This window comes from Elgaria multicarinata, chromosome 2 (assembly GCF_023053635.1).
Source record: "Elgaria multicarinata webbii isolate HBS135686 ecotype San Diego chromosome 2, rElgMul1.1.pri, whole genome shotgun sequence".
NCBI lineage: Eukaryota > Metazoa > Chordata > Lepidosauria > Squamata > Anguidae > Elgaria > Elgaria multicarinata.
Window position 1 is genome coordinate 117686469 of NC_086172.1, and position 72089 is coordinate 117758557.

Below are 72089 nucleotides of genomic sequence, written 5' to 3' on the forward strand. Positions count from 1 at the left end.
GATCACAGATAACAGCAGCGACTCCTCCAGAGGGCCGTGCCCCACCCCTGGAGGAACCCATGGATCCAGTGTGCCATATTAGGCTCAAAGGTCAGGTTTTACACGCTGTGACCAATATTTGCAGCAGAAGCCTTGGCATCTTGCAAGACTCCTGTACCAACCTGCATAATAAGCTATTTTGCAAATATTCATCCAAAATATATGGTTGGTAACTGGAAAGAAACCCCATACCAAAATCTGTAGATATTACAGCCCTGGTTAGGCCTCATCTAGAGTATTGCGTCCAGTTCTGGGCTCCACAATTCAAGAAGGACGCAGACAAGCTGGAGCGTGTTCAGAAGAGGGCAACGAGGATGATCAGAGGTCTAGAAACAAAGCCCTATGAAGAGAGACTGAAAGAACTGGGCATGTTTAGCCTGGAGAAGAGAAGATTGAGGGGAGACATGATAGCACTCTTCAAATACTTAAAAGGTTGTCACACAGAGGAGGGCCAGGATCTCTTCTCGATTCTCCCAGAGTGCAGGACACGGAATAACGGGCTCAAGTTAAAGGAAGCCAGATTCCGGCTGGACATCAGGAAAAACTTCCTGACTGTTAGAGCAGTGCGACAGTGGAATCAGCTACCTAGGGAGGTTGTGGGCTCTCCCACACTAGAGGCATTCAAGAGGCAGCTGGACAACCATCTGTCAGGGATGCTTTAGGGTGGATTCCTGCATTGAGCAGGGGGTTGGACTCGATGGCCTTGTAGGCCCCTTCCAACTCTGCTATTCTATGATTCTATGATTCTACAGATATTGCCAAAACCTTTGCAGATATTAAGGGCACAATTGTATCGACAGCCTCATCAGCCTCTTAACTTGGAGATTGATAGAAATCCTGTGCAGAGTGGGAGAAGCTCAGAGGCAATCTTTGACTCCACACTCCACTTGCTCTGTATTTCAGCTAGATGGGCGTTTTTGCCTGTGTGGCTGAGGTGTCAGGGAGGGAAGGGACATAGGCTGGGAAAAGCCAGGGCTAGCTCATATCCCTGCTACCCCAGTTCCCTCCCCACCCACAGGCATGGCCCTTTCTGTATTCTCCATGGTTGTGTTGGCAACCTTGGAGAGGCAGCTGGTGTGGTTCTCTTCCTGCCAGTTGCAAGGGGAATGGGGAAGAGAATGGGGAGTTTGGACTCCTCGGTCCAAGTTCAGAGCGCTAACTCCAACCACAAATCAAGGAATCAAAGTATCCTATTCCCCCGCCCCCGACAATGTTTAGGGGTCACAAGATTGCTCTCCAAGGTCTGGTGGCAGGTCATCTACATGATGCAGCAGCCATTACGAAGCCATCTGGAGACAAACACTGGAAACTCCACTGAAAAAAAGTCAGGCACTTACCCCAACTTTTTCGGCAGTGAAGGCATGTCACAGTCAATGGTGCCTCCTGATTGGTTGCCATTGGCTGGGCAGGGAAGGGGGTGGACCTCCAGGAGCTCGGCAGAGCCCTACACATCTCTGTAAATAAATAAATAATGGGGGGAGAAGAGGAACGGGGCCCGTTCGTTCCCCGTCCCGTTTTTTTTTTAAATTATCTGTATCTGTGACGCTGCTCAGATACAGATTTTAAAAAGAAAATTAAAAATGGGGGGAGGACCAGGCAGCCAGAGGGAGGAGAGGTGGTCCGGGTGCTGCACGTCCCTCTCTTTGCCCCCCTCTGGTTGCTTCATTCCTCCCCCATCCCTCCTGGCGCTCAGCGCAGCAGCAGCAACTCCACACTTGCGTTCCTTCTCATGCAGATGCCGGGAAGGAGAGCAAATGCGGGATCCCGGGGCCTCATGGCACCAAAGTACCACCTTCAAGACAGGGGCCAAGAGGGTTTAAGCAAAATCATGATTTAGGATCATCTGCTCTGAATATCAGTTCCAGAAATTAATGTGGGATGCTTCCATTTAGGGTTGTCCTGTATTTAAACACTTTAGTTATCCAGCTTTCTCCATCTGCCCAAATTATTTTAAAAGCCTTACAAATCTACAGAAACATTGCATATAGATCTCATTTTAGCTACTGCACAATGTGAAACATTCAGGCTAAAAGTACTCCTTAAACATCTACCTAGTAATTATCTCCTCAATAAACATTGCATTGGATGTATTTGAAGAAACCATTTGCAATTCACACCTGATTTGCTTCCTAATTAAACAGTGCTTACAACATTCTAATAAAAAAGGAATGTTAAACTACCACATACAAGTACCCAAACTGATGATAACATATTGCTTTCCTGTCTCCCAATCATTGATATTCCTTACCATATTCCTGCAATTGTTATAAGTCATTTAATACAAGAAGATAAGATTGCAAAGGGTTCCACCAGTCATTTTAAAACCTAGATTTAGTCTCTTTTTCAAGTTCACAGTAATCACAGCTAATCACTGATTAAATGCTAGTCACTGATTAGTTAAGAAATCCCACAGGTATATTAGGTTTGCCTGGATTTTGGTCCTCGGTTTGTCTGGATCCTGGTTTCCCCACCCATCCATTTCTTCCTGCTACACTCAAAGTTGGACTGCCTCATGGCTGCTCTTTCATATACAGCAAGGGTAGACAAACTGGTGCCCTCCAGATGTTTTGGAATACAATTCCCAGAAACGTCAGCCAGTACAGCAATGGACAAATATCACGCTGTTATAGTTAGGGATGTACAGATGTTGTTAAACCCATTACATCTGTTTCACGGATTTATGAAGTCTTTAGTTCCATCATTTTGCACATCAATAGAAACAGACTTGTTGTACAAGAATTTCATTTGTTTGCAAATGCACAATGGAAACTTGTCCTAATGTTCATTAGCACATCTTCATTCCATCATAGAATTATAGAATAGTAGAGTTGGAAGGAGTTCATAAGGCCATCGAGTCCAACCGCCATCAGGTCCATTATCCACATACCTGACAAATGGCTGTCCAGCAGCACCTGAATGCCTCTAGTGTGGGAGAGCCCACTACCTCCCTAGGTAACTGGTTACATTGCCATACTGCTCTAACAGTCAGGAAGTTTTTCCTGATTTCCAGCCAGAACTGGTTTCTTGTAACTTGAGCCCATTAGTCCATGTCCTGCACTCTGGGATGATCGAGAAGAGATCCTAGCCCTCCTCTGGGTGACAACCTTTCAAGTATTTGAAGAGTGCTATCATGTCTCCCCTCAGCCTTTTCTTCTCAAGACTAAACATGCCCAGTTCTTTCAGTCATAGGGCTTTCAGTCATAGGGCTTTGCATGCCCAGTTCTTTCAGTCTCTCCTCATAGGGCTTTGTTTCCAGACCTCTATCATCATCCTTGCCCTCCTCTGAAACCCATCCAGCTTGTCTGTATCCTTCTTGAAGTGTAATTATTATTATTATTATTATCATTATTATTATTATTATTATTATTATAATTCTTACCCGCCTCTCCGATTGGATCAAGGCAGGGAACAACAGCAAGCATAAAATATATAAAATACTGATTAAGAACATGGTATAACCTGTTTAAAAACATCCTAAAAACATACTAAAATATCATAAAATTCTACTGGATGCAGTACTCCAGATGAGGCCTAACCAGTGCCAAATAGAGAGGAACCAATATGCCCATTGATAGAATCAGACTTTTAATGTACACAAGTGCACATTAATCCAAGTGCACATTGGCACTGTGAACACTTGCACAAATCCCCTGAAAGAGGAAAAAATGGCCAACAAGTCTACAGAATCCACACAACTCTGACAAAGCCAAAGCATTGCAGAATCCCAGATTCATAGAAATTCAAACTCATCTGAATCCATTGCGGATATCTCCAACATCCTTAGATATCATTCAAAATATCTGGAGAGCATCAGTTTGCCTGTCTCTGCTAAAGAGAACGGTGTATGTGTCCTGAGAGAGCATCCAAGGAAGTACCTCCCACCTGCAGCTATGACATACGACAGCCAGCGTGTCATGTAGTTTGGTTCTCCATGCCAATAATGTTGAAGGCTCCTGGTCTCAAGAAGGAATACAGCCAGGTGATTGGTAGGGGGCTGGAGATTGAAGTCGGGCAAACTAGGAAACGGACCTGGCGGTGGCATTTTACTATCTCTTTCTTGGATTTCAGCCTTTTAGAATAGGAATGAGGGGAAGACGGCACAAAACCCAGGAAATCACCAATGACTGGTGGTCAGTGGAAGGGGTGGGGCTATCAGGGGAACCACTGAGGAGAGGAATGGGACCCAAGAGAACCAGATTTGACCCCCCAAGCACCCTTGGACTACCGTATTTCTTCGATTCTAAGACGCACTTTTTTCCCTAAATAAACAGCTCTAAAAATGGAGTGCGTCTTAGAATCGATGGCATCTTAGAATCGAAGCAATACGGTAAGAGGAAAAGAGGAAGCTCCTGCAGCAGCCTCGAGCCATGTGAGCGAGGAGGAGCTGGGAGGGTAAGCGCCTGGTTTTTTGTTAGTCAAATTTATTCGTAAGTCCCATTGATTTCCATGGGACTTACTCGCGTGTCGTCGTCCCCTGGTGCACAGACAAGTAAAAAGTGGGACTGGAGAGTTAAGCGTTTTAGCTCCTTAATCGCGTCTTCTCCTCTCTCTCCCCGCCCGAAAATATTGTTTACTCTTTGTTTCAACGCCCCCCCTTCTTCCCGTGCAAACGGCGGTTTCTTCGCTCACAGCGGGAAAAAAGAAAAGGACACAACCATTAGAAGAAAGCGCGGGGGGGGGGAGGTTGGCTGGGCGGTGAGGGAAGTATTTCTTTGATTCTAAGATGCCCTTTTTTCCCAAGTAAACATCTCTAAAAATGGGGTGCGTCTTAGAATCGATGGCGTCTTAGAATCGAAGAAATACGGGTAGATAGTCCAATGACCTCACCTCCATAAGTTCACAGCTTTCCCTTCTGGTTGAGGAACCTTCATAGTTCTCAATAGGAAACTCTAGGCTGATCCTCAAGTAGTGAACATTGTGCCTGGCTCTGAATCACATGTGTATCGTGGGTACTACATTATTTATTGATCCTTTTGTACTGCACTATTTCCCCCACAGAGCCCAGGATGATTTACAAAAGGGGTTCATGTTTTCCTCACAAAATGATGGGAGAAAAAATAAAACTTAGAAAAAGAGGCTTGCCAGGCATGTGTGTATGCCACAATCCCAGGATGTGATGCTGGGTGCATAATTCATCTTCCTGAGAATTTCAGCTTCTACTTTTCCTTTTTTTTTAAGAGCTCGTATCTAGCAGTCATTGAAGTGAAGATATGCTTGAAATTCGTGGTCAGTGCCTGATGTAGTCTCATAAGCCAAATAAATGGCTCCATAAGATTACCAATTGAGTGGAACTATAATATCTGTAGCCTCTCCCCATGATAAATTAATTATGAAAAAGCAAACACTGAAGAATAAATTGAGCAAAATCAGACATATTATGCAAATTACCTCAATTTGCATAATACATAGAATTTTAATTTGGTTTTAATGTGGAATATACACATAGGGATGCATGGATCAGTCTATTTCTGGTCCGTGTCAGTGTTGCATGTGCATTCATAAGGACATTCTATCCCATTTCAGCATAAATTTGTGGTTTTCCTAAAAAAAAAAAAATTACACAATTCATATTTAAATACATAATTTTTATGTATTTTCTTACAAAAGACTTATAAACATATTTCATCACAACTTTAAATCCCTTTCAGCAAAAGACCAACTAACATACCAAAGGCCTGCCTAAATAAAAACATCTTGGCCTGCCGATGGAAGGACAACAGAGAGGGCCAATTTAGCCTCTCTCACAATGTAGTTCTAGCGCCTTAGAGAGGCCTTCTGCCACATCCCCACTAGATGCACCTCTGATGGCAGAGAGACCAAGAGAAGAGCTTTCCCCATATATCTTAAAACATGGGTAAGTTCATATGGGAGAAGGCATAGCCTCATCCCAAACCAAGGCAGGATCTACGCTCCTGCTTTAAAATGGTTTATAATAATAGTGACAAGTGTTGGGGCCCAGGACACACTTCATATACAATTTCCAAACCATTTTCAAGGTGTCATATTCTGTTTGGTGTAGATCTGGCCCAAATGGGTCTTTATAGGTCATAACAGAATGTTGAATTTTAGCCAGTAAAACTGTTATAAGAGGGAGTTGCATGCCCCAGTCAACTATTCCGGAAACCTCAGCTAGTTCAAAATATGGCAGCCAGGCTGGTCACCGGTACACCTAGGGGTGACCACATCACACCAGTTTTAAAATCTCTTCACTGGCTGCTAATTAGTTTCTGAGCGAAGTATAAAGTGTTGGTTATCACCTTTAAAGCCCTACATGGTTTGGGTCCAGGCTACCTGCGGGATCGCCTTCTCCTGTACAATCCACCCCGCACACTCAGGCCCTCGTCTAAACAACAGCGAGATAGCACCTCGTTAAATAAAAACCCAGTTTTTCGTTGATTCGAATGTAGATGAAAAGCATCACACTGCTGCAGCAACAGCAATTTATTTCCTGAATTAGTATTTTTATAGCGAGTTATTAATGCACACATGTGCATTATTACATTATCCCATATAGAATGATAAAGAGTAGAAGCCAACAAAGCTATAAATCTTATCTGAGGAGCTCTGCAGACTAATATAACACAAACCGAACAGGAGCCGGTGGGGATGAGGCTACAGAGGGGAAGGAAGGAAGCTGGCTGCCTGTTTCCCTCTTTGTTCCCATCATTGCTCCCCATAAGGAAATTCAAAGAAACAGCCTCCACGAACAAGGGATTGGTGGAGGGAACAAGGCTACAGAGGGAAAGGAAGGAGGCAGCAGAACACGTCTCCTCGTCTGGCTGCCTGTTTCCCTCTCTTTTTGTGAACTGCCCAGAGAGCTTCGCATATTGGGCAGGAGAGAGAGAGAGAGGAAGGAATAAATTTGTTTTAAGAAGCTTTCTCTGTGGAGCTCCTCAGAGAGACTTCAAGCTAAAATTGGTGTGAACGAAAGAGGCAGCGGATTGGTGCAAAATTGGGACACAGGCCAATCACGTTATCCTAGCCTCAAAGATCCACCCACATGTCAAAATCCGACATAACTCCCCCAAAGACACACAGCCATAATGCGGTGCAAACTTGGACCCGATCTAAAAGTCGCAGTAAATTGCGAATGCAAATATGCACATTATTACAGTTAAAACCCAGCGCTGAGGCAAATGGACGGCTGCGTCATGTAACCTAAAACACGAATATGCACATTTAGGTCGTGGTAAAGAAGCCGTATAGACAAGCCCCAGGTTCTCTGGGAAGAATCTACTTCAGTCAGTCAAAGTTAGGCTGACAAGTATTTCCCAGAGGACCTTCTCCCCTGCTGCTCCCAGACTGTGGAATGGCCTGCCTGAGGACACTCATCAACTTAAAAGTCTATTAGCATTCAAGAAAGCTATCAAGACTGATCTCTTCCAGCAGGCCAGGCCAGTGGAATTTTAAGGTGTTTTTAGAATGTTTTTAGGATGTTTTAACAATGTATATTATGTTTTAATTCAGTTTTATATATTTTATATTTACTGTTGTTCCCCACCTCAATCAAAATGGAGAGGCAGGTAAGAAATAATTTTATTATTGTTGTCATTATTATTAATTATTATTATTATTATTTGAGGGTACAACCCCCCCCACTCCCACAGACTCTAAAAATGGACCAATAGATTTCAATGGAATCTTCACAAGTCATCCAATCATATCTGATCACATTTTGAGTCCACAGTCTCATAAAAAGACAAGAACCTCACATGACATAACCATCCCCTTAGCAACAACAAGCAACAAAATGGCAGACTGCCACCACAGCATTCAAACTTGGTATCACGTCTCTCACCTTAGCCAAAGATGCTAATTAACCCTTCACACATCAGTCACTGTTTCAAAACAAAATACATATACATATGTGATTTTTACTTCAGGTAAACACAATTTCTTCACAGATATAAAGGAGAAGTAGAGGTGGGTGTATCAGCATACTAACAGCACCTCATTCCAAAATTAGCAATCATTTAGATGAATAAACAAACAGACAGACAAACAAGTAAGTAAGATCGAAGCCCGCAATCCCAGACAGGTGATTCTGAAGGATACTGTGCTTAATGGAAGTCTGCAGAGTGACCTAGAGAAGTCCTCTCTCTTTGTTTTCAGATCATCCTCCAGTGTAAGTAAGGCAATTTTAGTGCTAAACCTAGGCCTAAAACTAGTTTCATCCAATAATGTTCTGTGGAACATTATTGGATGCGAATGATCTCTTTGTTCAGAGATCAGTTTGCCGTATGTGTTGGGCTCTGTGCTATTCCCTATCCTATTAGATTTATGAGCATGAGCTTTGGTTAGTTGGTTGGTTTCATTCAAACTACAATGTCCCACTTTATGGCCTAAATTAGCTAAGTCTGGGAAAGACTTTACTACATCACACACACACACACACACACACACCAATTCCACTTCGTGGTTGTTACTACAACATAGCAGATCCCTAGGCACTAGTGTTGAGAGAGAGAGAGAGAGAGAGAGAGAGAGAGAGAGAGAGAGATGCTTATTCAGTTTGACCCAAGTAGTTGCTGCAGAATCACTTCCTCTTATTGCATTTAATGGTTAGACTCTGATTACACCTTAAATATTCATGAATGTTTGCTGCACTTGCTTGCACTTCAATCCCCATCATACACATTCACCATTTCCTAAATCTGCCTCTGGATCCAAGAGCTGACTAACTGCTGAGCAATATATAAATCACATGATGACTCCCAACAAAGAGTTTCCTGAAGGTCAAAGGGAGAGCTTTCTGTTTTCACACCCTTCCCCTCCACCCACCATCACATCAAGCAGCACTTCTCTTAATCATTATCAGCAAGACAAAAAGTTATAGCGCAGAGCAATGGACCAGAATTTCACACTCCATTTACACAATAACTCAGAGGGCCACTAATGTGGTACTTGCTGCTTCCTTCCCCACCACGCCTTCAGCAGGCCTCTCTGCAGCCATCACTGAAATGCATTTTGGCGCTGCTCCCAGGGCAACTTAACTATTTATGACAGCTTGTCTTGAAGTGCCTACATGAACATTAGGATGTCCACAGCAATCTGCAAATTGACCCATCCACGTGGCATTTGGGATCAGATGGAAAGAGCTTTAATAATGTGATGACGGTGAGGGTGGATGTCATTTTTAATTTATCTGTTTTCCTCCCAGAGCTGCAGCAGTAGCAATTCACTATCAGATCTTTTGGCCAGAGTATGTCAAGTTGTGAAATCTCCTGCATTAACAGATGCTAATGACCTGACTCGGGTTTAGGCTATTTTTATTACACACTCAATCAGGCGACAAACTACAAATACAAACTCCCACCCTACATGTGCCACCTCCCTCCAGTCAATAAACCTGTGGTGCAAGACCAGGTTGCTCACTCTATGGAGAAAGGCATGAGACTTGTCTATATGGCTTCTTTTGGATTCGTGTTTCAGGACACATGATGCACCAGCCCATTTGCCACAGCGCCGGGTTTTTAACGTGATAATGCGCATATTCACATTTGCGATTTACCGTGACGTCCGAGTTTGCCCCACGTTATAGTTATGTGTTGTTGGAATTAAATCGCATTTAGACATGTGAGTGGAACTTTCAGGGAAGGACAAAGTGATTGGCCGATTTCCCACCTTTCGCGTCCTCCTCTGGCTCCCTTGTTCCTTCCCACCATTTTCATTTTAAATTATATGGTTCTGCAGAGCTCCACAGATAGAGCTTATAATATTAAACAAAGAGGGGGGAACAGGCAGCCAGAGGGAGGAGATGTGTTCAGTCCCCATCTCGCTCCTTGGAGAAAAGTTTCTGTTTTCTTTTTGGAGGGTTGTCCTTTGCAATTATATACTTCACATTCTCAGCTGTAAAATTCTCCTTGATCAATCTACACTCTGCTTTAGTGTAGTTATTAATGGTGAAGCACCAGTCTATTGGGGTCCCCCTGGAACTGGAAAGTCCCGTGATGCAATGAAGTTAGATGAAAATGCATATTGGAAACCCAGGGGGCAATGGTGGGATGGATATACAGGTCAAGACACTGTGATATTTGATGACTTCTATGGTTGGATACCTTTTGATGAATTGTTAAGGGTAATGGATAGGTATCCATTGAAAGTACAGGTGAAGGGGGTCCTTTGCAATGCAATGCTTTCCCACCCCCCTCTTGTGTCCTCCTTTGCTGCCATCCTCTCAGTTTTTCTCTGTTTTTCTCTTATATGAATCTGCAGAGGTCCGCAGATAAAATTTATAGCTTCGCTCCTCTCTCCTCCGTAGCATCATATGTGTGAATGTGCGCATTAATAACTGCACTACAAAAAATTCAGGAGATAAATTGCTGTTGCTGCTGCAGTGTGACACTCTTTCCCTAGATTCAAATCAATTAAAATTTGGGTTTTTATTCAATGAGGAGCAGTCCCGTTGTCGCATAGATGGGGGCATGGACACTTGAAAACAGGGGCATGTGTCATTTTGGTGGCACACTTCATTTTATAATGTCCTAAAGGCCACAGAAGCATTCACCCTTCAAGGTTTATTCATTTTTCTTCTTTTGTTTTGTTTTGTTTAAGACAGTCAGTTTTGAATTAAAAATACAGTTATCCACAAATAGTAACGGGGTAGAAAGAAGCCTACATAATAGAACAAACCTTACCCTGAGTCCATCTTCATCTCTTTGGTCTGGATTGAGTTGTGTGGACGAATAGAGGCGCTTCGTGACTTGCACTGGGGAGATCAACTCAAGAGCTTTCATTTTCATTTTTCCAGCTGACTCAGATCATGTCCTCAGGAAATGTCTTTCAACAATCTGTATCTAGTGGACATTGACATTTCACTCTCATGTTGTTCAAGCTCATAGAGCCCCCTTTAACCTTTAGAGTCCCTTGGTTGGCACGGAAAGCCTACATTTTCTAGTGCTGTTATAAAATCAATCTTCATAATAAGTAGAGTTGCTGAATCTTAGCTGATTAAATATTTCCCTTTTAACCAATTAATTGATGGATTGATTAAATGCAGATTTGGTGTTGCAAAAATCTCCAGATCAGTGCCTTTTTAAGATGTTGATGTGCAAGATCAGTGAACATGTAAACATGTAATAAGCAAATGCTAACAAATTAATTGTGGGCTTAGCTTTCATGGACTAGAGTATACTTCATGAGAGAGCTGTAGTCCATGAAACTTAGGCCACCATGAATCCATTCAGAAACTTTGTGGGTGTGCATTTGCCAGGAGTGTGCAAAAGCCTCAGACAAAGCACAAGTCTAAGGTGAACAATCCCACTGCGGAGGCATGTCTGTACCATGTCTGAACCAACGCAAAGTGGGCTTCGGAACCCCCTCACCCTCAGACATTCAGAAGAGATTGCTTTTTTGTTTTTACTTTTTCTTATTTTTGATCCATTTTTAAGGCTTTTTTTTTTTAGGGGAGCTTCTTCTTTCATTTCTCTGCAAAATATGAGTAGGAATGTAAAGGAAGTAGAGACAGGTGACTGTGTAAAGGGAGCAGAAACAGAAAAAGCAAAGAGAGACCAGAACCAAGGCAATTAGGAGAAAAATAAACTTGCAAAAACAGGTGGGAAAGCAGAAAACAGAAAGAAAGAGACCTATCCACCTCACCTCCTGCCAGGAAAGCTCCCACCAGCTGCACAACCCCCAAGATGCTACATCCCCTGTGGTTGCTCTTGCCAGCCCACCTAGCCCCCCAAACTTCCTAGACAGACTGCGGCAGCTCTAGAGGCATTTTTTTTCTTTTGTTTTGCACTGATAAGACAAGCCCCAGCCTCTAGCCCCCTTTTTTTGTTTTTTGAGAAATCCTGGCTAGGCCTCACTGGGAGCCAGGTATTCTCAGTCATAAAATGAAGTTGAGTGGATGCTAAGACAGGGCTGGATGCTAAGGCAGGGCTTTTCAGAGTCCACAGACACCAGCTTAATAATAATAATAATTTACCAGTTTTTGTTTAAAATATAGCAATGCAATTATTAAAAAGAACTGCTGTTTTGTGCTACTGCTGTTCACATGGCCTCTGCTCATCCAGAATGGAGGAAAGGAAGGTCAGAGAACACAGTGTGGCCAGTCAGCCATTTCTGATTGGCTGGGGGGTGTTCTCCTTGATGCCTATTTCCTAGAGAATTTGTCAGTCTCATGAGGTTGGGGGAAGGTAGGGTAGGAGGGCCTGGCATCCTGCCTTATATGCCAGAGGGTTGGAGCAAGTGACCAGAGTGTAGAAGGAGAAAGGACCATGTGCAGAGCATTTGTTCTTTTGTCCAGGCACAATTCCATTCTGGAAGACAACATCAAGTTTGGAGCAGTCACTCCCTCATTAGAGCACAGTGTCAGTGTTTTTTGTGTCGTTGTTGTTGTTGTTATTTTTAAAAAGAGGTCTTAAAATGTTTTTATTGGTTTGGGTATATGGCTGGGAGGTTGATACAGGGACACCAGAAGGGCTAATTGCCCTAATTGACAACACACTTTTGTTTATACACTACAAAATCACAGCCAGGAAGTAAAGAATTATAGTAGTCAGAGAACAGAAACATACATAAAACAGAGAACACTAAACTTAAATCAAAATCAAACCTATACAACTAGGACCAAACAAATTGGGGAGGGGGGATAAGGGAAGTGAGAATGCCTATATATCACTACTATACAATGAACACTCAAGGCAGACAAAAGGAAGAATAAATCAAAAGTAATAAGGAATTGATTTTACATAAGGATGACATTTTAGGGTAGGACTAGATTGGAAAGGATTTCAGGAAAGAAATAAGGAAGGAATCTGGTTTAGATACAAAGGGAGCACTCTTATGGCCACTAGACACTGTCTATACAGCCATAGGATTTTTCAGTTTCTAGAACTGAGGTCAGACCTGGTGCTCTGACCTCAGTTCCCACAAACTGCTTGCCACACACCCTCCTCACTGCCTCATCGCATGGTTCTCTCCTCACTGGCTAATTCCAGGATGTTCCGAAACAGAGCACAATGAGGGCAAAAACGGGCCATGCCCTGGAGAAGGGGAAGGGAAGAGATTGGGAAACTTGGTCTACAAAGCTTCCTATCAGATCTCTGGCCATCTTCCCTCCCCCTCCCTGAAGTGCTCGAAATGGGTGCTCGAAACTGAGCATCTATCAAAAATTTCAGGGTGGACAGAGCACGGAGGGGAGGATCCATGGATAGTCACACTGAATAGTCCATAGCCTCCAAATTCAAAAACCTCGTAAACACCATCACAACTATTTTAATATTTGTGCTAGCAAAGAGCATGGAACAGACTAGAACGAAGTTGATATATTATTTCAATGTCCGGCTACCTAAACACCGATTGGAGTTCCTTGCTAAAACTATTCTCTGTGATAAGAACTATGTATGTCAGGCACAAAACTGATTCCATCGTGTGCACACTTACCTAGGAATAAGCCCCACTGAGCACAATGAGAGTAAACAAGCATAAGATTGCACTGTTAATAATTTTTTTAAAAAAATGTGTGGCCTTAATGTGTAATGCTTCCAATAAAATTGGTCTTCTGCAATCAATCAGTCAATCACAGTGTTGATTACACTGCTGATCTTTAATGTTATATGCATTTGTTGATGCTCCCATTTTAGACAATGGGAATTCCATTGTAGCCTTAACAATAAATGTTTAACATGGCCACAGTCCATCAGATCTAGGGGTGTGCACGGACCCCCCGCTCCGCTTCACTTGCAGATCCGCCATTTTCCGGAGCGGGTCGCTCCGCTCCGCCCCCGCTCCGCCCACTTCCGCTCCGCTCCGCTCGGAGCTCCGGATCCGGATCCGGAGCTCCGTTTTTGCCCCCCATAGGGTTGCATTGAAAGCTAAAAAAGTAAACAACTTTTTTTCCGTTGAAGTTAGAAACCTCACGTTTGGCACCATGACACCTCATGGGCGTATACACACACACGCCAAGTTTCAAGGCAATCCCATCATCCCCTGATTTTTGGCGAATTTTTGAAAATCGGGCACCCCATTCACACCCCTTGGGATAGCTCCGTCAATTTGCATGTTAGAAACCTCAAACTCGGCACCAGGGCAGCTTATCCATGTGTCCACATGCACGCCAAGTTGCAAGCAAATCCCATCATCCCCTGATTTTTGGCGCGGCTCTACCCTCTAACGCACCACCCATAACCCTAATTCACACCCCTTTAGATAGCTCCGTCAATTTGCACGTTAGAAACCTCAAACTCAGCACCATGATAGCTTATCCACGTGTCCACATGCACACCAAGTTTCAAGGCAATCCCATCATCCCCTGATTTTTGGGGAATTTATGAAAATCGGGCACCCCATTCACACCCCTTGGGATAGCTCCGTCAATTTGCATGTTAGAAACCTCAAACTCGGCACCATGAGAGCTTATCCATGTGTCCACATGCACGCCAAGTTGCAAGCAAATCCCATCATCCCCTGATTTTTGGCATGGCTTAACTCACCCCAAATTGTCCCATTCTACAACTACGTCAATTTGCATGTTTGAAACCCCAAAGTCGGCACCATGATAGCTTATCCACGTGTCCACATGGACGCCAAGTTTCAAGGCAATCCCATCATCCCCTGATTTTTGGGGAATTTATGAAAATCGGGCACCCCATTCACACCCCTTGGGATAGCTCCGTCAATTTGCATGTTAGAAACCTCAAACTCGGCACCATGAGAGCTTATCCATGTGTCCACATGCATGCCAAGTTGCAAGCAAATCCCATCATCCCCTGATTTTTGGCGCGGCTTAAACTTTTTAACTCACCCCAAATCAAGTCCCATTCTACAACTACGTCAATTTGCACGTTAGAAACCTATCCTTTGGTCCCATGACAGCTTACCCATGTGTCCCCATGGACACCAAGTTTCAAGGCAATCCCATCATCCCCTGATGTTAGGGGAACTTTTGAAATTTGAACACTCCAGTATGTCAGGGATTTAAAGTTGCAATTGCAGACAGCTCAATGGGGCCAGTTCCAAGGCAATCCCAACATGCCACGAGATAACCCTAAATCTTCTGGCACATTTGAAAAAGGGATTATTGAACTTGATAAAGTCTAAGTGAGCGCAGGAAGGACTTCTCCCCTGAGTCAAAGCAAGACACATACACCATCGCTGCAAGGCGGGAAGGGGAGAAGGGAGGGAAAGCAGGCAGGCAGCATGCATTGTAGTGCCGCAAGGATGGCTTGAGCACTAACGCATAGCAAACCAACCCATAAGTGGGCGCAAAGTGAGGCAAAGATGGCTGGTTATTTCTTTCTAAGCCAGCAGTTACGCCTTGAGGGGCACAGAGGAGGACGATTGGGAGCAAACCAGGCACCAGGCGGGCAGAGAGGCAGGCAGAGTAGGCGAGGAGTCAGTCCTGGCAGATGCCCCACCACAGCAGCACCCCGGGGGAGGCGGGCAGGCGGGCAGGCGGGCAGGCGGGCAGGCAGGCAGGCAGGCTGCGGGCATTTCTGGGGGCACAAGGAAGTGATGGCTGGTTTCTAAGCCAGCATTGCAGTTAGTCACGCATTGCAAACGCAAACCATCCCAGCGAGTCGGTCACCGAGGAGGACAGGCTAGCAGAGGGGCAGGCAGAGTGACATGTCATAGATCTAGTATTGGGGAGGAGTCAGTCCCGGCAGATGCCCCAACACAGTAGCACCCTGGGTGGGCATTGGAAAACGCCATCTTGTGGGTCAATACTTCCCCCACCCCATGTCCTGCAGGGTTGCCTGCCTAACCCTTGTGGGGATGGGAGATGGAGAGCTTAGAGTGGCAGTGCCAGCAGCAGCCTTCGGCTTTCCCCTGGAACCAGTCGCCTTGCCCGCCTCTTTCCCCAGCAAGATCGCCTGGTGCTGCCTATGAAGATGCATCTTCATGCTGGTGGTTCCATAATGCCCTGTCGATGAACCCCTGCTTAGGCTGAGTTTGCAGTGGCGACAGACAGCAAAGCGGGGATCCGCTCCCAACTCAAAGTGGTCCCACACGATGCTTGTCTTTCGTTTCCGTGGTGACACCACCAATTGCCCGCCTGAGCTCTCTGGTGTTGCCACAGAAACAGGGGTGTGGGATGAGACTGGGGAGAGAGCCTCGGCCTGCTGCTGCTCCTCCTCAGCCCCCACATCCTGGAGGCCCACCGCCTCCTCCTCCTCCCCCCCCTCCACTGTGCTGAGGACCTCGTCTAGGTCCATCAGCGGGCTCGTGGGCTGAAAGGAGAATGAAGGAGTTGGGGATACTCCTCCTCCTCTAATGGCACTGCTGCCACGTGCCTCTTGCAAACGGGCACTTTTCCCATTCCCACCCTCAAAAAGAGAACGCCGGGCACAAGTTGCAGAAGAGAGTGGCTCTGCCTGCTGCTTGTCCTGCTTCTGTTTTGGAGCAGTCAGCCAAGGAGTTGCCCGTTTGAGTTTCACAGGAGGAGAGGAAGCCTGCTTACTGCTGGCAGACTGAGCCTTGCTGCTTTCAGCACGCCTGCTTCCTCTTTTCATGATGACTAACAAAATATTAATACTACTAATACTATGTATAAGGTACTACTAAGAATATGTATAAGAAGAATATAATATGTTTAAATGTAGGGAAATGGGACAAGAACAATAAAATATACTACTACTAATATGTATGAGAATATACTAATATATATATATATATATATATATATATATATATACTACTAAGAATATCTACAAGAATATAATAATATGTTTAAGAATATTACTAATAAATGTAGGGAAATGGGACAAGAAATGGGACAACCACTACTATAACAAGAACAAAATATGAATACTACTACTAATATGTATGAGAATGTATACTAATAGACTACTAAGACTATGTCAAAGAATATAATATAATATGTTTAAGAATAGGGAAATGGTGTGCGTATGCTTTCCCCAAAATGCTCAATCTGTGGCTGCCTGTTGAACTTGACAAAAGCAGCCCACTCTGTCCAAGTTACACAGAGAAGAAAAAGAGAATCCAATTTTTTTGGTATATTTGGTATATAGAAGATAGAAGGAAACACAATCAGGATTTAAGAGAGGGGAGGGGGGAAAAGAACCAACCACTACTATAAGAAGAACAAAATATGAATACTAATATAATATGTATGAGAATATATACTAATGGACTATGTGAAAGAATATAATAAAATATGTTTAAGAATATAAATGTAGGGAAATGGGACAAAAAGTGTGTGTATGCTTTCAAAAGAAAGCTTTCACAAAAGCAGAACAGTCAGGCTTTAATACAGGGAAGGGGGGGGGCAACCAACCCAACCACACACTCCAAAATTCAAAAATAAAGTTTATATTAAATCAAAGTAAGGGGAAAACACAGGGCAAACTAAGCTACAAGTCAGAAAGAAGCAAACAAACACACACACGCGCCAAACTAAACCTATCCTAATCTATCTCCAAAGTCCAAAGCAGGAGCACTAACTAACTAAGTGTTCCCTCCACGAACGCCAACCCACAAAGAGACACAAAACAGAAAGTTCTCAGGGTGGGTCTGCCTTAGTCCCCCCTCCAACGCTGGGATTGGAGGAGGATGCTTTCTGAGGAGATCAATTCTCATCAAGATTGGGAGTTGAATGTGCCTGTCATCGCTTCCAAAAAAATAAAAAAATAAATAAAAAAAACCCAAACCCCGATTTTTAAAAAAATATTGCACGTGAACCACAGCACGCAGAAAGTTGAGAGTGGTCTCAAAATGACCCCCATCCACGACTCTCTGTGCACAAGAATTTTCAGAACGATAGCTTAAACCCCCCCCCCCCCCAGTTATCCCCGATTCTTTCCCTCAATGCAATCCTATGGGCGAAAAGCCGAAACGCAGTTTGAGCCGCGCGGTTGACCCGATTTTTAAAAAAATATTGCACGTGAACCACAGCACGCAGAAAGTTGAGAGTGGTCTCAAAATGACCCCCATCCACGACTCTCTGTGCACAAGAATTTTCAGAACGATAGCTTAAACCACCCCCCCAGTTATCCCCGATTCTTTCCCTCAATGCAATCCTATGGGCAAAAAGCCGAAACGCAGTTTGAGCCGCGCGGTTGACCCGATTTTTAAAAAAATATTGCACGTGAACCACAGCACGCAGAGAGGTGAGAGTGGTCTCAAAATGACCCCCATCCACGACTCTCTGTGCACAAGAATTTCCAGAACGATAGCTTCAAAAACAACGTAGTTATGCGCGATTATTTGCCGCAATGCAATCCTATGGCGAAATGTTTTCAAGATGGCGACCGGAGCGCTCCGCCTGAACTCGGAGCTCCGAAAAATGGTCGCTTCTCTTCGCCTTGCTTCTAGGGGGTCCGCGGTCCGCTCCTACTCCGCCTCTGGGTAAGGCGGAGCAGGCCAATCCGCTACTGCTTCTACGCTCCTAATCGGAGCGGAGCACATCCCTAATCAGATCTAGTTTAAATGGTATGGGAAAGAGTTTCCTTGATAGCCATGCAGCAAAGAATTTGCTGTTTGGTACTGAATGGCTAATGAAATTCTCTCTAAGGAGAAAGTGATGATAAATTGGGTTAAAAATGGAATCATCACACATAAACTAAAGACGTCAAAATTGGTTGTATCTACTCAGGAAAGAGATTTCAGATCATGGTAGCAAAACACAATGGAAATGTCATCTTAGTATGCTGCCATAATAAAAAAGGCAAATTTCAAATTAGGAATGATAAAACCAGGGTTAAAAATAAAATAAGACAGTGTTTAATAATGTCACTGTATGAATCTATAGAGCAACCACACTAAGAATATTGTATGCATTTCTAGTTGCTTTTCTTTTAAAAGGATATAATAGAGCTAGAAAAGTACAGTAATTTAAAATTGTCAGGGGAGTAGATCATCTTTCTCATGATGAAATGCTTAACTAGTTATGGCTGTTCAACTCAGGAAAAATATGTCTGACGAGAGACATAATAGAACCATATAAAGTGGCAATGGTGTAAAGAGAGTGAATAGAAAAATGTATTCACTCTCAAGGGAGTAAAAACTTGGGAATATCCAATAAAATAGATTGCTAGGAACCGGAAGTTTAGGCTGGTGAAAAGAGATCCTCAAATGGCAGTTTATAGTAAGGGCCCCAAACCTTTCAATCCTGCTCTGCCAAATGATACTTGAGATAGTCCCTGTTTAGACAACATGCTAAGTCATGGTGGCTAAGCATATTGAGTTAAACATTACAGCTTAGCATGTCGTGAGAACCATTCCTAACCATGGTGGCTACATAACCATGGTTTAAACATGCTCACTAACCACTTAGTGGTTAGCAGCCTAACCGTGGCTTAGCATGCTGTCTGAACCAGCCCATAGAAATATGTTTTACTCCACTGAGTGTGTAGGAATACATATGAACATATTCTCATAAACACACACACACACAAAAACAGGGCTAGTCCTGGGATAAATAGCACCCTGGGCGAGAAATGCCTTTCGTGCCCCCCCCCAAACAGTTTTGCAGGGTGCCCCAGAGGATTTATGAGGCCTGGTTCAGGTATGATGTCCATCGAAAACCTTGATCTCTCAGCCACCGTGCTACAGCAAGCCAAAGTTCAAAAAGCCACTTTCTGAGCAGTGGCAGTACATTAGGCAACACAACAGAACTATCACAGGTTTTACTTATAATTAGGGCTGTGCTCCACTCCATTTTGGGTCGTCGAAGTGGGAGTGGAGCTAATCGGGTCGGGGGCAGCAGAGCAACACGGAGCACTTCACTCATTTGCAGAGCGCTCCATGTCTTTTCAGAGCTCCATCCGCCATTTTGGATTTTTTGCCCCATAGGATTACATTGTGCTAAAAAACACCTATAACTTCTTTGTTTTTAAAGCTACTTTCCTGAATATTATTATTATTATTATTATTTATTTATTTATTTATTTATTTATTTATATAGCACCATCAATGTACATGGTGCTGTACAGATAGGGTGACCATATGAAAAGGAGGACAGGGCTCCTGTATCTTTAACAGTTGTACTGAAAAAGACATTTCAGCATGTGTCATTTGTATATATGGGGAACCTGGTGAAATTCCATCTTCATCACCACAGTTAAAGCTGCAGGTGCCCTGCCTTCTTTTAAATATGGTCACTCTATTATAGCTCCTGCAGCTTTAACTGTTGTGATGAAGAGGGAATTTCACCAGGTTCTCCATATATACAAATGACCCCTGCTGAAATTCCCTTTTCTATGCAACTGTTAAAGATACAGGTGCCCTGTCCTCCTTTTCATATGGTCACCCTATGTACAGAGTAAAACAGTAAATAGCAAGACCCTGCCGCATAGGCTTACATTCTAATAAAGTCATAGTAAAGCAATAAGGAGGGGGAGAGAATGCAAACAGGCACTGGGTAGGGTAAACAGGCACAGGGTAGGGAAAAACTAACAGTATAACTAACAGTCTAAAGTCCGAGTAACATCAAGTTTTAAAAGCTTTAGGGAAAAGAAAAGTTTTTAGCTGAGCTTTAAAAGCTGCGATTGAACTTGTGGATCTCAGATGTTTTGGAAGAGCGTTCCAGGCGTAAGGGGCAGCAGAAGAGAATGGACGAAGCCGAGCAAGGGAAGTAGAGACCCTTGGGCAGGTGAGAAACATGGCACCAGAGGAGCGAAGAGCACAAGCGGGGCAATAGTGTGAGATAAGAGAGGAGAGATAGGGCGGAGCTAGACCGTGAAAAGCTTTGAAGGTCAACAAGAGAAGTTTATATTGGATTCTGAAGTGAATTGGAAGCCAATGGAGAGATTTCAGAAGTGGAGTAACATGGTCAGAGCGGCGAGCCAAGAAGATGATCTTAACGGCAGCGTGGTGGACAGAAACCAACGGACTGATGTGAGAAGAAGGAAGGCCAGAGAGAAGAAGGTTGCAGTAGTCCAACCGAGAAATAACCAGTACATGAACAAGCGTCTTGGCAGAAGAGACAGACAGAAATGGTCGAATCCTGGCAATATTATACAGGAAAAAGCGACAGGATTTAGCTACTGCCTCAACATGAGGACTAAAGGAGAGCGAGGAATCAAATCAAATATTACTGTGCTTAGACATTAATGATTGGGAGTCATTTGTGTGGATTTTCAAAAATCTACATTCAGCGGTTTGCTTGCAATTAATTTTTATAGAATGGGTAAAAACGGGAGGGGGAGCTTTTTTCCCCAGCATTGATAGACAGGTTCATCTCCGAATCTTGATAAGTGATCAGCCCATGTGAAGCATCCTCCAATCCCAGTGTTGGAGGGGGGATAAGCAAAAACGGATACTGAGTAACTTGTCTTTCTTTGTCTTTTGTAAGACTTTTGTCGCTTTTTGTGTGCATTGGTGAAGCAGTAGCCCCAGCAAACTCACACACACAACCTTAAATAATATACAAAATAAAATAACAGATAGGCAACACAGCACTGCAAGGTTCAACTGGACAGAAGTGGTGCAAGTGGATAATGTCCTGTATGGCATGTGGACGTGCCCAGTGCCCACTGCCCTTGAGGGTAATCAGAACCCTCCAAAGGGGAACCAGTGGAAACCAATGAGTTGCACGAGTTGATTTGTGATGTGGCTTCTCAAAGGCAGGTACCTAGACAAGACCAGCCAAACCATTGAGAGGTGGTGGCACAGTCCACTGGGCACATCCACTTTCCCATACTGTTAATAAAGTCAGTCAGCCTTTTTGTTCTATAGTAATAATAGTTGTTATTATTATTATTATTATCATCATCATCATCATCATTTAATAATAATAATCACAAAATTTTATTAATATAGAACAAAAAGGCTGACTAATAATAATAATTTATTTCTTACCCGTCTCTCCACTTGGATCAAGGTGGGGAACAACAGCGAATATAAAACACATAAAAACTGATTAAAAACGTAGTATACATGATTAAAACAACCTTAAACATTCTTTCCTCAACTCCAACCAATCAGGAGGATAGTTTCTTGTTAATTTTTGCCAACTAGGTTTCTATTTCCTGAGGGTTTTTTTTTAAAAAAAAACCTCTCTCCCTATTTCTTTTCTTTGTTGAACTTTATAATCAACTGGCTTCTTGCGCAAATGTCCAGACCTGCGCATTGTAACTAAACTTCTTGACCACTAAACCATTAACCCTTTGGAAACTCACTAGCATACACATAGAAAATAATGGCTGTGTAGTCATTCAACTCTGAAGCAAAGAGCACAAAGCTCTACTGCTGTCCTGCTAGCCCCCTATTACTTATGGGATGCAAAGGCATCTCTCTGTGCTGTTCCCGCCTTACAGGGCCGGTTTGTGTTTCTGCTTTTGAATGGCCTGGAAACAATCCTTGGCTCACTGACTTGTGCCCGCAGAGCTGGCTGCTGGCTGTCCTCCTCCCCGCCCTGGGTTCCCGCGTTGTGGGAACCTCGCTTCTGGTGGGATTTAGCCATGGATGTATTGCTTACTTGTGCATTGCGTAGTACCTACCTGCCAGCCTCCTCCACCTCTCTGCCTGACTCTCTGCCCTCCTGATGCCAGGGAGATGTAGATGGGCTGTGTGGGTCAACCCCACAAGCCTATGGCATGTTTGCTCCCAGTGCTTCAGGGGCATAGCAGCCTGCTGCCTCTCCTCCTCTGTGCCCACCTCAGAGGGCTGGTTTGTGCATGTCTTGCTTTGACTCAGGGCATTAGTCCTTCCTTCCTCTTCCTGAAAAGGCAGCTGCATTTTGCTGCTGCCATGATCACTGAATCCTCTGCAACAATGTAGGCTCATTATTACTATTATTATTGTTATTGTTATTACAATTATTGGCTGGGCATACGCTGGAGTGTGTGAACTGTGATGGAGCCTGAAAGGATCGTCTATTCAACGGCATCTCTGTTTGAGGTGTGTGCAGCATCTTGAAAACCAACATGTTATAGCACTTTGGAATGAGCGGATGGCATGAAAGAAATTAAGTTTTTGGAAGTATTGCGACCCAAGCGTGGCAACGCAAGGTCTGAGTTTTTTATCCCATGACCAGCTATGTGCTGTACGCTCACCCAGTTTAATAATTTTCTATCTTGAAGTTCCCTGTGTTCATTTTTGAAGTGGTTAACCTGAGAGGAAGATTCTGATTTAGGTTAATTTTAAAAATTCACCAAAAATCAGGGCATGATCAGATTTCTTTCAAAGTGGCCATGACTAAGGATCTATTTACAAGCTATCCTGGTGTCCAGTTAGATGTGTGTAGCTTACAAAATAACAGAGATACATGCATTTCTGTGAATGGGAGGGACTTTTAAAAATTCACCAAAAATCAGGGGATGATCCGATTTCCTTCAAAGTAGCCATGCCTAACGATGTATTTAGAAGCTGTTATGGTGCCCATTTTCATGTTTCTAACTTGAAAGTCTATGGAGGAGGGGAAGCAGAGATCCGGATCCGGATCTGGAGCGGAGCAGAACGGAGGTGGGTCATCCGAAAGCAGAGAGGACCCGATCCAAAAGTTGCAGATCGGGATTCAGAGTGGATTGGGGGGTCCGTGCGCAGCCCTACTTATAATATTGTTTCTTTTGAAGCTATTCCTATCTTTTGACAAGCATTTCTTATTGTAGAATTTCCATTATTTTTAACTTTAAAAAGAAAGAAAAGTTGTAAACTGCCCAGAGAGCTTCAGCTATGAGGCAGTATATAAATGTAACAAATAACTAAAATAAATAAATAAATAAATAAATATAAAAAAGATATCCAGCTGACTTCTTACAGCTTATAGCTTTATTTTATTATGATTTGTATAGAGCTTATAGTGTTTACAGTATCTGAAGTGCTAAGTGCTTGGTAAAGTTGCCTCAAAGGAAAGTTGTGTTCCACTGGTTTTTATCTAGTGCAAATGCTTCAAGGTGGAAATTGAAAAAAGGAAATGCTTTAAAGCTAATTGAAATATCTTTTTCTTTTTTTTCTTTTTTCTTTTTTTGGTAGATAGTACCCAAACATCCTGTAGAACCTTGGAAAAAGCAGTTAAGCTCTCTTGCTTTTTGCCTCCCTAGTTCACTGCAGACAGTGCATTAGAAAAAAGTAAAACCTCAGCTTGATGCTCCCCTCAGCTCAGCTTGGCGCCCCCCTCAGCTCTGCGCCCCAGGTGCTCATGCAACGTAACAGACCCTTACATGAGGCCCATTACATAAACCTTTCTCAGGCCAAGCACTACCACTTGAAAACCTGAGGGAGGGTTAATTAAAATCTTTTCCCTAGCTATGAGGGAAACAGGTTTAATATAGGATCACTCAAAATATACTGTGGGAATACTCTGGTGTGGGTGTTAAATAACTGTAAGGCAGGTAAATAATGCCAAGCTGACACGTGGTATTTGGTAGCTAACATAATAATAGTAAGCTTATTGTTGTTTAAAAGCTTTAAATCAAAATATAATACTTGCAATCCTGCCTGATCTGAGCTCTCCACACACCAACCACTTCACTCTCTTCACATCAATCCTAAATCCCTAGAATCCAACCTCTTCTTACTCTCCTCACATGCACTCAAACTAACACCCCCAGCACTCTCCTTATATATCCCTTTTCCCCACCTATTACATCATAAACCACACCCACTCCGTTCTAACATTCCATACTTACCAGACCTACTAATGCAGACATATACACTATAATCAATTGTGGGGTAACGCCACAGATCACCATGCTCACTCACTCTAAGGCGAGCCCTGGACACAAATTAGTAAACATAGCTTGCATTCTCCATGCCTAACTTCATTTCCAGTCTGCTACTGCAACCCCCTTTCCTCCATCAAAGCATGAAGCAGAAATCCTGTATCCCTCTACATATCTGTGTATTCTCTTCTGTTCTTAGCATCAGCAGAAAGGGTACCTTTTCTGACTTTACCTTCACATGTGCCTTCCATATGTGATCATTCTGTGATTATTTTGAAGTCTTTGGTATCGCCACGGCAGGTGTTGTATTCTCAACACAGGTCCAGCCACATTCAAGCATTTCGCTTTGGCAACCCAGTAACTACCCCCACCCCCACCCCCATGTTTTGTTTTGATAGTACTGTAATTTGTAATGAGGCATTGCAAACTCAATGAATCTGCCATCCATCTTGAATGGATGCAAAAATTACAGAATCCAGATTTGGGCTTCGTAATGATGGGATAAGGTGAAAAACCCACCTTGAGGTTTCCACAAATTTCATAGGGTGCAACACGCACACACTTACCACTATTCAGATAATCTATTCCTCATTGTTTAAACAATAAGCTTATGACTCTCAAGTATGCTCCTATATATACTTTATGTGCTCATACTATTATTTTGTACTTTTATTATTTATTTATTTATTTCATTTTTCTTTTGTTCCAGAGACCAGGGCCACTGCCTGTTTCCTGCTGTTTAGAAGTGCCTCTCCCGAAGAGATCTTCTCCTGCAAATCAGAAGAAGCAATTTACTCACCAGTTCCTCTTCAACTCCCTCTCATATTAAAGGGCCTAAACTGCACTTTGGATGAAAGCTGCTACAGCTTAAAAAATAAAAGTTGCAGTTTGTTGCGATCAGGAAATCGCTATTCCTCACACCCGTTTTCTCAAGTTTACAGAAAAAGATAACATGAGCCATCTGCGCTGTTCCTGTGAGATTTCAAAAGATGTTGCCTGTTGCCACAAAACTAATGTGGCAACTTATTTCCCTGTTGGTATAGCCCTTCCAAGTGATTTTGTTTTTTAAGATTCTTTGTCACATTTTCAGCTTTGATTGCTTCAAGGCAGCTTTAGCCCTTATTAATAACAGAAATCCTAGCACCAAACCCCATAGGGAACAATAATATTTCAGAATAATTTTCTCCTAACTACAGACCTGAAGCAGTAAATAGATAAAGGAGGTCAGTCTTAATCATAATGTTGTTGTCTAATGTTTATGCCAATAGCAGAAAAGCAACCGCACTGAGGTTGCCGTTCACGTTTGACACAAGCCCCCACTTAAAATCCTGGAAAAAATATTTTAGATGACCTTGATTCCCCAGTAGACAATTGCTTCAATTCAGTCACATGTGTATACAAGTGCATGCAGACACATACATGGGGCTGACTATATATGAGTGCTTTAACTGATCTAGCATTTGTGACATTTCTGATTTGGATCCAGAGGTGCAACCAGAAGCCTCTTCTGCAATCAGAAGGGCTTTTTTTTTACTTAGTGCAACATCCTTACACACATAAAAAGATAACTGAAATCCAGAGTTGTGCTTCTGATCACAAAAGACATTGCACAACTTGCAGAACATCACACTATGACTTCCGCTAGCTGTTGCTAGCAGAACAACACTTTACAAAACAAAGCCACTGTCAGAACATCTCTGGATCCATCTCATAGGGCAGAATTCTATGTTTCCGCCCTATGCACCAGCAGGACCCACCACTAGTGCAATGGGGAGCTAGTGGTTCTTAAAACACTCATTTCTGTAACATGGCAGCTAAGCATAGTTCATAAAACAAAGTCCTGCTGATCTGTTCCAATCTGAAAATTGTGCTTCTGCACATTTCCAGGTATAGATGTTGGTGAAATCCACAACAAAATCAAATGGATTTAGATTTCTATGAATCAAACCGGTGGATTCCACAGTAGATCAGCTTTTCCTGAGTTGCACAGATTCTGTGGAGTTGTGAAAACAGTTTTTTTACTTTCCAAAATTTTACGCAAATTTAGAAATAGAAAAATACATTAAATATAAGAACACTGGCCAAAAATGCACATTTCATCCATAGGCTAAAGCATGAGAATGCACATTTGGGAATATTTGCGCTTTTAAGGCACACATTTTCAAGAGTGCGAATTTGCACAAATTTGGGAAATTGGAAAAACATCTGATTCCATCAATGAGTGGATGGTGGGAAAAGGAGGACCTGACCATCTGAGAAATGCAGACAGAATGGATTTTACAAAATCCACACATGCCTAGTTCCAGGACTACATCAGGAAGTGCTAACTCCACATTGTGTTAGCGGTGGGTCCCACTGGTGCAACAGAATCAGCAGTAGGGCAATGGCAGTATTGTGTGTGTTTTTCTAAGTGTCCAAAGTACTTCACAGACATTACTCTGTAATCTTTCTAAAATACAGTAATTCTGTAGGGTAGCACAGGGTGATATCAGCTGGGTAGCTCTCAGTTCTACCCAATCATTGCTCTCCTGCTGTAAGCTACTTGCAGAATTGCAACTGACTACCCAAACTTTGGTGGGTCCCGTGATTTTTTTTCTCTGTGTGTGGATACCACTGTGTTCTGTCAACACTAGTGGGTGTGAAATAGTGTGAGAGGAAGATAAATTCACCTGAGCACACATTTTTATAACCAATTGTTTTCATCGTTTTGTTTGAAATGTCATTTTTAAAAAGCAGGCTAAGGAAATATTTTAGCATGAATGCAAAGAGCCAGGGAGGGAGATGAGGCACGCTTCTTAAATGGCACTGACTAGAAAGATCTCTTTCTTTCTCTCTCTCTCTCTTTATTATCAACATTTGTATATATGAGCTACATTGTCTGATTGAAGTGCTACTGCATGAACATTTCAACTTTTAAAAATGTAGATGAAAAGGTGTTAATATAGATTTAAGGTTTTTTTTTTAAAAAAAATGCTGATAAAATGGCACCACCCGAAACAGTAGCATTGCTGATAGGCTCACTTGCCTCATACATCACTGCACAAGTCGAAATCAAACCTTTCAAAACAGATGGGAAGAAAGGCCTTAGCTAGACGGGGCGAAATCCTGGGGTGAACCCCAGGATCATCTCTGTGCATCCACATGACACATAGGGGATCCTGGGATCAGAGAGGGATGATCCCTCCCTTGCCCCGGGATCTCGCCCTACCCTTTGAGCCTGCTTTTTCAGCAGTCTTGGGATGATCCCAAGACTGTGGAACATGTGAGTTGGCATCACGGGTTGTCCTGGTTCCTCGTAAGGAGCCGGGACCCGCACACAGGGTGCAGAGCTCCTCAGAAGCTTTGTGCCCATTGGGGGTGGGGTGGGGGAGGGGGAAATTAAGTTTAAATTAAAAAAAAACTAACTTTCTGCACATGAGCGTTCATGTGCTCTTCCTCTTTAAGAATTTTTTTTTAAAATGCCTGTCACGACGTTCTTGCCCTCTGACATTCTCACGCACTGGGTGTAAACAGAGGGGGAGATCTTGCAATAAAAATATTGTGAGATCTTCACCCCTCCATCCACCTAGACCGCTAGGTCTACGTGAGGCCTTAGAGCAGTGCTACGAACAATCTCACATATGGTGATTGTGTTAATGTTCCATTCCTTTCACACACACATTAAGGCCAGATCTACATCTTGTGTCAAATCATTACAATCCAGCATGATAATGCTATATCCCTTTTGTGCAATTATATCTCATAGGATACACAGTGACATTAGTTGCAGTATTTTGAATAATGTGGAATAAACAGCAGGAAATAACACTATGAATGTGGTATACAGAGTATGTAATGTGCCCCAACAGTTATCAGTGCACTTCAAAACCACTATAAAGCACTAGTGTAGATCTAGCTTTAGTCAGATTTTCTGCAGTCTGAAAAAACAATGTTCTTCATCCTCTAGTCAAAATATAAGAACAAAATGGGTGAGGTTCCTATTAGGGCTGTGATCCGCTTCTCTTCGATTTGGAGAAACAATAGCGAAGCGGGGGGCTTCGCCTCTATTATAGGTGGAGGAGAAGTGAGTCAGGGGCTAGCAAAGCATAGCAAAGAGAAGCGACCACAAGCGAATCGATCCACTTTTTGTGAAGCACTCCACCCGCCATTTTGGATATTTTCCCCCATAGGTTTGCATTGTGGAAAAGATTAGCATGTAACTTTTTTGTTTTGAAACCCACATCCCTGAAACTTGCTGTGGTGGTTGGGGGTCATTTGTGGAGATGTTCAGACTTAGTCGTCCTGCGGTTTGCTTGCTTTTAATTTGTTTAGAATCGCTTAAAGTGGGAGGGGTAAGGGTTTTTTTTAAGCGATGACAGGCAGATTCAACTCCCAAACATGATCACCTGATGAAGCATCCTCCAATCCCAATGTTGGAGGGAGGAATAAGCAAAACGGGATACTTAGTAACTTGGAATACTGGGTAACTTTTCTTTCTTTGTCTGAACGGACTTTTTCTAGTGTTTTTGAAACAGTAGCCCCACCAAATGCACAAACACAGCCTTAAATCATATACTAAGTAAATACATAACAGATAGGAAACACAGCACTGCTACCTACCCTAACCTTGGTGAACAACTGAATAGATGTGGTGCAAGGGGATGATGTCCATAGGGCATGTGGACGTGCCCAGTGCACACTCCTGCCCTGGAGGGTCATCAGAACCCTCCAAAGGTTAGCCAGTGAAGCTACTACTGCCTCTCATGAGTTGAAGTCTGTGGTAGCTTCTGAAAGAATGGTACATAGACAGGAGCAGTCAAATTGGCACAGTTCCCACTCCCCCTGGGCACGTCCACTTTCCTCTTACTGGTAAAAGACAGACATAGCCTTTTTTTAAAAAAAATATTGTTGTTGTTGTGATTCAGCAACACTGCTGCAGTGCTTATTTATTTATTTATTTATTAAATATATATACCACCCCATAGCCAAAGCTCTCCTAGTTTTCCCTCTTCAGTGAAGTCAGGCAGGCTTTCATTGTGGTTCAAGTTCTTATTGTAGTTGATTATTATTAATAATATTACTAGTAGTACTGCTATTATTAACATTATTATTATTGTTTACTAAAGGCTGTGTGATCATAGTGCAGTCAATCAACTCTGAAGCAAGGAAGACAAAGCTTTACTCTATCCTCCTAGCCCCCTATTAGTTATGGGATGCAAAAGGCATCTCTTTGTGCTGTTCCTGCCTCACGGGGCTGGTTTGCATACTGGCTTTGATGGCCTGGAAAGTGAAAACAATCCTTGGCTCACTTATTTGTGCCCCCAGAAATGTGTGCTGCATGCCCGCCTCGCCTGGGTGTTGTCGTTGTGGGGTATTGGATCTGCTGCCTGGGACTTACTTCCCCATAGATCTATGGCACAGTGTGTGTGTGTGTGTGTGTGTGTGTGTGTGTGTGTGTGTGTAGCACCTCTCTGCCTGCCTCTCTGCCCTCCTGGTGCCTGGGAGATGTAGATGGGCTGTGTGGGTCAACCCCACAAGCCGCTTGCATGCTTGCTCCCACTGCTTCAGGCCAGGGCATAGCCACCGCCTCTCCTCTTCTGTGCCCGCCTCACAGGGATGGTTTGTGTGTGTTTTGCTTTGACTCAGGGCATTAGTCCTTCCTGCACTCACCCTGTTTAGACTTCTTGAAGTTCCAAGTAAATTTTTGTTTAAAAATTTGGAAGAAGATTCATTTATCTACTCCCCGATTCATGGCATGTTGGGAATTCCTTTGAAATAGCCATCAATAAGGAAAGCTCATTTAGCTGAAAGCTCATTTTGAATTTTTGGGAATTCAAAAATTCCCAAAAAAATCAGTGGAGGCTCAGATTTCCTTCCAACTGGGCATGAATGTGGATACATGGATAAGCTCTCATAGTGCCGATTTTGAGGTTTCTAACGTTAACAGGAAAAAAAAAGTTATAGGCATTTGGATTTCAATGCAAGTGTATGGGGGAGGGAACGGAGCTCCGATTCAGATCCAGAGCTCCGCAGCGAAGCGGAACGGACCACTGGCGGATCATCGCGGAGCAGAGCGGACCTGATCCAAAAGCTACGAATCTGGAAGAGAAGCAGATCGGGGGGTCCGTGCACAGCTCTAGTTCCAATTGTGTTGTTCCACCAGCAGAAGGGAAACCACTGGTAGAATGGATTTCCCCTCTCCCTAGCACACCCCCAAATCAGTTCCAGAGGATTGGGGGGCATTCTAAAATAGCTGTAGGGAGGTGCTGCGAGGGGGAGAGGGAACAGGGAAGTTTGGTTGCATGAGTGGAGTTTTGCTCACATGATGTTGGATGCAAGTCATGGTCCTTGCAGAGGATACTTACCTGAAGGTGCACACATTATATCATCAGCACTGCTGCCAAGAATCAACTGGTGTTTCTAATAAATTATATGTTCATGTCTTAATGAGCATGGACTACGTACAAATACTAAGGTTTATTGGGCGGTAATAATCTTTTTCACTCCACTTAATGGAACTCATGTGGTTCATATAACAGGAAATATCAATTTTATGGTCATTTCTGCCTCTGAATACTGGTAGGTGAACACAGCACTTTCCCCTACCTCAGGGGTTTAATTCATTAGTATTTATCAACTGCTTTGAACCCCTAGGATAGAAGGAGCCACGCAAGTGGAAAATATTGTTTTATTAACTCAGCAAAGTGTTAATAGGAATGTCACCTCTATAATTCTACAATGTTTTAGTCTTCCTTTCATCAGCAGAAACACACTGAATAATATATGCCTGTTTGGATAAGACAGTCTTAATCAATTAATATCCCATTCCTCCCTTTGCTGCCCTTCTGTGCCTTTTTTCCTTTTACAGTTTACAAAACTCCTTCAAGTATCTGATTTTTTAAAATGCATCTTTCTTTTCAAAACAAATATTTGTATTTTATGTTTTAATCACTCCATTGTAAGCTGCTTTGAGGGCCTTTAAAGTGACCTGTGAATATATATAAAATTAAATAAACCTTCCAATAATTTCTACAAATATTCATCTTAAACTGGAAAAGTTCAGTACAATCATTTATTTGTCCCACCCCCTGCCAGCACCCCAGAAAAGCTGAAAGAAAAAGTGGTTTACATTTTACTTTGTCATATTTCTAAACTGCCTCATCCCTTGGGTTTGGAATAGGTAAAAGCATATAACAAATATTTAAAAATTGGATTTTAGGATTAAAGTAGCCTGATCCATAGCACAGTGCATGGTTAAATTATGGAACTCGGTACCACAAGATGTAGTGATGGCCAACTATTTGGCTTTAAAAGGGGATTGGATAAATTCCTGGAGGCAAAGGCTATCAATGGCTACTAGCCCTGATGGTTGTGTGCTATCTCCAGTATCTGAAGCAGTAAGCCTGTGTGCACAGGAAGTAAGCCTGTGTTCCCTTACTGGGGAAAGTGGGTGGGAGGGTCCTGTTTTGTTGTTCGCTGGCCAACGGCTGGTTGGCCACTGTGTGAACAGAGTGCTGGACTAGAAGGACCCTTGGTTTGATCCAGCATGGCACTTCTTATGTTCTTAAATTAATGGTTGTCTATATGTTGTTTGTTTTTAATGAATTTTACATTGTGTGTGTTTTTCAATGAATCTTACATAACCTCTTTCAAAGGGTATTGGATTCAGGCTTTTGTGGAGGGGGTTGAGAAGACCCAGGGAGAGATTTTATCTCTCTGATGAATGTAATGTGCCAAGGGTTAAAAGATAGCTTCTCTGGTGGCTACAGGTGGCTACATGCCAGATTTGCATTCCTTAATGGTGGACATCATGTCCTAGCAGACAAAGGGGAAAACTTTTAACCAATAGAGCATCGAAATATAACCTATGACTCATTGGGATTGTGCACCTTAACTTGAAAATTGAATGTAACTTAACTTGCTAATCCAGAACTTACCAATAGAAAGGTTAGAGAGTAACACCCTCTTGTAGTCAAAGCCTATATATACTGTGAGATTTCCTTGTTCTTGGTGCCTCCATTTTGTGGAACTGGAGAGCACCCCCATACTGCAGTATCGGAAGTAAATGGATTAACTGTATTCTCCAGCCTCATGTGTTTGATTGGCTATTAATGCGCCGGAGTAATGGGCCTTTAAATCCCTGGTTGAGGGACAACAGGGTCACTATTAAAATTTCCTCTCAATGTGCCCTTTCAATTCATTATAGGAACAATGGAGTGCACATCTTGCCTAATATTAAAAATGCAGAGAGAAGCATGTTAATTTCACTTCCCTGCTTTTAATAGCAGTGTGGAAGTTGAGGCCTACAGAGGCAAGGTAATAGAGTCAGACCTTAGAGGCCTGGTTTCTTTCTATTGGGAAGGGGGTATCCCTGAGAGGAATAGTTTCTTTTCTCCAGTTAAGATTCATTCCCTGGTTAAGTTTAATTTCTCCAGTTAAGATTCATTTCTTCCAAGTGGGGATAGTACTTTTGGTTTGGGGGCAAGAATGTATAAAGAGTGAGAAAATCAGCAAGACCAGAGCCAGGGAAGACCAAACCATAAAGAAGGAGCAGAAAGCTACAACTTGAAGAAGTCTAGGTACAGCTTAGGGTAAAAAGCACTTGTGTTTTTGCAACTTTTATTTTCTTTAATGCCTTTTCTATCGCTCAGCTCTATTGACTAAATACCTTTATTGTAATTTCATCATTTTAATTCACTAATAAACTGTTGTGTTAAGCCCCTTGTAGCAAATCATTATGAACCCTCTTGGTGGTGTGGCAGGCAGTCAAAAGGTGCCTCTTTAGCTTTAAAACAAGAATTTCTGGGATGGCACACCATTTTTTAAAGCTAAATTGCCCCTTTTCACCTGCCAGCCACAACCAAACTTCAGTGGTAAACCACCGATTGTTTCGCCACTAGTGTAAATTTGGCGGCGGCAGCAGGGGGCACACAAAAGACCATGCTGGGAACATGTGGGCCCACCCCACGGCTTATAGGAATGTTGGGGAAATTGTATGAAGAAATGATATGATTAGGGCATTCTTTGCATCCTGTTCTAGCCATGAGAAGGAGTTTAGGCACAAGGGAGCACATGAGGGAGACATAATCAGGCAGATATCAGGACCTTAGACAGCACTGAATTAGCAACTTGCACCAAGGTCTGGAGCTTGACTGAGCGGAGGGGTGGGCAGAAAGTAGATCTCCAGATGTTTTGAACCGACTCCCAGAAGCCCCTGCTGACATGGCCAATTGTCAGGAATTCTGGGAGTTCAAAACATCTGGCATTCTACCTTATGCCAACCCTGGGCTTGACTACCCCTTTCTGGAGAGCTTTAAAGGGGTTGTCTCCTGTTTTGGAGCCTAGTGCTTCATCCCCCCATAACATGTTTCCTCTGGCTGCATTCCCTACACTGGCAAGCAGGTGCTGGGGAGAGTGAGTTCCTTGGGGTAAAAGGGATCATTATTAGGAAGAATATGGCCCAGTGGGTATAATCTCCATGAGTCACAGTTTGGATCAAGGTGTTCCTGGCTGACAGGCTCAGTGTTAGGGCCTTGGTCTGGGTCCAGCCACCCTGCAGCTTATATCATTGGTCCTTCCAGCCACTCTCCTGATGCTCAGAATGGGCCGGGGGGTGTGTGTGTCCTGAAGCTTTGCAGGGACATATGCCTTTGGGTGCTGCCTCTTTCCTTTACATTTCCATGGCCATCCAAGGATGGGTTCTTCATAACAGTTTCCATAACTTTATCACAGCTTGTTGTTATTCATTCCCAGGAGCCTAGAACAGGCAACGTAAAGAGAATAAACCATGGTCTTTTTAGAAGGTGGCATAAAAATAAGAAGGAATTTTAGCAGTATTTAATAGTTTGAAATTGCAAGTTTAGTCACAACTGGAAGAACAAAACAAAAATGTCTGCAGCATTTAAAAGAACAACTAGGTTCTTTGACATGAACTATTATTAGTGGCAATCTATTTCATCAGATACATTAGCAGAGCAGTCCTATAGGGGTTGAAGAGTAAGCTCAGCTGGCCAGGGCAGAAGGAGAGCATTCCCCCCTTTTATTTCTTGTTGAAATTTTCCCTCCCACTGCCTCCAATGGAAAGGAAATTCACTACACTAGCTCCAAGCCTTCCCCAGTGACTCTTGGATCACTCCCTTTTTTCTACCCTTAATGCCAAGAAATTGCTGCTGGTGGGGCAGCCACAATGGTGGAAAGCTCTGCTGCCATCCAAGGAGGACCTCTGTGGGCATACCTCCCTCTCTGCAGATGTCCTTCTCTAGCCACAGCAAGCCTACACCCTATGTGGAGGGAGAAGGTGTTATGTATGCATGGGCTGAGATTAGGGCTGAACAAAAATGACCTCTCCAAATTCTCCTTGCTATTTATGGGCAGTGATATTAGAGGGGAAAGATTTTTGTTGGATATTCTCTGGGGAAAGGTGAAATTCCCCAACAGATGAGTGGTGATTTGGGGGCGGGGAGGATTCTATGCTAGGAATTTTAGGTCACTTAATACTAAATAAAACTATATTGGTGTTATTAATAGTTCATATTGTTAGTTCAAAATTCTCCAATGTCTTTGAGGTTGGTGAATATTCACTGCAGAAGACTGAAATTCCTCCCCCCCACAGAGTTCAGGAAGAGCTTGAAAATGGTGTGTGGGTGTGTGTGGGTGGGTGTGGGTGTATTCGTTTCTGAGAATTTCAATCTGGGCCTAGTTAAATTCTGCTAGAACATAAACCAAGTTAATAAGGGAAGAGCTAAAGACCAGCAATGGAAATGGAGAGACTGCAGAATGTGGTAGATTCTGTGCAGGTATCCCTGAAAATTGTCATTGTCTCTTTCTGTCCACTGCAGAATAAGATGAAGGTTTGGCTGCTCTGGCTCTCCTAGAACAGTGTCTTCAGGTTTCATGAAAGCAATTCGAGTATGGTATAAAATTCCCTGTCACTAGTACCAAAGCAATAACCTTCCTTCCCCAGAATGGCACAGCAGGCCAAAAATTATCATCTTAGCCATTCAATTAAAAATGGTTATGTCCTTTCCTATAATCAGTGTCTTACAGGAGAACAGACTTAGAAGGTTCTTTACAGAATGTTTTTAATCACTGTTGACTAATCAATATCCAGGCCTCATGAATCTATTCCTAAAGCCAGCAGCTGTTGCCTTGGGAATATTTTCCATGCAATGCACTTGACAGTTTTATTTATTTGTAAATAGAAAAGTGAGTCAGTGATAAAATGGCAACTCTCGGGTGATACAAAACAAAAGAAATCAACTCAATGCTTGGAAATGTTCAGGACTGTTGTTGAGGGGGAAATATCCACTATTTTGCAAAACAAGTTGTACATAAAATATAAGAATTGAGTCATTTGTTTAATATCAGACGTAGCCTCATGCAGGGTTACATATCACTGGGCTCTCACCAAGCCAAATGCAGCTGAAATGCAATCCTACTAGCCATGTTTTGTCACCTGAAAGGTGCTTTACAACTACAGGAGCAACTCTATCTCCTCCACAGGGCTCTTTGTTAGCTTTTGGCATGGGACTCCATCTTGGTGGTAGTCTCGTTCCTTGCCCCATCACCTCATTTAATTTATTTCCAACACTCCAACAGCAAGAGGTCAGGCCTTGCAAAGGAAGAGGAGTAATGGCAGTGGTCATATCAGCACTGCTTTGATTAGTACAGTGTGGTGGTCAGGGCTGGTGTCAAGGGTGGTCATCACCAGGCATCTGCTGAGATCCCAAAACTTCGCAGGGCTCCACTAACAACAGGCCCCTGGACTTGTTCCTCCTCACTTTTGCAGCCTGCTTGTTCACCTGCTTTTTGCTCTGACCATGACAACTATGTTAGCGAGAAGGAGGACAAGGAGATGCCACTGTTTATTTGGTCACTGGCTCTCTACATGTCAAGCAAACAAGTGGTACCCATGGTGAAAAAAGGGAGGAAGACTCACTGAGGGAGGGAACCCATTGAGGGTGACTTCTCCAAAGGATCTCCAAAACCTGGAACCACCCCACCCCTGGTGGTGGCCATTGTAATTTCCCATAATGCCCCTGAGGAATAAAGGAATAACAGTCAGATAGCAGCAGCAGTTAGGGATTGGGGAGAAATTCATTCAGTTTGGTTTTAATGCAAATTTACCTAATTCCATACTTTCAAACCACTATGTGAATGAAAACTCAGTTATCCTTCCAATTTGCCCTTCTCTGAATGTTGCAATGAAGTTCTCCAATAAAAAAAAAGCAAGCATAATAAAATGCAGATATCATGGGAAATAATGTTTAAAATCTTTTAAATTAGGGGACTTGCTTGCCAAAATGTCTATATTAGGCAAAAATGCATATAAAAATGCATGTATTCAGAGAACTATGCACAAAAATGCTTCTGAATTTTCGTGCAAAGTTGTTTTTTTAAAAAAAGTTTGGGGTGCCGATACCCATACACATGCCCGTCACAGCTAATTGGCTGTTTGCTGAGCCCAGAACTCACAGCAAACAGCAACAACCTCACAAAGGTGGGTATACCACAAACATTCTTCGCAATGGAAGCAAGAGAGCCAGAAAAACCATGACAAAAGCAATCAGGGATATTCCAGTAAAAGTGAAAGGTGGAGCTGAGATCACCGCAGGACCAGGTGAACATCATGTAGCCTTTTAGTGATGACTATGATACAATCCTGTAATAAACGGCTGGTATAGACTCCCCCTTCGATAGCCTTATAAAGTCATTTGAAAACTTTGAGGAAGGATATTCTCACATTCATTCATTCATTCATTTATTCCATGTCTATACCACTCAACAGCCAAAGCTCTCTTGACACCTTTATGTAATCATGATAGTTAAATAGAACCTTCATGTTCTGAGGCAGATGGTATAGCTATGAAAACTAGATGCTCGGGACAAACAATTGGACAAAGGCTATCCATTATCATGGTCTGCTTGAGAGCTTCGAGAGCATAAATGAGTATGCTGATGCATCTTACTCTGATCCAGCAAGGCATTTCATATGTTCACGCTGAGATCTCCTGAGCATTTTTCCATCACTTTCTCCCTCTCTCTTTTTCATGTATTGATGTACTTGTACCACAAGATGCTTGAATCTGTTGCTTTGTCAATGCTCAATTAAAATGAAACGTGTACTGTCACCTTCCTATCTTTTAAAAAACATCAGCCAGACCTGATTCTTCATGGCTTTGTAAATGTAATCCCTTTAATGCATGAGATCCTTCCCTGGCATTTGCTGACCTTAAGATCTATGCCAGTGTCTCTGCACGCAACATGCTAATTCAATCTGCTCAGTTTTGTTTGCTAATTGTTATTCCAAAAAGGCAATGTTTGATAAAGTGGCATATTATACATCAAAAGTAGACTGGGAACAAATCCATCGTAAGCCTTGGATTCAGGCTAGAGAAGGTTTGTTAACTCTGTGGCATCTCTCCCTCCCTCCCCGTAAAAAGCAGTGCTAATGAATCATGGTGCAGCAGAAGGATCCTTATGGAATGGTGCAATTCTTCATTCGCATGACATTATTGATTACCTTTAAGCAGACACTAAGCAGGACGAATGAGTCATTGTTGTTCTCACAACCGACTCTTCACATTTCACGTCTCAAACAAATAGGACTAGATCTGTTAGTTATTTCAAGATCAATAGACATTGCTTCATAATAACAGAAAATTAGTTTATCAATAGGAATTGACCAGTGTATAACACCAAAACCACAGTTATGCAGATTTGAAAAACCCAAACAAACCCTTTATGTATGAACTCAGAATTGTTTTCTGAACCTTTTTCTGCAAAGGGAAAAAAGAAAGGCCATTTCTGGCTAAATGATCAAAGGAATCCTCCTTTTATCAACAAAGTTGGGCAATAGGGCAGCCCCATAAGTTGAACTTGTCAGCTAGAAATAAAAAAGGACTTTAGTGACCCAACCTCCATTTCATCAATGTGAACTGTACGTATATAAATGCTCTTAACTGCCCTGTGAGGCTGTTTGTATTGCCAACCTTTAAGACAAGGCAGTCTGTCTCCAGTGGCACATGCTTCTGAAGAGGTAGATCCCAGAAGCAGTGCAAAGGCTTGACTGCCTGCCAGCAGCACCAGTCCAGTAGGAAAGGATTGGACAGTTGTTCTCATTAAACATAATTGTACATAGAAAACCATTTGCATCTCGACCATGCCTGCACAATTTGTGATGAACCAGGTCACAGACATACTCAAAAGCTATTGTTACCTTATCACAATCAGGCTGCAAAAAAAAAAAAAAAGAGAGAGTTTGGCAAAATTTCAGCTGGGCCACGATATATTGTTGATGTTGGCCAGGTGGGTCATCAGTTGAGTAGGATCTATGCCCACTTCCCTAAGAGCAAGCTCCATCAAACTCAGCAGAACTTACTTCTGAGCAGACATGGATCAGATTGCTCTGAAAACCTTTTTATGTTTGTGGTGTAGCTACTGTATGTCCCAAGAAAAGTGCTGGTAGTAAAGGTCAAGTGCACAGTTCTCAAAATTCTTTTTGTGCAGATCCAGTGATAACTGTAACTACAGACTTTTTATTATTATTTCAGAAGAAAATGCACGCGATGCCTAGCTTAGGAGGAAACTTCAGGTTTTCAAAAAAGAATGTTGAAGTTTCATCAAGGTTGGACAGAAATGTAGCTTCCTCATAAAGATGTAGACCTCTTTTGTGCTTGTTCGGGGTCAGGGTTGAAGGCAAGTTTCCAATCTTTCTCTATTCAAATCTGTATGCTGGTGAAATCTTTGGAATAGCAGTTCCCCTTGAAATGACAAACCTTTTTACTGTTCAAATTCAGGAGTTGCAGCTTCGACGCTTCTCATCTTACTGCCTATCTCACGCATGCAGTAGAATCTCACCAGGAATAGCACTTTTATTTCTTTATATTACTTGGCCTCAAAAGCTGTCCTTTTGGGAATGGTCGGATGGCCTCATAAAACAGCAGGGGCACTTCTGAAATAGCTTAAATACAGTAACTATTAAACCTACAAAGTGCAGTACTAATTGAATTGCTATATTGCAACAGATTTTGCCATATAAGAGAAATAAAAATGCCATTCTTTAAAAAAAAATACTGCCAGGCCAAAAAATCTTATATCTATATCTATCGATCGATACATTGGAGTATTCTGCACCAGTTGATTTTTTCCTGTGATTTGTACTGGGAAATGCTGCAAGTAGTTTCTGCACTCCCTGTGTCATGCCCTAATTAGCACTGTATTTCTAGATACTTTTGGGTTCAGTTTAGAACTTTTAACCAAACAGCACTAACCTAAGAACATAAGAATGCTGGATCTGGTCACAAGTCTCTCTAGTCCAATATTCTGTTTGCATGGTTGCCAACCAGCTGCCCATGGGAAACTCACAAGCAGGACTGGAGTGCAACAGCACTCTCCAGACCCATGTTCCCTAACAACTGCTGTGCACAGATATACTGCCTCTGATACTGGAGGTAGCTTTTAGCCATCAGGACTAGTAGCCAATGATACCCTTCTTCTCCATGAATTTGTCCAATTCCCTTTTAAAGCCATGCAAAAAGGTGTCCATCACTACATCGGGTGGAAGTGAATTCCATAGTTTAACTACGTGCTGCATGAGGAAGTCCTTCCTTTTTATCTGTTCTGAATCTCCTACCAATAATCTTCATAGGATGACTCCAGGTTCTAGTATGATTAGAGAAAAATGTCTCCCTATCCACTATCTGCACACCATGCATAGTTTTGTTCACCTCTATCATGTCTTCATTGTAATGACCTTTCATATTTTTAAAGCCCTAAGACGATGACTTGCACATGTGTTTCACTATGCCATCCATGGCACCCTCAGCTGTATGTTAAAGCTTTGCAGGAATTCTGATGAATGACGCTGAGGGAAGCCACTTGAAGGAGCAGTGAAACTTTATTTTAGAAAAAGAAGAAGAAACTCTTAGCCACATCATCATTAATAGAAAGCCCAACCCCTCCTGAAAGTTCTGAGAATTTGTCCACCCCCAGATATTAATCTAATATTTGGGGGATGTTTTCATTCACACACACACACACATACACACACACCACTGCTGTAAATCAGAAACATTGCTGGACCAACCTGCAAGGGAGATAGCAGCGCAGTCACTCTGAAGAAATAAGCTTTACACACCACACCTTTCTAAAAATTGAAGAAACAATATGTGTTTGTTCGTTAATGTACTATTTATATACTACTCAATTGGCAGATACTCTCAGAGCAGTTTACAATCATTTTAAAAATTAAACAAACAACAACAACAACAACAACAGTGATAAAGAGCAATCAAAACAATAAAGAGGAACAATGAAAATATGAAAACATTAAAAATATGAAAAAGCCAACAGTAAAATTAATAGTCAGAGCACCAGATTAGAAATTAAAGGCCTTCTGGAAAGTCTTAACCTGGCACATAAAGAAATGCAATGAAGATGCCAGGCAGATCTCCCTGGGGAGGGTGTTCCACAGAGATGAGCCACTACAGAGAAGGCTCTTTCCCTGATGGGCCCCATCACACCATTGTGGGTAGTAGCATCTAAAGAAGAGCCTCCAAGGTTAGGCAGGAACATATGGGAAACCCTATACACAGTCACTACACAGGTTGCTTGTAGCACATGTGGAAACTCCAGTATGTGCATTTTACTTCCCAATTCATTTCAGCTACAGGACACATGCACACATCTCCATTGGGTTGGATCCAGACTAATTTAGTTGAACTTCATTCCCATTGAAATCAATGGGTTTTCACTTAATCATGACTAACTTACCACATTCATCTCAATGAGACCAGATTTCAAGTTAACTTATCCTGGATCCAACCACTGTCTGGATGGAGATCTATCAACATTGAAACATATGATAGTACAGTTTATTTACACAGGACCTTTGGACTAGCTGCCACAAAAAGGAGATGTAGTAGAAAAACTATTGTCTCTGATCCAAAGCTGCGTAACTGCATTAATGTGTACTAAGAGGCCCAGTTCACAAAAGCAGTGAGAGAGCTCATACACCTGTTCCTAGGCCATGACTGAACACTCCTCCATATTAATAAATAAATAAATAAATCCTCCCTGCACATAAAAAATGGTAGCCATAAAGAAACATTCAAGGTACAAACTTGCACACATTCTAATGTGACCTACATACCTGCTTATGGACCCTCCAAACCTGAGAGTACTTATACTATTTAGAGAAAAGCAGTGACATCACTGCTCATAAGCACTGTAAATTGTGTTATTTGCTATGGGAGAAAGACTGAGCTGGCCTTTCATCTCATATAAGAAAAGAGGGTGCTTGGAGATGATGGCTGAACTTACCAAACCAAAAATCTTACTAATTCTATTCTTTTAACAAAAGGTGACTATAGATGCTAATGTCTGTCTTAAAAGACAGGTGTCCAGGCTGACCAGGGCCTTAGCTAGACCTAAGGTTTATCCCGGGATTGTCCCGGGGTCATCCCTGTTCATGTAAATGACACACAGGGTATCCTGGGAGCAGGCAGGGACAACCCTGGGACGATCCAGGGATAAACCTTAGGTCTAGCTAAGGCCCAGGTGTATTACTAACTATCACTCTTGCTATCCAGCATTCATATTCTGCTCAATTTTACCCCCACCTTTGTCTCTGAAAATGCATCTTAGGAAGTCTGAATTGCTTGATCTAGGCTTATGTGATTGCTCTTAGCCCCATTCCTGTACCTTTGTCCCATCTTTGCTGGAGATGGGCAATGAAGACGCCTTGGCTCTTTGGCAGCCTCAAAATGAAGTCAGTACTCGCAAGAGAGCTATTTTGTAACACTAAACACATCTGTCTCCAGGCCATTTCCCCAAAGCGTAGGCCTGTTCTGTATACAACTTAAATAGCATCAGCAATGAAACCTCCAAATTAAGCCAGACAAACCTTCATATGTCACTCCTTTTCACACTTCCCAACTCCACCCGCCTTAATAGACATGGATAGAATTCATTTCCTAGTCTCCATTCACAGGAAATAAAGAATACAATGTTCGCTCTGTATCATTTTCATCTTTCATCTTAATTATCATGGCGAAGAGTACAGAAATCATTATCTTTATGATGATGAACGTCCAATTAGCATTTCCCATATAAATTTCAAATCATGAAGGAGGCTGTAATGGATAATGCAAATTCCTAATGGTCTTTTTTTCCTGGCTGAAAAATTGAGGTGCTTAGTAAAATGAAATTAAATCTGAGCCATTTTCAAACTAGTTGAGAACTTTAATTACTTGATAACGTAGGAAAAAAAAGGGGAGGTTGAAACTAAATCTTAAAAATGGGCATATTTTAAAAACACTCCCTTTTCCATTATGGTGCTCATGTTTTTCTCTTCATAGAGCTTAACAGTTGTCTGGTGCTGTGCTCAATAAGTTTTAAATTATTGTGAAAACAGAGTGGAAGCTATATTTTTTATTAACTGCACTATTTGGCGAATTGGGAAATTATTACAAATAAACATTCTGTTTACTCGCCTCTATAGCAGTTTAATTGGATCTCATCAAACCTAATAAATGCAGAGTACCTCAGCACATCTTCCACCAGTTCTATCTTCCCATTGCTAGGCAACAAAGAGAACAACCTCTCACCCTCAGTGTCCAGTCTCTTGTGTCTACTGGCAAACTAATGGACCAGCCAGCTCTCATTCAGGCCTGTCTATGGATTATCCTGAGCTACTTTCCAATATTAATATTAGAATATCTCACCTAGGGGTCTTGGATGATAAAACTAAAATAATGTTTTGTGCTGCCACAAAAGCTCTGATATAGTTCTGCACTGATCTCCCCCACTGCCCCCCCACAAACATGTGTATAGCAGCTGGGCATGAAATAATCATACTAAACATTGGCACAGTACTTTGTGGTATCAAATTACATCAACTAATATTATCTCACTCCTTGCAACAGACCTGTAAGGTAGTTCACAAACCACAATTCACTCTTCTTCCAGTGTTCAAGCGGTGAGTGCCAATCCTTACCTAGCCAAAATGGCACAGCCACACACAAAAGGGAGGTGCCAGGAGGTTTGGGGAAAACCCAGGGTTTGCAGACATGCAAAGAAAAACTTTAGAAAATAAACCTTAATAGAGGAAAACCCCAAATCAGTCCAATGAGGACTGGATGTACACACTGGGATTGTTCACACAACATGCTAACCCACATTCAGTGGTTGAGTGTGGGTTGTTGCTTAACTGTGGGTTGTTTGTTGAACAGTGGGTTACCATGTTGTCAGAACCCAAGACATTTTCCACAGGGTGGCTTGTTAACCATGCAGTGTGGCTGGCATGGACAACCCAACATCAAGCCATGGGTTCTCAAGATGTTCAAGAAAAATAAGCCACACTGTGCAGTTAACAAGCCAACCTGTGGAAAATGTCCTGGGTTCAGACAACACACTAACCCATGGTTCAACAACAACCGACACTGAACCACAGATTGTGGGTTAGCATGCTGTGTGAATCCAGTCAGTGGCTACAAAATGCTGACTGAATGCTAGGGAAAACGTAAACTAGAGTGGGGTGGGTGGGAGTCGGAGTATGTAACAGTGTGACTAGAATCCTGAGCAGAAGACTCTATACTGCAATATTTGTGGCAGGTCCTACTGGTTATTTTAATATGCAAGGCTGAGATTAATGGTAGCTTTCTTGTTCACAGCTGAGTGTTTTACACTACACTGGCTTATAAAAGCACTGTAGCCAGAGCATACTGTAGCCATGACCAATGCGAAAAATTTGGTGTGGACACTGTGTCGCCCTGTCATGCCACATCATGCTAAATCTGTACAAGATCTCCCCACACCCACCACCGCTGCCCACTACCAAACTGATGCTTCTCAGCCACAATGAAAGAGCAAATATTCTTACTTAATATGGAGGCACAAAGGCTCTCTCCTTCTACTTTTTTGGGACAAGGCTGACCTTGCCATGCTGATCCATACCTTTCCAACAGACAGTCTTGTCTCCCATGAAGTACTCTACATGGGGCTGCTTTTGAAGATGACTTGGAAGCTCGAGCTGGTGCAGAATCTTTTGTCTGGGCTGGGCAGGCAATTTGTGTTGGGACTGCAGCATTGGGGTTTTGTCCTTCCCCTTGTGCCAGTTCTCAGTTGTAATTTCCCCCCTAAGCTGCTATGTGTGCTATATGTGACAAAACATATAGTTATCATATAGGTATTGTTGTATACTGCTTGTTTAACAGGCAAGCTCGCAAGGCCTAAGTGGTAGCAGGCCATGTAATATAGGAGGTAATACTTTCACTTTAGGGCAGAAGCTAGGAGTAGCACATGGGCCTGCATCGCCTTTTGAGAGGCCCACATCCCTAGGTTGTATGACTCAGCAAGGTACCGGGAACCATTGCTTAGTTATGTCCTCTTACAAGTCAAACAAGATTGACCTGTGTTAATATGTTATAAAAATAACTGCTGGATTTGAAGTCATCAAGTGTGTGCTCCTTTTTCTCATCTACAAAAGGCACATGTATGTTTTGCCCTATAAGACAAATATCAGTTTTGTGCTGAAGCAATTTCAACAGCTGCAAAATGGGCCAAGGAAAGCTATACCCCTCCAAGCACCCAGCACTATAGTTCTGATCCAAAACAGGGTCCCTGTGGCTACTCATTTCAATAGTGGGCATATTTGGAATTTCGAGAGAGTGCTGTCAGTGCTCTTATAAAATGGCTGCCGTGGACTGGCTTGCCCATTCATAAAATGGCTGCCATGGTGGGACTGGCTGGTTACAAAACACTTGGTTCCAAGAATGCAAACTGTGAGACTAAAAGAGAAAGAACTTGCCCAGGAACCTAATTACAATGCAGAGGTGGGGTCTGAGCTCTTTGACATCCAAATAAAGAGTGCTGAACAGCAACACTGAACCTTGCAGCAAGCCAGCCTTCCAGTTAAAAATAATTAATTAAAAATCTTAATAAAATGCAAATCCAGAATGGCAAGGAGACTGGCAGGTACCAAGCGATGTGCCTGCAGGCACATTGGTCCTAGGGACACTACGTTGGAGACTGCTACATTACAAAAATGTAACATTCTGTTCAGGCATCTCTCCTATCACATCTAATTTAGCTCACATCCACACCTACCTCACAGAAGTGTTGTGAAGATAATGTTAGGGAGGGGGTGATGTACATCACCATGTGCACAATAAAAAAAATAACAAATAGGGATTGGACTTACTAAATGGCAATAGAAAATAAGATTTGAAGCTACAGCTGTAGATGTTGCAATACGCATTACAGTACAGTTTATTAAATTCTTAATAAGATCATGAATAGGGGCGGGGAAAATAATCAATCCTGGATTGTGACTCTCATAGACGTATCAAAAGCTAGCTTTCAAAAACTCAAAAGAATATAGACCATCAATGCAAGGATTGTTTATTGAGGAATCAACAAAGGGCAGCTTTATGGGTCTATAAATCCAAACGATGTGCTCCTAAAAGCCCACCTGAATATATGGCAAAGTAAGGGTTTATTGCCAATGTAAATAAATATTCCTATAGTCAAGATTGCTAATAGGAAAGTGAAGAAGCCTATTGATGAGTGGGCATCTGCAGAGCTAGGTAGCTGTTTGTTTGTTTTCCAAGTTAAACTCATTAAGATGTTATAATGTTATAATGGTGATTGGCACATTTCCTCCAACACAGAGGCACTTAGATGAGGAAGGCTCTCTTTCGGTAGCTGTCATGCTGTTGATGGAGAGTGAAAAGCATGGCTAATATATTTTCTAGTAAATCTGTCTCTTCTATAAACATGCCTTGCTCTTTCACACCCACAAAAAATAAATGTGCTCCTGCCAAAACAGGTGTTCATAGTGTAAGGTGTATGCTGAGCTGTAGTGGGAGCTCTAGGCAGAGCTGCCGATGTGAGACATTTTTGAACGTTTCTAAAACCTTGTCCAAATGGAAGCTTACTTCAGTGACAGAAGCACTAAATATGAAGGGGGTGTGTGCCAACTAGCATATGTGGTGGGGTGGGGGTGATGCAGAGCCTTGTCCAGGTGCAGCTTATTCCAGTGACCAGAGTACAAAACAGGAAAACATTGGCACAAGCCCCCACACAGAAATCAGAGCCAAATATGGATGTCTTAGTCTTCATTTATGATACATGAGAGGATACAGGCTGGATGAAATATGCGAAGGTTGAAGAAGCTGTTGCTAAGTAGATTGCATTCTTACATGGACTAAACAGACAGTCTGTCATTTACATCAGTGTAATAGCAGAGCAAGTGGGAATTAATATCTGAATACAATGAGAAGAAGAAGAAGAAGAAGAAGAAGAAGAAGAAGAAGAAGAAGAAGAAGAAGAAGAAGAAGAAGAAGAAGAAGAAGAAGAAGAAATAATAATAATAATAATAATAATAATAATAATAATAATAATTTGATCAAATACCCGTGCATTTCCTGTATTAACATGTCTTTCCGTAGCACTACACAAAGTATCAAATCTGTATCTCAGATAGGTGGGATATGGTTGCTTTCCCACAAGGCATCTTGGAAAGAGAGGTAATGTTGTATTTTGAATCTATCTGCTGAGGAAACATTGGGGCATCAGCACCCAAAACAGAAACACTCAGCAGATGCAAAGTTCACTCCTCCCAAAACATCAGCAGGGCAGCTTACAACCTGTCTACTAAATGGTAGTCATAACATGTAACATTCTGATATCCTCTCCATAAAAGAAGAGAGCAGCCTGCATCTTTCTCATCTCCTCCCATATATAGCAAGAACAGATAAGTGGTTTTGTAGCTCTTGTGCATGTACAACTGAAAGGACCGTATTTACACCAAAACTCAAAAGCTCCCATTTGCAGGAAAGCAATGTCCATAGTAATAAAAAGTATTGGTTTTATACATTCCTCATTCAACCTAACACGCTTAAAATGGCTCAACACTGCACTCTCATTTTTAAGCAATGCTAATAAGGCAAGTAATTGGCATGATTAAGGATATGTCTGTAGTAGGGGCAGTTCATTTTATTATTTTTCGTTCTGATTGGTTGGTTCCTTGTAATCTCTCTTATCCTCTATTTCTTCTTGTGCTGTGCTTGCAGCACATTATTCAATGATCAGTAAAAGGACAAAGACAGTAAAGGACACAACCACAGGCAAGTGGGCTGGGCCAGGTGACAGATGGTAGGACCTTCTTGCAAACAAAGGTTGCCATGAATAGGCATGCATGCCAATTGAAGGCGGACATACCAATTTGTAAGTAATTTTGTTTAATGGGGAAATACACGAGCCTTATTTTTGAAACAGCAAGACTGTTGCATGTACATGTTCTTACTGGTAGATAGAGCGACATGTTTTAGGAATGGGAACAGTATCCTTTATGGTGCCTATCCAGACATCACAAGGAAGATTGCACAAAAGTCGACCAGAACAATTTCTATAGAACAGGGACGTTGAAACTCTTTCAGCCCTGAGGACTGAATTCAATGACAGAGAAGCTCTTCAAGGCCACATTCCCGTGGTGGGCAGGACCAAAGGCAAAAGGGGTGGGGCCAAAATACCCCAAATACCAGCCTATTTTAGCTTAAAGCTCTTATTGCTAGTAACTATGCCTTAGGGGAGTGCAGTGTTTGTGATAGGCCCATTCCTTGAGCCAGGCCAAGATTTCTGCATGACCTACATTATGCACAGATAATCCATCCCAGGTTTTGTACCAGACTGGTAAGGCAAAGTCCAGTCAGCCTGCAAAGAAAGAACACTAAAATAAATAGCTAAGACCTATGTTTTGTGTGGAACCTGCTTCCTGCTTCCCGGAGTCCCAGGTCTGTGGACACAACAGGGAGGCATTTCCACCTTTTAGCATAAGAGGGAAAGGTGCAAAAGTCTGGAAACCACCAAACTAGCAGTGGTTGGGTGAAATGTGGTGGGGCCACAGGAAAGGAGGCATGGTGATTTCGGAAACCCTAGAGAGAACCAGGTTGGAACCCCAGGCAGGCTGGATTTGGTTTAAGGGCCTGAGATTCAACACCGCTGTTATAGAATCTTACTCAGGGAGCCTGATAGGGTGCAGTGCAGAGGTTAGCAACCGGTCGCATCACCCTACCCTGTGCCTGTTTGCATTCTCTTCCCCTCCTTATTGTTTTACTATGATTTTATTAGATTGCAAGCCTGTGCGGCAGAGTCTTGCTATTTACTGTTTTACTCTGTACAGCACCATGTACATTGATGGTGCTATATAAATAAATAATAATAATAATAATAAAAAGCACTTGATTCAGGCATTTGCTAATGGTTTTACAGCTCCTGCCTCAAATGTTAGAGACATGACCAGCCCTACATCTGTTGACTCTTGAATTGGGTTGGCATCTATTTATATCAGGTTTATAAGTGAATTCTATCTTTTTGCCTATTACAGCTGTCTCCGTCTATGTGAAGTACGCTTCATAATCGAACTCTGCAAGAGTAAGTTGCCTCTTAGACTTTCAGCCAGTGTTTGTCTCAACATTGATCGGAAACTGTAAAATAAATGCCTTGAGGTTTGGTATATTGATCCTAGCTGGGTAGTAGACACTTCCGTTTTCAAATGTCAACACAATTGAATCTAAGAAGCAAATAATTGCTCCAAAATGGAACGTTTATTAAGAGGGACGTGTTCAGAAATATATAGGAAAGTGGGAATTAAAACTGAGTTCTGATGGAATTACAGCCAACTCAGTCATTGCCTGTTCAATAGGACAAGCCGAAAATGTTTGTGACACTAGAATATAAAGAACTAGGACCAGTTGTAAGGAATTATAGCAAATGGTGCTCTTTTCTATTGAAAGACATTAGTTCACATATCTCAGTGTTCACTGTTTTAAAATGTTTGCCCAAGTAACTCATTTTTGCATAGATGCAGGTAGGGATGGATGGCTCAGACTATATTTGGTCCATGTCAGTTTCAGATGTGTTCATTCATAAATGTATTCCATCCCATTTCCACATTAATCTGCTTTTCAAAAAAGCCACATGAAAATTCATATGCATTTTATATGCATTTCCTCATCAAAGAAACATTTGATAACATTTTATGGTAAAATATGCATTTTTATATGCAATTCATGATAAAATATACATTTCATATTCATTTGGGTATATTTTTAAAGCAAAACAGCACTACAAAATTGGTAGAGATGCAGTGTCGGAAGGATAACTTCTGATCTGCACATTCTGCAAATCAGATCAGTCTGCTTAGGAATGTCAGCTGACTGAAATCCTCAAGCATCTCCAGTTGCAAGTGATATCCAAAAATGGTAAATGTCTTTTGGAGGTCTGTAGCTCTCCATCCTCAGTCTCTCTACAGTTCCTTGGGTTCCATTTGGGAAAGGCTATTTTTATTTTATTTTTCTTTGATGTAGTTGTTTAATCTCTCTCTCTCTCTCTCTCTCACTCTGCTTTTCCCTGCATATCACATCTGCTACAAAACAGCCAGTGTCACCAAGTTCTCAAAGTCTGTGGGAAGCTGACTGAAGAAGCTCCCAAGAAGGTTTGAGTCATATGGACTCCATATGGAATTATTGAGGGGCCCAGTGCACATGGGAGTTACCTCACCTCCCATGTAATTTGCAAACTTCTTGACAACTACACCCCTCCAGTAATGTCTTAATCAGGCTCAGGTCTCAGTGACTGCATGTGTGAGGAACATGCATAGTCATTGACTGGGTTCATATGACATGCCAACCCATTGTTGGTAACTTTCCCCAGCGAGTTGTTGTGTCATCTGAATCTAGACCGCTTCCCATAGAGTGGCTTATTTTTAGACAACAAGTCACCCTGATAACCCATGGCTTGTTCAAGGGGTTGTTCAATCCATGATAGATTGGCATGTTATAAGACCCAAACGAAAAAAGAGCAGGGCCTTTGAAGCTACCCAGCAACAGCCCCTGAAAGCAGACTAAGCAGCCATATAGTCCAGTGGGTCAAAGTCTCCCTTACTAGGGTGAGTTCTATTGTAGATCTGTTTTAAATCACATCACTTCTAAATTTACATCTATATTTATAAACTAGCACTTGCAAATTCAGTGCAAATTGGTGCCTCTTTTGTCTTCTTTTTTTAGGTGATGCATTTCCTCCTTTTAAACTTCCTGACTGTTAGAGCAGTACGACAATGGAATCAGTTACCTAGGGAGGTTGTGGGCTCTCCCATGCAAGAGGCCTTCAAGAGGCAGCTGGACAACCATCTGTCAGGGATGCTTTGAGGTGGATTCCTGCATTGAGCAGGGGGTTGGACTCAATGGCCTTGTAGGCCCCTTCCAACTCTGCTACTCTATGATTCTATGTGTAATTGGCCATCCCAATTCCCAGGGAGAAAGGGTTATGCAATCCTGCGGTGCTTCAAACTCTGCCTATCATTGGCTTTAGCACTGCCAACTATCGGGTGCAGCTCTGACTGATTCCCCACCCCCTGATATAAATCAACAAACTTTTGCTGCTGGTTAATAGAAAGGAGAAATAAACAATTGGCATGTGTAACATTTGCGCTTGCATAACTGACACATATCCAGAACATTGCTTAAGAAGATGAATCCATTTACTGCCTGGTGCTCCCCTCCTCAGTCTCAACCTATTTTGGCCTCATATGTCATCAGCTTTTAGTTATTACCCACCACAATATTGCATTGAAGTCCTAAAGGGATAAACTGGAACATAACCGTGGCGCCGGTATGCCTTAATTACTGTCAGATAAAATGTGTATGACTGTGCTGCTCCAATAAGCAACCTGCTGTGTCCACAAATTTGCCATGCTTCAGTCTGCTAAAACTTTATCAGGCACAGTATGGAAACTCAATTAATACCGGGAATTACATTGCTTAATGTCGCCCAAGTTGCATCCAATTTTTTTTTTTCTTAACATCCTTTTTAAGGAATCGCTAGCTGACCTACAATAATAAACCCTGGTGCTCTTTGAAAGGCCCTGTAGCATGAAACCATGACTCTACTGGAAAGTCACTGGCAGCAGTTGCAGTCTCCTCCCATACTTTGCTCTGATAACTCATTATTAATTTTTTGTCTGATCAGTGCCTTTGGCTTCTAAGGGGACCCAGGCCTCAGCTAGACCTAGTGGTCTAGGGCGACGGAGGGGTGAAGATCCCACGATATTTCACACGTGGTGGGTGATGGCCTCAGAGGGAGAGGCGTCGTGCATGCCATTTTGTTTTGTTTTTTAAAGTGACAGGAGTGCACAAGCGCTCATGCGCAAAAGGTAAGTCCTTTTTAAAATAATAATAATAATATTTTTCCCGCTCCCCCAACCCACCCCTGATGGGCATAGAGCTCCTAAGGAACACATGAGGGAATAGTAGCAATGCGCCCTTTGGCCACATACCTCACATGCCAACACCACTGTGGCTTCATATTTGATGTTAGGGAGAAGGGCTAGTGCCGCTGTACATATAAAGGACTCTTCCATCCAACTGGAAGCTTTGGATGAGCTCTTAATGCCAAAAATGAGCTCAGGCTCCTGAATTGAGACTCCTAAAATAAGGTGGGCTGTAGAAGTTGCACCTGTCTGCCCTAGATCATCATAGAATTGTCACACACTTTGTTCCAGGGTAGTATATAACACGTCTTGTAGTGCACGGTCTTTTTACCCATTTTTGGTAGCTTGAGCTTTTTTGATGAAGTATAAAGTGGTTAATAAAGTGGCAGTCAGGAGGCACTGAGTAATTTGCCCAAGGCGTTTAGCAATAATTTGCTTGTTCTATAACCTAATACCCATTTTAGCCCCAAGGTACAATAAAACAGAAGTGCTAATTCAGTAGTGTTAGAGAAAGACTAATTATACTGAGGAGAACGCATCCTCCTCTGAGCTTAGGCACTTGTGACCTATTGTAGGGGTACTAGGGGGAAATCTAATTGATCTCCTCAACTGAATTATTCAAGACCTTATCTGCTCGGAGGGGCTGCTGGCAGAGGCCTCCTTCATACCCTTTTTGTAGCAGGTTCAAGTTGTGCTCCCTTTGGAAAGTTCCAGGGCAAGAATTATTCAAGTCATGATTGCTCAGATTCAAAACACACACACACCCTTTCAAATTCTGCCCGTTTGATTTTTGATTAAACACAGATACTAGCCCTGGGAGGAATGAAGAGCACAGTCACTAGTGGAAATGTGTTGTGGACAGATGAAGTGTTTAGACTAAAATTACTTCTTCCACAGAAAGAACTCATCTGCCAGAGAAAGCACACCGTTTGAACAGTCTTGTCACTCTTGGTTTTCCTCTTTCTAATTATGTGTTATTAGTAATTACTGGGGTGGGGGTGGGGTGCAATTGTCATTGAAAAACTGCTTCATCGTAGTAATCTCATTATCATAGGAATATAGGAAGCAGCCTTGTACTGAGTTAGATCATGGTCCATCTAGCCCAGTATTGTCAACACTGACAGAGAGCAGCTCTACAAAGTTTTGGGCAGGATTTTTTCTGAGTCCTACCTGGAGAAGCTGGGGATTGAACCTGGGACCTTCTTCAGGCAATGCATGTGCTCTTCCACTGAGCCATGACCCCTCTTTCCTAGAGTAGGACTCTCCCAGTAGGACTGAAAGAAGACACCTGCCTGGAACCCTGGAGGGCCATTGCCAGTCAGCATAGGCAATATTGAGTGATATGGACATGGAAGCATGAGTCTGTGGGATGGGGCATAGATAGCAATGGCTTCATGTAGCTCAGGCCCAGCCCTGGTGCAAGATCCCGAGATAGCTGAGGCGAGAGAGCACACAGGACACCACCACAACATGCCCCCCACCCACTTCCCCTTCTTGCTGCCATGTCACACACCCTACCTTTTACCATGTCACCCCACCCCCTTGCCTTTACGACCGCAAACAGCACAGCCAGAGGAAGTGGCCTGCATAGCTCTTCAGAGATCTGGCCAGGACAAAATGTCTGGTTCAGAGGGGTCCTTCAGCAGAACCAGGCATGCGAGGGGTGTCCCAGGAGATTGCCTGTACAAGAATGGCTCTGAGGAAAGACCCCCTCAGAGCCAGGCATTTTGGCCAGGCTAGGTCTCTAAAGAGCTGCACTGCTGGACTTTCAGTGAGTGTGAATGCTTTAAAATACTATGAAGCATTACCGAAAAGACTACATACATGAATTATGCAATCATTCCTAGCCCATTCACCAATATCAAAGGAAACAAACCAGTGCCATGAAAGTCAAAGAGAACTCCCTCATGGTCATATTTGAGAAATTATGCTTCAGGGTCCTGAATCTACCCACTTTTCCCATATTGGATAAACATTTCCCAAATTAAAGGCTAATAAGAGTGGCTCAAATTTAGGTGGAAAGATGCAGCTCCCTCAGGTGGCAGTCGCTGGGGCATTGGAAGAGGCTGCCCTATGTCCTCTAACCTAGTCTGCTGCCCTCAGATACCGTAAAGGACACTATCCTGTTCCAGAGTAGAACTAAGATTCATTGATTGCTCCAGTTAGCTTTTGTATATGAGATGGCAGGGAGCATTGTGTCCTTTGCCTCAAGCAGCAAGATGTCTTGGGCCAGTCCTGATTGCTCTTATTGAAAGATAATATTTCTTGTTAGTGAAATCCTTGAACAAAATATAGATCGGAGTATCAGGATTTGAACGGGGCTCTGTAAATTGCACACTTCCCCTCCCCCACCCTGCACTTAAAGGCCCCAATGATGCAGGGGGAAAGGCGCAAATATGGTGGCCGCCATTTGATGCAGGAAGGGGAAATGCATGATTCCGAGCAAGCAGCTGCGGAGCACTGACTGGGTCCTTGTGAACTCTTGGGTGGGAGTGCACGCTCATGTTGAGAGTGCCCAACTGAGTTTTTTGGGGAGGTTAGATGCGGGGAGGTCTGCTGGACTCCCAGACCCAGTCAGGAGCTCACGGCACCCCTAATTCCACAAACGGCTACACACTTCCCTTCCCCGGCTCCTCTTTCTTCCAACTGTTGAACATTTGGTGGTATCCCATCTTTTGCACATTTTCCCCATTCTAAAAGGGTAGATATGCTTCTCTTAACGCTTTGTCACTGGCAGTAACAGCTTTCAGCTTAAGTATGCTGACATTTGGGGTATTTGTCCCTGTCCCCTTTGTCTTTGGCCCCCACCCACCACTGGAATGTGGCCCCTGAAAGCTTCTCCAAAACTGAATGTGGCCCTTGAGCAGAAAGACATTTAATGCTCCTGCTCGATAGGAAAATGTATAGTTAGGTATACTAACATGCCTCCATGAAATATCACAATCAAAATATGCATACAGAGATATAGCTATAGATAAAATCCAAATGTGTTCGGGGTGGTTTGGCACCAACATTATCCTGCACAGCCTAAAACAGCCTAAAAAACTTCCAGATACCCCATCGTGTCAGCCCATCACTACATGGGCAACAAAAATATACTGTTGGTGATAAATCAGGAACTTGCTTCAGATTATTCCATGCTGACACCAACATCCAAATAATAAAGATGTTTGAATCAATTTGCCAAACATTACAAAAGACAGATGCCTTTTGACAGCGGTTGTTAACTATCCAACATGGCCAATAGAAGCATTAAGGTACCTTTCATTGCTTTTCCTTTAAATGTGCACTTTCAGAACATAAAGTTAATTCTGTGTTTACTGCAACAGTTGGAGAGAAACCTTTCCAGCTGCAGAGAGTTCAGTCATTCAGGTTCTGGCAAGGGGAGAATGAAAGGGGCACAAACCTCTATCCAGAAAATACAGGAATAGAAATGACTGGGTTCTTAGAATCCTTTGGTTTTGAAAATATACCTCTCAGGGGTTGTCTTCGCAGCACTGGGATGGCGCTGCCTCCCTCCTCAACCCCACACTTTCCTTCACCCAGGGTGAAAATGGATAATCCTGATGCCGAGGAGGGAGCGTGGGGGGATTGGGTGGTCATCTGGGTCCTGCCCTCTTCCTGGTGGAAGGCAACCAATCGATGGTTGCCTTCCACCAGGCTCTGACCCCAGATTGGCCATGGAGCACCATTACACAGTGGAAGTGCCATGTTGATATCACTCCCTTTGAAAAGGTTGGGGTGGATCTCCAACTTTTTCAAAACGCACACCCCCCCCCCCTTTTATTTTTTTATTTACAGCTCTCCTTAGCTCCTGGAGGTCCACCTCTTCCCTGTTTAGTTGAAGATGACCAATCAGGGGGTGCCATCAGCTGTGACATGCATCTGCTCCAAAAAAAAAAAGTTGGGCTAAGTGCCTGACTTTTTTTCAGCAGAGTTTCTGGAGTTTGCCTCCCCCCCATGGCTCGCAATGGCAGCTGTGTCATGTAGATGACCTGTCCCTACTGCGAATCCACCCTGGGGCAAACCCTTCATCTAGACAAGACTTAGTCTTCAGACTATTCTTATATAACTACTTAGTAGATGTATATCCCTCTTTTTGAGCAGTGTTCTTATAGCAGCTTATAAACAACTAGGGTGGCCATGTGTCCTCTTTTACAGAGAATAGTCCTCTGTTGGAAGGTATCAGTGGCAAAATCTATGGTGATTTGTGAGTTATGGTTGAACTAAATACACAAAAGCTTGGAAATCATTTTTCCAGTGATAACGCCAGCCTCCTTTCAAACCACAGTGCACCTTCTGCAAAGGGACCAACACATGTGTGGCAAGTGACGAAGGACAGGAGTCCATTGGGATGCACATGTGGACTGTTCAACCACAGGGCTCTGGGACCTATCAGTCAACAGCCTGAGTGCTCAAACTTGTGAGATATTATGCACACCAAATCAGAGTTCCACCCTCATTGCATGTTGATTATTAAGCATCTCTGGGTGTCTGCGTCTCTAGCCTTCTCTGTACCTGAAGATCAATCAAGACCAATAAAAGTATATCCTTACCAGCATTATTGTGTTTACTGTAAGCACACACATTATGTTCCAATGCTAAATTGGTTGCAAGAAGATATTCACAAACTCTTAGATAATCATAACGATAGGCAGCATACCCTGAAGTGTTCAATTTTTGCGTGCATTAGATTGGTGCTGCATTTTAACTCTTCAGAAGCAATAAGGATTCACCAATTCTTTTTATTAAAAAAAACAGGCTAAGAAGGAATTTGAAGGGTCTCTATCAGGCAATTCCAAGACATAAATAACAGAAGGGCCAGACACATCAATAAGCCTTCCATGCAAGCCTTTATAGATTAAAGAAAATTACAGACAGCAAAAACAGGGAGGACTTGTTTCCCCATTAAGAAAGACCAGCTAGGGGTTTATAGTACAAATTCTGTGGCAGAAAGCGGAAGGGTCGGTAGCTTTCTTCAGTCACTTTCAGAACTAGGCTGGCTAGTTTTACTGCTACCCTAATAGCAAAGAAGATGTTCAATCTGCTGATAATTTGATTCTAATTAGAACTTCAATTCACAATGCTGGAACTGCACAAAAATGCATAAATGAAACAGCAATTAACCTTTAGTTCTGAGCTTATTTTCTTCCTCTCAACATGGGTCAGTTGCCATAGAGATTATACCTATGTGATTTGCAGATGTGACTCAAAAGCAGCCGGGGTGGGCATCTCAGTCTCATCTCTGTGTGGCACCAGGATAATTAAAAATCTGTTAAAAGCCAAGAGAAAGTTGATCTGAAACTCAAAGGGTATGTGGGGGGGGAAGAGCAGCTAAAGAGAAAGGGGAGGGGCAGGAGAAAGACTTTGAAAACACTAATGAAGACCACTTTCATTGGGACAATGTGTCCTAGACCAAATCCTGAGAGGAAAACCATCTTGAAACTGGTGTGGTTCTCACTGTCATCTGACACAAAGTTTACCTGTGCCTTTGTGCAGCTTATTGTGGGACAAATAGTACCATCTTTGTGGTTGAGTTCAGCCAATTTATTCAAACCTACATCATAAGAACATAAGAAGTGCCATGCTGGATCAGCCTGAGTGTCCATCTAGTCCAGCACTCTGTTCACACAGTGGCCAACCAGCTGTCGACCAGGGAACAACAAAGCAGGACACGTGCAACAGCACACCCCCACCCATGTTCCCCAGAAACTGGTGCACACAGGCTTACCGCCTCAGGTGCTGGAGGTAGCACATAACCATCAGGGCTAGTAGCCATTGATAGCCTTTGCCTCCAGGAATTATCCAACCCCTTTTAAAGCCATCCAAATTGGTGACCCATCACTACATCTTGTGGTAGCAAATTTCATAATTTAACTATGTGCTGTGTGAAGAAGTACTTTTATTTGTCCTGGATCTCCCACCAATCAGCTTCATAGGATGACCCTGGGTTCTCGTATTTTGAGAGAGGGAGAAAAATGTTTCCCTATCCACATTCTCCACACCATGCATAATTTTGTACACCTCGATCATTTCTCCCCTTAGCTTCCTTTTTTCTAAGCTAAACAATTTCCACTGTTTTAACCTTCCCTCATAGGGAAAATGCTCCAGTCCATTAATCATTTTAGTTGCCCTTTTCTGCACTTTTTCCATCTCTATAATATCTTTTTTTTAGGTATTCTAAGCATAGTCACATCATAGATTTGTATAAAAGCAGGATGATACTGGCAGTTTTATTCTTAATTCCTTTTCTTATAACGCCTAGCATTTTCACCAAGCTGTCGATCACAACCCCATCTCAGATCTCATCAGGTTATACTTGAAGCTGGGTTTTTTTGCCCCAACGTGCATCACCTTACACTTGCTTACATTGAACCAGATCTGCCATTTGGACGCCCACTCTTCCAGCTTGGAGAGATCCCTTTGCTGCTCTTCACAATCCCTTTGTGTTTTAACAACCTTAATTAATTTGGGCTGGATCTACACTACTGCTTTAAAGCGCTTTATAACAGTTATAAAGCGCTTTAACTGCTTTAAATCACTATAAAACTGTTATAAAGCGCTTTAAAGCAGTAGTGTAGATCCGGCCCAGGTGTCATCAGCAAACTTGGCCACTTCGCTGCTCATTCCTAATTCCAGATCATTTATGAACAAATTGAAAAGAGCTGTTCCCAATACTGATCCCTTTTATTCCTACCCACTGCTTTCTGTTCTTTAACCAATTACTGATCCATAAGAGGACCTCTCCTCTTATTCCATGACTGCTAAGTTTGTTCAGAAGACTTTATCAAAAGCCATTTTGAAGTGCAAGTAAACAATGTCCACTGACACTGACATTCTCAAAGAATTCTATAAGATTAGTGAGACAGTACTTGCCTTTGCAGAAGCCATGTTCAGCAGGACATCCTTATGCTAGCTATGCTCCTGCAGAGTTTATGTCTCGCAGTCAAATTAAAGTCCATGTCAAGTCTCCAAGGCATTGAAATGCGGGCCAAACTACACATGATGTTCAATGCCCAAATATTTTTGCCTTAATCAGCAAAAAGAAGGTGGGGGTAGAGAAGGAAGAGAAATGTAGTAGAAAGAGCATCCTCCTCCCAACTTTAGCTTGCAGGTTTTGCTCCAGTTGGGCCTGAGACAGCTGCGGCTCTCCCATTTCTATGATCAAGAGCAGAGATACCAATTCTGCATTTTAGGAGGCCACTGTATTCACCTGACAGTGGTCTGGGAGCCAGAATTGAATTTTGCCTCACAATTTTGCCTCATGTGCCATCAGCCTTCACAATGAAGTTGGCGCCATAGGAATAAGAGCTTCCCACTTAGGGAGCACATAATTGCTACATAACTGAGTGATTATGGCGCAAATAACTGCTCCATAATATGGGTAATTATTTGTGGTACTTGTTTTGTTGCTATTAAAGTTACCCACAACTTAAGCCCCATTCACACATTACTCAAATGAAGACCACATCAAACAAGTAACAGGGAGTACAGCTCTGCTGCCAGTGTTAGGCATGTTGCCTGGCACTGCCTAAAGAAGGCCACGTGTTAGTGTGGTTGTCTGCAGGAGGATGGACATTTGTGTGAACAGCTGCTCACATGTAGGCTTCCACATGATTGAGGCTCTGACATGATCAGGTGTCCCAAGCGCATGGAGCCTACATGCAAGTGGATGCTTGCGCGTAGGCTTTTTCCTCTGCAGATGCTTCCTGAGCCATGAGAGGAGGAGGAGGAGGACGAGGAAAGACCTCAGAAGCATGTGTGCATGTGGGAAAAGAGGGCAAAACGTGAAGCAGCAGTGGTGGAAGTGGCAACTGCCCCAGATAGGAAACGGAAGGCAAATGTTGGATGGGACAAGGACTCATGTTTGAGATCGTAATGCACTTGGGAGAAGGTTGGCCAGGGAGCGCCACACAGCCCCTTTGAGAACTTGAAATGGGTAGGTTGTAGAGACAGGAACAAGGAGAAACAGGGTGATGCTAAGGGGGGGGGGCAGGGGGCAAATGCCTTCCGAAACAAGGAGCTCTATCCTGCCCCGCCCCTGCCCCCAGTGCTGGACTCCTGTCATTAGTTGAATGAAAGGCACTTTCCACATGTACAGTACAAGTGCATTTGTAGATTATCATCTCTGTGGCTATTCTACAGTTTAGATGTACCTCTTGAACCAACAAAGGCTACACATTTTGCAGCTACTGGCATACTCTTCAAGATGCCAACAGACCAGCGCCAACCCACTGAGGGAAAATGGGAAACATCTGACATGCTTTATTTATTTATTTATTTATTTATTACATTTCGATACCGCCCAATAGCCGAAGCTCTCTGGGCGGTTCACAAAAATTAAAATAATAGTAAGACAATCAACAGGTTAAAACAGCAGGAGAAAGATTTAACTTAATTTATTATTTAACTACAGGGTGCCTAATAGTAAAATAAGAGAGGAAATTCTAACTATTTACATTTCTAACCAATTACTAACCAATTACATTTATTAATGTAATTAATAAAATAATAACCACAAATTAATATTTTTCAGAATTAAAATTAATTTCCCCTTCCGTGGTATAGGCCTAAAGTAACCTTTCCTCCCATTTATCTCAGGAATACTATGTTTAGGGTGGAAGTTTTAAGGTGAAACATACCATATATGGGACACATCTCGTCCACCCAGAAATATACTTTGGCCCTATTGTGCCCCCTCAGAATTTTTTTTCTGATGCCACCACTGATGAAAAAGTTGCTGCTGCAGAGATGCAAAAACAGGCAGAGCCATGGAGTTGTCCCCTTCCCTTCAGGATTCCAGAATGCAGAACCATAGGGGAAAGGCAGAGACAACATGTGTGCATGTGGAAGCAGGACAAGCTGCAGCAGTGGTAGCACACACACACTCAGTGTGTGTGCATTCACATGATCACCGGTTCCCACCATGGCTTAAATAAGCACTGCAACTTATTGACATTTCAAACTTGGGCAGAATGGCTTGTTGCCATGGGCAACAAGCAACTCCAGAAACTTACTACAGCCCATGGCTTGAATATTCACTGTGGCTTGAATATTCACAATGGTGGCCGGCATATACCACAATCCACGATGGCTTATTTAAGCCATGAAGAGTGCCACAAACCATGTGAATTGGGTCAGTGGCAGCAACAGCCCCAGGAAGTAAGGGGAAGGGAAGTGCTAATAGGGTGCACTTGCTGCCACCAATCAAAGATCTGGTTTGCATGTAACGAGAAGCCACCAGGGTTGAATCTCCCCATGGGGCTTCTCATTGCTGTGGAGCCCACCATTTTGAATATTTGGGGCACAGCAGTGGCACGCTGTAGCTTCTTGTTACATGTGATCCCAGTGAGGGTAGGTTGTTGGGGTGGTGGACAAGCCACCCAGAACCCATGGGCTGTTTTATTGTTGCAGGTGGCTTGTCCACCACCCCAACAGCCCCCCTCCCCAGGTTCTCACATAAACAGAAGCTACAGAGCACCCTCGCTGTGACTTGAATAATCAAAATGGCAGGTGCCACCATGACAAGAAACCCCTCATGGAAATTCACCTACAGTGGCTTTTGATTATGTGCGAACTGGGCCAGAGACAAAACCAGCCAGCCATGTACTGCAGCTGTTGCTTGACATCCCCTGCAGTTGGCACCAGGGGCAACAGTCTTCATTGCCTAGTCTGACAGACAACCTCTGAAAAACCAAGGATACAAGTAGAAGCACCAGTAACAGACATAGGCTGACGTGTCTCTGTAACAGAGCATTTTTCTAAACATCTCCACTCCATTGAACGGAGGTCAGAAGCTGTTGTGAGTAATCTGACGCATAATCAAATCCTGTGGCAAAGGAGGTTTGGTATCACTGCTGCTACTGTGCCAGGCTGTGTTTAATATGTACATATACAAGCTATTGTCTCCAGTTGTGTGTAACAATTCTAGCTGGAATGTCTCAATGATATGGATGGGAAGGGTAAACTTGCCATCTGGGAATGCTTAATGGATGCTGTAATTAGCAGCACCAATTAACTAATTGTTCACCTGTTAGGAGATAATACAGAAAACAGCCAGCCAGGCTTCTTGGGCTGTCCCTGGTGGGTTTGTGAAACTGGTGGCTGGAACAACAGAAGCATTAGGCTTACTTTCTTTTTTTTCTACTTTGTCATTTGAACAATGAGCACATGATGTCCTTTTTAGCAGCTCTTTTGCATATAGATAGATAGATACTTCTGAGTGACTCTGCACAATAATACGTGATGAATATTGCCATGCATTCACTTCTAAAGTTGCCATGTCCAGATCTTTAAGAGTTCCCTAGAAGTCAGGGGAGGGTGGAAATTTCCCTTTTTCCTATTGAAGCAGTACAAAAAGAGGAAATCCAAATAGGGAGAGTAAAACTGTATTATTGCGTGAATCAACTTTTTTTTACAATATGGCACAGGCATGTTCTTAAGTCTTTCTCTGGCAGAACGTTAAACAGAAAATGGAGATAAGACGTTTCTGATAGAGAGGATGGTATTCAACTCCGTCTGCGTTGTGTTTCAGTCTTAGGGCCAATCTGTAAAGCATGTGATTGGGCTTTGTGTACTTGATTTTCTTTATTAAGGAACAGAGGAAGGGGTGACCCAGATTATTATTATTATTATTATTATTATTATTATTATTTATTTATTTATTTATTTATATAGCACCATCAATGTACATGGTGCTGTACAGAGTAAAACAGTAAATAGCAAGACCCTGCCGCATAGGCTTACATTCTAATAAAACCATAATAAAACAATAAGGAGGGGAAGAGAAAGCAAACAGGCACAGGGTAGGGTAAACAGGCACTGGGTAGGGTAAAACTAACAGTATAAAGTCAGAACAAAATCAAGTTTTAAAAGCTTTAGGAAAAAGAAAAGTTTTTAGCTGAGCTTTAAAAGCTGCGGTTGAACTTGTAGTTCTCAAATGTTCTGGAAGAGCGTTCCAGGCGTAAGGGGCAGCAGAACAAAATGGACGAAGCCGGGCAAGGGAAGTAGAGACCCTTGGGCAGGCGAGAAACATGGCATCAGAGGAGCGAAGAGCACGAGCGGGGCAATAGTGTGAGATGAGAGAGGAGAGATAGGAAGGAGCTAGACCGTGAAAAGCTTTGAAGGTCAACAGGAGAAGTTTATATTGGATTCTGAAGTGAATTGGAAGCCAATGAAGAGATTTCAGAAGTGGAGTTACATGGTCAGAGTGGCGAGCCAAGAAGATGATCTTAGCAGCAGAGTGGTGAACAGAAACCAACGGACTGATGTGAGAAGATGGAAGGCCAGTGAGAAGAAGGTTTCAGTAGTCCAACCGAGAAATAACCAATGCATGAACAAGAGTCTTGGCAGAAGAGACAGACAAAAATGATCGAATCCTAGCAATATTATACAGGAAAAAACGAGAGGATTTAGCTACTGCCTCAATATGAGGAATAAAGGAGAACGAGGAATCAAATATAAAGCCAAGACTACAAGCTTCCTTGACTGGAGTAAGCGTAACATCATTGACAGTAAGAGAGAATGAGAGATGAGTGGAAAGGGAAATAGCAGCAGCAGTGGACCCAATCAGGATCACAACCATAGCAGGGACAAAAAGTTATTTATCCTTCCCCCCCCCCCCCACACACACACATACCAACAACACTGTTCCATAGTTCCTATTTAGTAAATAAATAGGAACATAGGAAGCTGTCTTACACTGAGTCAGACCCTTGGTCCACCTAGCCCAGTACTGTCAACACTGACTGGCAGCAGCTCTCCAGGGTTTCAGGCAGGGTTCTTTCCAGGCCTACCTGGAGATGTCAGGGATTGTACCTAGGTCCTTCTGCATGCAACTCATGTGCTCTACCACTGATCCACAGCCCCTCCAAATGTGCAAGGGACAATCACATCCTTAATATTCTGCTGAGCTTGGCCCTTAGGGTCACTGAAGTTGTGTCTGCCATTTTTATATGATTTTTGGATTTCTGGTTTTGGAAGAACACATATAGGATACATCTAGGATATGGCGATTGTTTTTCCAGAATGGCGGTGGCATATCTTCTCCCAGCATAACTAGTGTATAGGATTGCTCTAACCATCACCCAGGCCTTTTGGCCTGCATTCCTATAACACTTATTATTTCAATGTTTGCATCTGACTTGTTTTGTAACCCACTCACCCCATTAATTTTGCTGGATGGCAGTAAATAAATCTTTTAAATAGAAAAAAGTAGTAGTAGTAGTAGTATAAAGCCCATGTTGCCATGGGCATAAGTAGTCCTGTTCCTTTCCCGCTTTTTTGCCCCTCAGTTCCCTCACCACAAACAGGTTCATGAGTAATGCAAACATAACTCATGTATGAATCCCCTCTCTCGCACTGCCTGATTGGCTGCCTCCATCCCTTTCTGCCTCCCCACTAGTGGCAACAGCCTGACTGCATTGCATGACTGAACCCAGGGCCCACCTTCATGCCATACTGATTGGCTCAGGAGGGCTGTCCATCATCCTGCTGGAGAACCAGCTGTCCTGCCTGTTTGTCATGGAGGAAATTAATTGCTATTAAAGCTCTAGCTTTGAACTTTTTCCAACTTCCAAATTTTTCTTCATGTCTACAGTGTTCGAGCTTTAGTTTGAAACAAAAATGAGCAAAATTGGTTAGACCTTAATTAGTAGATCTTAAGTAATAAGCCTTACACTACTATATTCTTACATAAAATTACTACTACTGCAGTATGGAGGTAAGCATCATCAAGTGTTAATGCACATGTGGGTGGGTCACATCTGCCCTACAGGGTTCTACTATGCAACCTGCCAATGACCTAAATTCCATCTGCCTGCCCATTGTTACCACCTGTCTTAAACATGGGGCTTGATCCAGCCAGGACCCACACTAAACAGATTCAAAGGTTCTAATATGACTCAAGTCCACTTGGGTGAAAGGATGATACAGTTTATTCATAGAAAATAAATTCAGGTAATAAAAGCAAAGAAAAGCTTACACACCCATCAACTGGTAGATCACAATTCCCTCAACTGGTGTTTCTAGGCTGACCATATGAAAAGGAGGATAGGGCTCCTGTATCTTTAACAGTTGCATAGAAAAAGGAATTTCAGCAGGTGTCATTTGTATGCATATCACACCTGGTGAAATTCCCTCTTCATTACAACAGTTAAAGCTGCAGGAGCTATACTAGAGTGACCAGATTTAAAAGACGGCAGGGCACCTGCAGCTTTAACTGGTGTGATGAAGAGCAAATTTCACCAGGTTCTCCATATATATATAAATGACACCTGCTGAAATTTCCTTTTCAGTGCAACTGTTAAAGATACAGGAGCCCTGTCCTCCTTTTCATATGGTCACCCTAGGTGTTTCATTGGTTGGCTGGATGCAACAGGCATTGTCCCAGGGGGCTGTTTTCCTGAGCAGGTGGTGGCCTTCTCCTCTCAGGTGAGAACAGGTAGCAGGCCAATCTGCCCAGGATTTTACAGAGTTAATGACTTTCACAACACACATCCTTCAGGAAGAAGGAGAAAGGGGGTGGGTCTTCATTTGTTGGCAGGAAACAACGTTTCTCACAGCAGAGAAAGGAGCATTGTGCAATTGTTCAGCCTCATTCACAGATATATATATATTTTTACAGGGGTTCCAGATAACAACATCTTCCATTTGTAATCCTGTTGTATTTTTCCACCATTCCCCCCCCCCACCCCAAATCTGTTAAGGGCAAAACAAAATAGCCTTTTGACTGGTAGCATCAGGAGCAGTCAACAAGATCCAGAAGCACCCCCTGTTTTATCTGGGTGGGGTTGATCAAAAGAAAAAAAACAGGGGAAATGGATCTGGCCCTGGCCCCACCAGGAGGCAGCCTCCAACTAGTGGTTTAACACTGAATCTTGCCCTTGGAGCCAAAAAGGTTGCCCTCCCCTGTGCTACTGTGTTAAGAGACATTGGAGTGGAGACCAGTAAAACGTTAACAAACCCTAGTCTTATACTTCCCTTGGATGCTAGTCAGCATAGTATTGAAGTGCAAATTCCTCCAATTAAGAAAAATAAATAAATCCCATTTTACCTTCAATCAATAGCTTATTATTTATTTTGTCTACTTTTCTAAGTGTAAAATGGTAATAAAGTTTATTGGCTTAAAATACTCTTTGGAATTTGTCTGGGTTTAACTAAACCCATTTTTTTTAAATAAAAAAAATTAAAAGCTATGGAATTAGCTCTGATAATTAGTTCTTACTCTGTTTTAATCACTTCTGGCAAATTGAAGCTAAAAAGTGATGAGCTCTTTAAACTGAAACATTCTCTGAAGTACCCATGCAGGAAAATTACAGCGTGGATCTTCAAGAGGGTTGTTGGCCACAGGTATCAAAGGGGAATTCTTGCAATTCACTTAGTTGCAGAGTTCCAGTTTAAAGAAAAAGCAGGAACTGATCTCAGGGTAAAAGACTTGACGTGAAGGAAGTGCACTGTCTCTCCCCCCACCTCTTCATTTCCTGTGTTAATGCTGGAGAAACTGAAACAAACAAAGTCAAAGCAAGGGGTACCAAAGTAGGCAGTGCTGTAAACAAACATAAAAGTTGCATAATTTAAAGTTCCAAATGGGACCCACAACAAAGTGTTGTAATCTGGAGTGCACCTGTTTGATGCTTCCCACCAGCAAGCCATGCCCTCCTCCAAGATACTCCATTTCATTCCCCCTCTCCTGTCCCCATTCCTTCACCCACAATAGCCAGCAGGGCCAGCCTTACCATTAGGCAGAGTGAAACAGTCACCTCAGGCAGCAGATGCTGGGAGGCCACAACAAGGTGTTAGGGGAGAGACCTGTGTGCCATGCGGCCTGCTCTGTACCCCCTAAATTACTCTGTTGCCTTCAGGTGCCGTAAAGGATGTTGTCTCATCACCAGCATTGAAGGTTCAGGGCCTTGCTAGACCTGCCGGGATAAGCCGGCAGGGAGGCGGGGCGATGGCACGCTAACTTTAACACGCACCGCCCAGCCTCCTAGACGCACAACGCGCAGGGACGACGGAAGCCCTGCAGTGTCGGCCTTTTTTTTTTTTTTTAAAGGGGCCACGTGCGCCCGAAGACTCTGGAGAAGATAAGAGCCTTTTTTAAAAAATTAAGCCCCCCGCGCTCTCCCCGATGTCCGTGCCGCCCGTCTCCCTCTCCCCGATGTCCGTCTCCCTCTCCCCGATGTCTGTCTCCCTTTCCCTGATGCCCATGGTGCCTGCTCTCCCTTTCCCTGATGCCCATGGTGCCCGTGCTCCCTCTCCCTCCGCGTGTCCCGTGTCGCCCTCCCTCGTCGTTCCGTGTCGCCCTCCCTCGTCGTTCCGTCTCGCCCTGCGCCCTCCCCCTCTCCTGGCGGTCTGGCCTTCCCCCCCATCTCCCCCCCCCAGGATCAACCCCCCCCCCTGGCGCGATGGGCAGAGCGCTCATATGAGCGCTGTGCCAGGTCCGTGGCTTTTCGTGGCTACTCGCAAGTAAGCGAGTAGCCGCAAAAAGCCACGGAAGTCTCTAGACGTTCTGCAGCCCTGGCCTCAGGCTGGAGCTGCGGAAAAGGCGCGCCATAAGCGACTTTGCTTATGGCGCATTAGAGGAGGCTTCAGTGCGGCCTGGGGCCGGATTCCCCTGTGCGTCATGTGGAAGCACAGCAGGGAAACCTGCTCTCAAGGCGCGCTAAGGCCTCGTCTAGCAACGCCCTCAGTTACCGGTCCAGTCAGCTTTTGTACTAGAGCTGTTGTTGTTATTATTTCTATAAATACTGGCATTTTCCCAAGCCCACTAATACCTCCCTCTTTTGCATTTTGACTGCATAAGGATCCATGCTCAGATAATACGTTTGGCATTAGTATATACGATTCCACTTTTTTTTTCCCTCCTACATTTGGCCTTAAGTCACTTTGGGTGCAATCCTATGCATGTTTAGACAGGAAAACCTTCTTTTTAAAAAATCTACATGACTGGCTGGAGCATGCTGAGAGTTGTAGGACTTTTTTCTGCACGCTTAGTAACATAAATAGCTATACTTGAGGGGTCTTTCAGGATATCCTGATTTAATTGATTTATATAAATAGCTTTGGCACAACTTAGTGATGTGACTTGACACCTTTCTGTGTCAGAGCAGGCTCCCTCTAGTTCATCATTCTATTTCCTATCATGGTCAGACAGAAATCATTGTTAGCTTATCAGAGTAATTACTGCCCCTCATTGTTTCTTTCAGCAGCTGGTACTTAGGAGTATACTGGCTTTCAGGTCCTAAACCGGAGCGGGAGGAGTACCCTTTACCAGCATCCAGATTTCCATGGTGGGAAAAACTGAGGCTAACTTGTAGCTGCTTGTGGATATTTATGGAAAATTATTTCCCTTTATGTAAGTATCTATCATCCAGACCTTATGAGCTTTCCAGGAGCCAAGTCAGCAGCAGTGTTAGATAAGAACAAGCAACATTGTGAACAGTGAGTTCCTGGCCTAGCTCCTTTTCTAGAACAGAGAGAAGAGTGTGGTTGTGCAATTAAACTAGGACCTGTAGTTTGAGAGACAGAAAACTGTGCTTCCTTATGCTTTCTCAAGAACTGCCAGTTCCAGAATTCCTTGTGTAGGAGGGAAAAACAGCTGGTGGGAGGGGCAAATTGCCATAATAATCGGGGACCCAGATCCCAGGAACAGTGGGAACCAGTAAAATTCATGGCTAACAGGAATTTGAACCCAAGGACGGATCTACACTAGTCTTATAATGTTGCTAGTGTCTGTTTCGAACGTGGTCCTCTGTATCGGTTCTCTGTATCACGGGGCACACTAGCGTTACTTACCTTTAGCTGTAATGTTACTTCAGGGCACACTGTTCAATCTTTTCCGTTCTTCCTCTTGTCTGAGAGTAAGCAGAGCTCCTCGGTTTGCTCTGCCCACAAGGCAATAGTCATAAGCACACACAAACTCCCTCCCAAAACATCTCAACACAAGTCCCAGGGAATAGCCTGAATGCATAGGAGCCAGCCACTTTGCTGAAGCTAAGAAGGTCTGGTCAGGGTTTGGATGGGTGACCAAACTGAGAAGTTTAAGCAGCGCAGAAGGGGAGGCCTGTTTTTGGCAGCCCCAGCTGTTGAGATTATTTCAAATATACCATTGAAGCCCCGCTGGTTAGAGTTTTGGACTGGTAGCAGAGACCCGTGTTAATTTTCCTGCACGGAGCTACCTTTGCTTAACAGGAAGTGATTTGAGCGCTCCTCAGCTCCTTTGCAAAGAGGGGGGAAATGTTTAAAAAATATTTATTTATTTATTTATTTATTACATTTCTAATTCTAAAAATCATTTAAAAATCAACGGATGACCCAATTCAATTCAAATTTGGTATGCTTAAAGCTCTCCCTAATATCTATTACTGTGCCGATTTTGGTGTTTTTATCTTTAAAGCTTACACAGATGTAAGCATTTGTTTAAAATCCTGCTCCTGCACCCGCAGCAGCAGCTCGGAATTAGGGCGAATCTTTTGCAAAAGGAGCACAATTAAGGCAGGATGCATGGGAGTATTTCACAATAAAAGCAGAGTCTAAGGTGGAAAACTTCTGAGTCCTTTGCATGCAATTGTCAGTGATTGCACAGTATAACACTGGTGTGATTTATCTGCTGTAGCAGATAAGATAACAAATGGGGCGAAGGAAGGAGAACAGGAAGTGGGTAGAGCAAACCCAGCAGCTCTGCTACTCTCAGAGAAGAGGAAGAAGAAAATTACTGGTAGAACGAGGCACATGGATCAGTAGCAGCACTACAACTAAGCAACAAGAAAGGGGACAACGAAATAGAACCAGTAAGTACAACTCATTTACAACGTTAGAGATACAGGGTCACGTGACGCTGTGCGGCACAGTAACCCATTCAAAACATTAGAATAACATAAGTGTAGATTCCCACCAGGTTATTAGGCCAATGGCAAGATGGCTATACTTCACTATGTAATTATCATGTTATTGTAATCTGCCTAGATAGCTTCCTTATTGGGCGGCATATAAATATTGCTAATAAAACGTACATAGATAAACAAATAAAAAAGCAAAAAAGAAGGCCACCTAGATTTGCAAGCATGCTTTATAAGAGCTTAAGAAGGCTTAATCTACACCAAGCAGGATATTGCACTATGAAAGTGATATAAAAGCAGTATATAAAAGGCAGGAGCTACACCAAGCAAGATATAGCACTATGAAAGCGGTATATGGGTATGTGTCATTAGGCCCCAACTGTTGTCAGTGCACTTCAATACTGCTATAAAACAATAGTGTGGCTCCTGCCTTTTATATACCACTTTCCTACCAGTTTCATAGTGCAATATCCTGTTTGTTGTAGATTAGGCCAAAGAGCCCTGCTGGATCAGACCAAAGGGCTTTCTAGTCCAGTGGCCAAGGATGAAGTGCCTTTACAATAATGTTTCAGTAAGATCTATGGCATGCAATAGAGAAAGAAGATAAAGAAACAAGGACAAGGCCTCAGTCAGGCATACACATATCGTATATACTTCAATTGTGCTCAAGATTGGGGTCCAATTTTTCTTCCCTTCCCACTATTAGGACTTCCTCAGGGATTCGAGCTTCAGCGCAAAGCAATTCACATGGCAAAGCACTTGCAATGTTGGCTGAAAATCCATAAAAGGCAGACTAAGCCAACTAAGATACTCAGATTGATTTAAATGGCTGTAAGATCACATTTCCTTGCATTACATAAGAAGCCCTGCCAGTCCTCAGCCACCCCCACATAAGCACAGTAATTGCTCTCCATGTATTAGGGAAACTATCAATCGCCTATTAACTTGTCATTTTCAGGTCTACGCACAGAGCACAGCCCCACCTTTTCTTCGCTGGTGACATTTGATGTCCTGCTATTTGCTTTCTTGATGGGACCAGGGTCTCTCGGGTACAAAGAGGGAAGAATTAATGTGACACACCCATTAAAATTAATTGCATGCAAACATTAGAAGGCAGCCAACCATTTCGGTCATGAAATATGGATATGAATTTGCTGAAAGCCATTTATATTAAACTACTTTTATGATAATATTTAACTTTTTGGCATTAAATATTTAGTGTTCTTTTATTTCCCGTTTGTGATGAACTTTCAGATTCACCCATGGACATGATAGAGCAACAAAAAGGACATTTACTTATAAATTCCAGTAGTGGTAAACTAACAGGTTTTCTGTTCCACATTGGCCCAAGTTATTCCCATTCAGATTCAGACATGTGTTTCTCTCTCTCTCTCTCTCTCTCTCTCTCTCTCTCTCTCTCTCTCTCTCTCTCTCTCTCTCTCTAATAATTTTGGACATGTCTCAAAGAGTCCTTTTGCTAGATGACCACACATTTTCACTACTCTCTATGAAATAAGTTCATCGTTGAAATAGGTTCATAGGTTCTCTCACTGGCAATTTGTGGGTGATGGTGTGTGCTTTCTTTAAGGGCAAAGACCATTTCCTCTCCCTATACCAGTGACAGAACATTTGTATTCTGAGAAAAGCCTACTAGATCTTTAGGAGACCTTGACTGCCTTCAGAGATCTAGCCACCCATTCTTCCATTTTGATAACAGCTTTGCCCTCTGCTGTGCTGTAGCTAGTACAAACAATCAGTTTTCCTTTCTTGCCAGCTATACATCCTGCCCTTGACAGGTTAAAAATGATGCTTCTGAGGTGACTCTATTGCTTTCTGGAACTATGCACACAGGCAGCTTCCAAACTACTTGGCAGCAAATTGGCAGAGAGGTGCAAAATGTGTGTCTTCCTTGAAAATCTCTGGATTTGCCCTGAAAGGCCTGAAGAACTGCATGATCTACACCAAGCAGGATATTACACTTTGAAAATAGTTTATAGAATGTGCCCTGGGCCCAAATAGTTGTCAATACCCTTATTAACCATTTTAAAGCAGTAGTGTAGATCCCTCCCAAGTTAAACATGTAGCTCAGGAATATTGAACTTCTTTCAGCCTGAGGGCTGAATTCAAAAAAAGCTCTTGGAGGCCACATTCCAGTGGTGCGTGTGGCTGATGGCAAAAGAAAAAAAAAGGTCCTACAATTTCCAGCATTCCCCAGCTAGCCACGCTGGCTGGGGCATGCTGGGAGTTGTAGGACATTTAAACAGGCATAGGATTGTGGCTCAATCCTGTCAGAGGGCTCAGTCCAGCTTTCCAGGTTTGCCCAGATGGCCACAGCCTTTCCCCCACTCACTGATCATTTGGTGGTTTCCTGGCTTTTGTGCAGTTTTTTCCCCC